Here is a 72,089-nt window from a genome sequence, read left to right as displayed (position 1 = left end):
TATGATTTTCATCAGCAAATTCAAGTAGTAGTAGTAACAAGTGACAAAGATGATAATATAACCATAGAAGAAACTTAACTTTGCCTACCTAGCTTAAGTTTTGGCCAGAATGTCTAAAATTGTAGCCAATAAGTTTTCTAGTGAAGGTGGGAAGAATCTAACTTCCAGCTAAACTAGCTCATGATTGAAATTGGTATGCTTGAGAAAATTCAAGGAGTCTGGCTGTGATTCCCTTTGAATTTAGGAAATCATTTGGAACATAGCCACTGTGCTCAAATAAAGTTTAGCCACCCAATGTGCATGCTGGGCTCATTTTGTGGTTATGTATGAGACTCCATCTAACATTCCAGTAATAGCATTTGGATTTTACTTCTGATTTTTTTTTTTTTGGTCATTTGCATTTCTCTGCTTTTGACCAGACATTTCTATGCAGGAGATCAGCTGATGTAAGGCACCAACACCATGCTTGGAGATGTTGAGGTCACTCTAGTACAGTAAGAAGAGCTAGTTTGGTTCCAGACCCTTTGGCAGGAGGATGACTTGAATGCATATGCTGCAATGGGAGAAGCTGCTACTTCTGCCATTTTCACTCTCTCCTTCACAAACTTCCTGGCAAGGGAAATACCACAAGCAAGGAGGAAGAGAAAGAATCCATTACAAAAAAAATTTACTTCTGTTCAGTCTCACATGGTGCAACAAAATGTATGCACATAATTTCCCATTATGCTTACAGAAATAAAGGTTCACTAGGTGAGAAATAGACATCATTTTCTCGGAAATTTCTTGGCAAATCTTAGACAAGTGAGACGAAAGGAATAAATATCAAAATAGTGAAAAATTGAACAAGGTAGTAAGGGCTGGTAAATAAAATCAGTATCTAAGTCAAATCTGTGGAAAACTGCCTTTCTCTCTCAATCACTGAACTGGCCATTGACAACCGTGCTCAGGATTCTTCAAACAAAATCATTAAACACAAAACCCTAGTTAGATCGAAGAGAAATTGTTTTCAAACTAATGCTTTCACATAGGCACAGAGACCTTAATGAAATTAAACAGCAACAAAAAATAAATGTACAGTATTATATGACTTGGATCATGTTTTAAAAATACTAGACCAATGTTAAGGTCAATCTCCATGTTTACTGGAGAAAGGCTATGTTTACAGTTATACCCTTGGGGAAACTTCACTGTCTCTGAGGACCATCCCAACCATTTCTTTTTCTTTATTTTCATAGCTCTCAGTTATTCAGACATTTTTGTCTTCCTTTCTCTTAGTAACCAGAATATTCTTGTGCTCACCTTTGCCCATTCACTCTCAGACACACTAAGCTCATAGATATTATTCTTCTGACTTCTCAGCTTTCTTACTTTCACCAAAAGTAATCACATAGCATCCTCCTGAATTTTCTACACTTTAAAAAAATGAATAGGGCTTCCCTGGTGGCACTGTTGTTGAGAGTCCGCCTGCCAATGCAGGGGACATGGGTTCGTGCCCCAGTCCAGGAAGATCCCACATGCCACGGAGCGGCTGGGCCTGTGAGCCATGGCCACTGAGCCTGCGCATCTGGAGACTGTGCTCCACAACGGGAGAGGCCACAGCAGTGAGAGGACCACGTACCGCAAAAAAAAAAAAAAAAAAAAAAAAAAAATGCATAAGCCTTTCAGATGTGTGGTGAGGGCAAAAGTATAGTTTTTGAATTGACCCAAAATTTTCCAGAATAAAGTAATAGACCAATTAAGATAGCAAAAGAAACAGCAACTTGAAGATGATACTTTCAAAACTTGATGGTAGAAAAGCCTGACAAACATGAGAACATGGGCAGCAAGACCATCCTAAGATCAGGAGGCATCTGCTAGGGATCAGAGAGAAGTGAAAGGAGGTTCTTGAATGGACCCTATAAACTAACGTAATACAGCATATGCTCACATCCCCAAATAAAGGAATGTTTCTGCCCATAATGAATAGAAACCTGGGTAAGGGGCACAAAAGTCAGTGAAATCGAGAAAATTCCTTACGCATTCTAAATTTCTGGTGAGTACAAAAAAAAAGTAACCATCAAAACCCACTATGTCTATGGGTGTAGGAGAATACATATGAGAATTTATAGAACTGTGTTGGTCTAAGTTCTTATGACCTTCAGAAATATCCATTAGGTACTCTTTTAAAATGGTAGAGCCTACTCATGAGGAAATATACTGAAAATAGAAAACACATTAAGCATGGCAAATGAAAAAACAATCTACAGAATAGGAGAGAAAATACTTGCAAATGCTATGACCAATAAGGGGTTAATATCCAAAATATATAAACAGCTCATACAACTCAATATTAAAAAAACAAACAACTTGATTAAAAAATGGGCAGAAGACCTGAATAGACATTTTTTTTTCTGAAGAAGATATACAGATGGTCAACAGGCACATGAAAAGATGCTTAACATTGCTAATCATCAGAGAAATGCAAATCAAAGCCTTACACCTGTCAGAATGACTATCATTCAAAAGTCTACAAATAACAAATGTTGGCGAGGATGTGAAGAGAAGAGAGACATTGTACACTGTTGGTGGGAATGTAAATTGGCACAGCCAGCCACTGTGGAAAAATAGAACCAGCAATTCCACTCCTGGGTATATATCGGAAGAAAACAAAACCACTAATTTAAGAAGATATATGCACCCCCAATGTTCATAGCAGCATTTTTTACAATAGTGAAGTATGAAAGTAACCTAAGTATCCATCAACAGATGGATAAAGAAGATGTGGTATATATGTATGTTTGCATACACACACTCACACACACACGTGCATGCACACACACTGGAATACCGTACTCAGCCATAAAAAAAGAATGAAATTTTGCCCTTTTCAGCAACATGGATGGACTTGGAGGGCATTTTGTTAAGTAAAATATAGGTAGAGAAAGACAAACACCCTATGTTATCACTTATATGTGGAATTTAAAATATAAAACAAACTAATAAATATAACAAAGCAGAAATAGACTCACAGACAAAGAGAACAAACTAGTGGTTACCAGTGGGGAGAGGGAAGCAAGGAGGAGGAAGATAAGGGTGGGGGGTTAAAAGATACAAACTTCTATGTATAAAAATAAATAAGCCACAATGATATATATGTGCAGCACAGGGGAAATATAGCCATTATTTTGTAATAACTTTAAATGGAGTATAATCTCTAAAAATGTTGAATCACTACATTGTAAACCTGAAACTAATATTTTATATCAACTTTTCAAAGAAACATCTGAGCAGATTTCCATTATATGGAACTGAACAGAAATGTGTCACATGTCCATTCCTAAATGAAACACTGGAGAGAAAAATGAGACCACTTTGATTTTCTAATATCTATCCCGATTTATTCTCTGGGAGAACTTGCATGGCCACCAAATACGGGATTCTGTAAATGAAGAAAGTGAGGATGGTAGTTGTTAGGTAGGTAACCCACAGTGTCTCTCAGACTAACACATGGTTATCCATCTAAAAATGTTCATTTTAACTTCTCAAAGATCTCAGGGCAAACCATATTTAATTACAGAGAGGGAAGAGTTAAATGGCCATCCTTTTCTGTTCTCCAAACTTTATACATTTATAAAGTTAAAAACTCCATGAACTGAGAAATTAATGTTTCCAAACATTCTTAATGAAAATATTTGGAATCCACTAGAATGTGAACTTTAAAGGTCAGAGATTTTTGTCAGTTTTTTTTTACTGGTGCATCCCAATGTCTAGCACTGTGCCTGGCATATGGTAATTGTTCAACGAATATTTGCTGATTGTGTTGAATAACTAAATGGATGTGTTTACATATGAAAAAGGAAGGAAAAAATAGAGCTTTAAAATTTGAGAAAAATTATTGCCACATGAATTTATTATGGCCTTAATGTAGACATGTGGGAGTATTCGGATATATTTTACTTCCCAACTTGTTATGTTTTTGTCTCACAAACAAAAAAAATGCCTCAGAGAAGGATATGACACCTTTGCTGTACCCTTCAAAGCATTGCCCTTAGCTTGGTGGATAGACTAAGAGAGTATTTCAGTGAAGATGCTGAGAATGCTAACATCTTCTGTATATAATATTTCACTCATTACTTTTTCTCCCTCTTTCCACATAGCCTCACTAAGAGGTCCTTTTATATATTATTTATGTCATCTGTGCCATATTTTTAAACGTATGAGACAACTTGATACCTCCTTTGGGAAAGTTGTTAAACTGAGCATAGGGTTTTAGATGTTAAAAAGTAGTGAAAGACCCCAGACATCGATTAAAAAAAAAGTATGATATTGAAATCAATCTACTAGTTCAAGGCCTGCTCACTCATTAGGGAGCTAGAAACATTTATCCAGGATTTTCTGATGTATAATGGAAATGTAAAATGCTGTATGAAAGTTTCATTTTGCATGCTGGGAACTGAAAATCCAAAGCAAAATTTGCTGTTGATGCGTTCATGTTTTCCGCGTTGTTGCTGCTGCTAAGATGACTATTTTTATCACTACTAATTTATAGACAGTTAAGAAATTCTTTAAGTTTTTTAATAAAAAATAATCATCAGCAGCATGTTGGCATCTCCGTGGGGAATATATACTGTGACAAAGATAACAGTGATGTGATGTAGCCAAAAAGTTGGAGAAGAAATTCAGAAATCCAGCAATCTCTTTTAACACTGACAAAGTAAGAGAACATGTCTCTGAGTTTCACTTCTGGGAAAGATTTTCAACTGCGGAAATAAAAGCAAGAATTAAATAATGTTGACAAATATTGATGGACTAGGCCAGGGGTCCCCAACCACTGGGCTGTGGACCGGTTCTGGTGCACGGCCTGTTAGGAGCCGGGTCGCACAGCAGGAGGTGAGCGGCAAGCGAGCGAAGCTTCATCTGCCGCTCCCATTGTTCGCAGCACCCTCTGAACCATCCCGCCCCCCCAACCCCCCACCCCCGCTTCCGCCACCGGTTCCTAGGAAAACTGTCTTCCAGGAAACCGGTCCCTGGTGCCAAAAAGGTTGGGGACCGCTGGACTAGGCATCTTAATGTTGCAGCTGGACTTAAATCTAGGCATAAGAGAAATCCTTATGCTACCAGTTTCAGGACAATATGGGGTTCTCAAGTAAGAAAAGCCTGGTGACACTGGGGAAAAAATGAAGCTATGAGCCAAAAACTCTAATACAGCAAAGTGGCAGGTAATGTTAATACCAAATCCACAATACTTATTATAAATGAGGAAATAATTCATGTTTTCTAGCTCATTAGATTTGAGTATTCTGAAATTTAGAAGCCACCTGCATCTTTTCTTAGTCCACATATTAATTTTTTACCCTAAACAAATAAGTTTCAGAATTAGAACTTATGAGTTTATATTTTTTATTTTCAACCTGTGCTGCTCAACAGGGTAGCCACAAAACACAAGTGGCACTTATATTTAACTCTAAATTACTTAAATTTCAATAAAATGTAAAGTTCAGGTATATAGTTATATTAGCCATCTTTTATGTGTTAAAAACTCACATGTGGCTTGTAATTGCCACACTATTGGACGGTGCAGATACAGAACATTTTTACAGTTATAGCAAGTTCGACTGGGCAGCCCTGCATACAAACAACAAGTTTATGCTAAAACATGTGCAAGTGCTGCATTTAAATCTCTAAGTCAAATATTTTACAAACAGTCTTATAGGGATCTTAGGATGAGGATAATATTCTTTGATTAAGAAATGAACTACCTTTCCTAATAAATGAGGACCACTTTTACTATTTTATACCTAATACATAATCAGTTTAAGTACTCTTCTCTCTGAATATACTTTCACTTCTTCCCTCTGTATTACACCATATGGGTTTACAAAGAGATTTATTATCCTGTACTTTGATCCAAATTTCAATTCCTTGGTCAAAAAGATTCATCCTTCCCACTTCCCTATTCCTCTCACTTTGTCTATGAATTGTCTATATCTAATCTTGGTGCCTGGCACTCATGGTCTTCTACAGCCTCTGCCGGATCTGATCTTCCTGCCTTTCCTACTCTTGTACTGCTAAAGGTATAGACTCTTATATTCAAATAGAAATCATTCACTTCAGGCAAATTGCTATTCTCTTTCACTGCCTAATCCTGATTTTTTTTTTTAAACAACACACAACTCTTTGCTTCTGGGCACGTAGAAGTAAATCAACTATATCATTAAATATTACCGAATGCCAACTGTATATAAGGCACTGTAATGTAATATCCTCCATTCCAATCGATGCTTGAGAAAACTATAAAATTCTAAGAATTAACATTTCCAATTAAATGTTCTCTAGCCTGATACATCTACTAACTTCTCTCATCTATACTTTAATGGTATATACTATAATTACACCTAATTTTATAGTCATTGCATATTGTTCATTAAAGTATCTGAATTATTGACAGGTCACATATTATTTTCAAAGGTTTAATCTAATACTTTAAGGGATTGCAACCAAGTTTTATCTACCTCTGTGTCCTGTGTGGCTCTTCACATGGTATCTTGTAACCATTAACTTGCTTTGGTCAGTAAAATTCTTTTATTGTTGACAGAGCTGGGTTTGATTTACCATGAATATATTTCAATAATACCAAGTAACAAAAATTCCTTTGATGTTTAGTCACAAGCTGTGGCAATACCTAGATATGGGAAAATATTTATACAAGATTTTACTGGGCCAGAAATGCTTATATGTTTGCCCAACCCAACAGTAGAACTGCTGGCTGATTCACAAGCAGTTAACCTCTGATCTCAGCCATCTCTGCAGCCCATTTCCCTAGACCCCAGCATCCTCAGTTTACTGCATTTCTAGTAGCTTAGCCAACTATCAAATGAAGGATGCTCATTAGTTTGATCATGGGGAGAGCACCAATTCAAACTTCACTAAGTAAGCCTGTGAAAGTCTTACGTAATCTCTGAAGAATGGTAGTGTGAGTAAAGGGAAACAATAAGTTTTCCTTACAATCATTCCACTCCCTAAAAAAGGTCATTTCATCTCTGCAGCTCTCCACTTGGGCTAAAGGAACAAGTACAACAAGGGTTGGGGGAGTAGGTTGGATAGTCGTTGCTACAGTCAATTCTCTAACTGAAATATCTCAGTAAGCCTTTTTGTGAGATACCTGGTGTGAGAATAGAACAGGCAGAATTCTACGATGGCCCCCATGATATTATAACATTGATTATGTCATGTTACACAGCAAAAGGGATTTTGCAAATGTAATTAATGTTGCTTAGTTAACCTTAAGACATAGAGGTTACCTGGGTAGATTTAATCTATTCACTAGTCTTTTAAAAACAGAGTATTCTCTGGCTGCTTACAGAAGAGAAAGACAGATTTCAAGCATGAGGGATTTGATGGGATGGAAAATTTCCTTTGCTGAGGAGGTCATGAGGCAAGGATCTGAGAATAGCTTATAGCATCTGAGAGCAGTCCCAGCAAAGTATTAGGGTTTCAATCCTACAAAGATAAGTAATTAAAGTCTGTCAATACTCTGAACAGGCTTCATAACAGATTCTTCCTCAGAGTCGAGAGCTTCCAATAAAAACCCAGTCTGACCAACACTTTGATTTTGACCTTCTAAACTCCTAAGCAGCAAAACCAGTAACACTGTTGAGACCTTTGATCTACAGAACTGTGAACTAATAAATTGGGTATTATTTAAAGCCACTAAGTTTGTGATAATTTTCCAAGCAGCAATAGAAAAGTAGCATAATATTTAGAAACACTGCTGCTGCTACTACTACTACTACTACTACTACTACTACTACTACTACTACTACTACTACTACAAATAGCAAACACATATTGTGCTTATTTAATGCCAGGTGCTCTTCTAAACACTTCACAAACATCAATCATTGCTTATAACAACATAGAGAAAAGGTACTATATTTTTTTCAAATATAGATGAAGAAACTGAGGTACATGAATATTAAGTAGCTTACCCAAATAACAAAGGTAATTAGTGGAAGAATTGGTCTTAAAGCTGAGGCAATCAGACTACAGATGTCACACTCTAAATTTCACATTATATCAACACATTTTTTACAATACTATTGCATCCACTCTCATTACATTTATTTAAGACTATTTGCTTTCAGTTTCTTTTTTTTTCTTAATTATAAACTCCCAGTTGTTTGGTTTCAACCCTGACTAAATTTACACAATGATATGATTGCTAGTATACAGAAAGCATAATGGCCCTCAAAGCATCAAAGATAAAATGTTAAATGAAACCAACAAAGATATTAATCTGGTTAAATTTTAAGCCTAATAAAGGAAAGAAACAATATGTAAATAAATAGATGCTGCAGGATGCATTTTTCAGAAGGATGAGGTAGCTAACTCAGTATCCCAAATCAACATCATTTTACCAATCACCCACTGTGTTGGTGTTTTGCTGTTGTTTTCTTTTCTCTTTTTTAAAATTTTGTTCACTGTGATTGTTGTTTTGTTTTACCTTTTATTTGATTACTATTGCATTTTCAATACCTAGAAGAGGATTTTGGGATATAGGATAGTAAATAAATATTTCCAAGAATAAGTAACTGTATGAATGTATAGATACAAAAAAATACCTGCTTACTCCACTGGTTAGGTAACAAATAGAACTTCTGTAAGCACTGTGTTCATTGAAAAGAAATATATTTACAGATTAGAAATAATGAACTTTAAAATCAAAGTGATCTTGACATTGTCCCTTCTAGATAGCTTACAAAAGATTGCAAAATACCAGTATGTATTACCAGCTGTAAAATTAAGTGAATACCAGATAAACTGAAATATCATAAAGAAAGAAGTGGGGGGAGAGAGAGAGAGAAATGAAGGAAGGGAAGGAGGGAGGAAGGAAGGAAGGAATGAATGGATGAACAAATGAATGAACAAAAAAGAGAAAAGACAAAAAGGATAGATAGAGAAAAGCTGTAGAACCAAATAATCAAATTCCAGAGAAGGACAAACTGTTACTAGGCAAGCAGAGATGAGAGGCCACATTAAAATCTGGAGGGCTTATTGGGTCTGGGGCACGAAACATTGGAAAAGTAAGTTTATCCCAGGCAAGTAAATCTTGCTGCAATTAGGAGAAATCAGCTGAATGAAAAATGGTCACATGTGGACTAGCATGAAAGACCTGAATCCAGAAGTGTCTGAACCGTAGGGCTAGTTTTCTCTGCACTTCCTAATTTTTGCCATGGGACTTTTGCTGAGTAAGAGAAGAAAGGGGAATTTGGGGAAGTAGGATGGAAAACAGCAAAAGATCCTGAGTCTCATAGTACTTACATCCCACAGCCTGGCTGGAGGAAATGGCCTGAAACCACCCATAAGATATTGTAAATCATCAGTGAATTAATAATAATTAAAGTTCTAATTGAGGTCTGAGCCACTTCAAATTCTGATTAGAAGGAGGAAGTAAACAAATTCTCACCCTTGCTGCCTGACAGTGGAAAGAACAAGTTTTTTTCTGAGGGAAAATTATTATCTGCTTCAGTCCCTACTGTTCTTTGTATATAAAATGTCTAGTACAAAATACAAAATCTGTGAGATGTGCAAAGAAGCAGGAAAATGTAGATCATAATAAAAAAATGCCATCAATTATCAGTAGACCAGATCTTCAAATGGCTCATGTTGAATTTAGAAAACAAAGACTCTAACTATTTAAATATGTTAGGTGGTTTAAATGAAAGGATGGAGAAATGTGGATGGAAGGATGAAGTAATAAAGCAGAAAAATGAAACTGTAAACCATATTTCTAGGACTGAAAAATAAAATAACTATAATGAAGAATTAGGGAGCAGCTAGGCCCGTGAGCCATGGCTGCTGAGCCTGTGCGTCCGGAGCCTGTGTTCTCCAAAGGGAGAGACCACAACAGTGAGAGGACCACGTACAGCAAACAAACAAAAAGAATTAAATTGGATGTAATTAATAACAGAAATGACAAAGAACAAGTAAGGTCTGACTGAGAACAGGTCAATGGAAATTGCCCAGATTGAAGAGAGAATAATAGGAGGAGAAGGAGAAGAAGAAGAAGAAAATAATATCAGAGACAGAGATGTGTTGGTAAAGTTTTGCATGGTCAAAAACACATGTAACTGAAATCTCAGAAGGACAGAGTGAAAGAAGAAAAATTTGAAACATAATGGCCATGAATTTCCCAAAACAATGAAAGATATCAATCAACAGCTCCAAGAAGCTCAGCAAATTGCAAGCAGAATAATTACCAAGAAAACATCTAAGCACATCACAGTCAAATAGCTGAAAACTATAAAGACACAACTATTTGAAATATTCAAAGAATATTTCAGCTGTCCTTCAATATCCCTGGGGTATTGGTTCCAGGACCCATCAGAAATACCAAAAACCACAGATGCTCAAGTCCCATAGTTGGCCCTCTGTGTCCACAGTTCCACATCCGTGGATTCAACCAACTGTGGATTGATTAGTCCTATATTTACTGAAGAAAATTCGCTTGTAAGGGAACCCACACAGTTCAAACCCATGTTGTTCAAGGGCCAACTGTACATGCAAGGGGACAGCAATAAAAAAAAAGGCTGACTTCTCCCAGAAACACTGTAAGCAAGGGAGCAGTCTTTAAAAAATTAGAAAGAAAAAATAAAAGTTACCTTTAATTATCAAGTAAAAGTATGCTACAATATTAAAGACAAAAGAAAGATATTGTCAGGCAAACTACAGTTGAGCAGACCCATGATATAAGAAATAGTAAAGAACCATTTCTTGGCTTATGGCTATTTATTTATTTATTTATTTAGGACACAGAATGTGGCATCTTAGTTTCCTGACCAGGGATCAAACCTATGCCCCCTGCACTGGGAGTGCAGAGTTTTAACCACTGGACTGCCAAGGAAGTCCCTAATTATCTCTAATGAAAGACTGAATTATCTCTTAGTGAAAGACTGAATCTGTAAGAAAAAATATGAAGAGCCAGAAAAGGGAAAAACTGGCTAAATATGAAAGACAAGTATAAACATTTCCTTTAAAAGACTATTGAAATTTTGGAGCAAATATAATTAACATAGATCAGGGTGCCTAACATATGTAGAAATAAAATAAATTTAAATAATAGCATAAAGAGGAGCCAAGTTGTAAATGAAAGTATACTTATTGTAAGTTCCTTACATTCTTCCTGAAGTGATGTAAAAATAATGCAAAATGGACTATAATGAATTAATGATTTTTTAAAATCTCTAGAGTGGCCACAAGAAATATAAATGAAACGGTATATTGAAAAAGTCACAATAAGAATTAAAATATAATAGTAAAACTACTGGCTTAAAGAAATATTAAGCAAACAACAACAAAAAATGTTGAAACACATAATTGTTGTTTGTACACATACAAACAACAGTGTACTAGAAGTATACTAGAAAACTAACTTTATAAGTAATTGCATTAAATATAAAGGTACTTAAAATGTTACTTAAAAGCCACAGACATAAACCAAATAAAACAAAAAAAACATGATCAAACACCCAAATAAACAAAACACAAGTCCTAACACAATAAGAACCACCCATAAGGATCACTTAAAATATAAGGATACAGATAGGCTGAAAGTAAGCAAATAGCAGATTATACATTATCTTAATAGTATCCATAAGAAATATGGTATGGCTATATTAATAATCACATAAATAGAGGAATAGAGTATTATATATTGATAAAGGTATGAAGTAGTAAAGAGGATATAAAATTATAAACATGTATACACCTAAAACGTATGAAGTCCATGCCTCACCAAAGAAGAACATAGAGAACGCAAATAAACATATGAAAAGATGTTGCACATCATATCTCATGAAGGGAATGCAAATTCAAACAACTCTTCAGATTACTCAAAAAAAAAAAAGAGAGAGATTTAGTACTTTATGCCTGTCATGAAATTGGTACATTTCATCAGTTTTTTTAAAAATTATGAATATATTTTTAAAATTATCTCTTCAAAGTCTTCAGTGTCTGTAGTTATATCAATTCTTGCATTCCAGATATTGGTAATTTTCTTTCCGTTCTTTTCCTTGGTTAGTTTGGATAGAGCTGTATCAATTTTGTTGATCTTTCAGTAGAAAGTACTTTTGGTTTTATTTATTTTTCTCTATTGTTTTTCTATTTTCAATTTTATTATTTATGTTCTTATATTTATTATTTTCTATCTTCTCCTTGCTTTACCTTTAATTCACTTTTTAAAATATATTTTTCTTTTTAGGTACAAACTTAGAATATTGATTTGAGATCTTTCTTCTTTTCTGATGTAAACATTTAGTGAAAAAAATTTCTCCCTAAGCTCTGCTTTAGCTGCATCTCACAAATTTTGATACGATATATTTTCATTCAATTCAAAATATTTTCTAGTTCCTCCTGGCACTCCTCTTTGACCCAAATGTTATTTAGATGTGTGTTTAATGTCCTATTTGGGAATTTCAGAGGTATTTTTCTATTATTTATTTCTAGTTAAATTTGATTATGGTCAGAGTACAAAATTTAATTGACTTCAATTTGTTTTTAATTTTCTGGGATTATTTTATGGCTATTATATGATTGACCTTGGTGAATGTTTTGTGTGCCTTTGAAAAGAACATGTATTCAACATTTGTTTGGTTAAATGTTTTAAAATGCCACATAATAAAAGTTAGTTGATAGTATTATTCAGGTCTATTTTATTATTGATTTTATGTCTACTTTTTCTATCAATTGTAGAGAAAGGAGTGCTAAAATTTTCAGTATAATTGCAAATTTGTATACTCTTCCCATTGCTTGTGTTAGCAATTAGCTCACTTATATTTTATGTACTTAACTGATAAAGTGCAAACTTAGGTCTACCATTTTGTTATTTTTCTGTTTGACCTTCCCAGGCCATTCACCCTCTGTTCCTTCTTTGGGGCTATTTAAATTTCTTTACTATTCCAAATTTAATATACCTATTTACTTTTTGATTCATGTTTTTGTATTTTCTTTTAAGTTGTTACTCTAAGGATTACATTATACACACCTAATTTATACTCCAGTTAGAGTTATCATTTACCACTTCAAAGAAAATGCTTTACTGTCTATCAATCACTTTATCCTCTCTGTTTAGTTTTAGTTTTAACATATACTATTTTTTATATCTTGAAGCCCACCAGAAAATGTTATATTTTTTGCTTTCAATAGTCATAAACATTTTAAAGAATTTAAGATGATTAAGACAGTCTTTTCTATTTATCCAGTCTTTTATATTCATGGTGAATTGCTCATCTTTCATTCATAAAAATACATATTTCCCTCTGTTATCATTTCCCTTCAGCCAGAAGAACTCCTTTAACATTTATTTTAAAGCAGGCACACTGGTGACAGATTCTTTTAGTTTTCTTTCATCCAAGAATGGCTTTTATTTTTTTCTTCATTCCTGAAGTTCATATTCACTTGGTATAGAATGTGTTGCCTTTTTTTTTTTCTTTCAGGACTATAAAAATATTGCCCTATTGTCTTCTTTTATGGTTTTTGGTGTAAAATTCTTATTTATTCACTCATTATTCCTGTTTATAACATTTTTCCCTCTGGATGGTTAAAAGATCTTTGTCTTAACCTTTGGTGTTCTGATGTTTCAGTTTGATATATCTTGGTGTGATTTCGACTTTATCCTCCTAGGGGTTTTCTTAGTTTCTGGAATCTTTAATGTAGGTCTTATACCAATCTGGGTTTTTTTTTTTTTTTCAACCATCATTTCTTCAAATATTTTTTCTGTACCAATCACTTTCTCCTCTCCTTCAGGGACTCAAGTGACACAAATGTTATATCTTTTGATATTATTCCACACATCCTTGTGGCTTGTTTAATGTTTTTCATTTTTTTCCCCGCTCCTCAGGTTGGATATTTTTATTGATTTATCTTTCTTTTTATGCCATCTTCATTCTGATTTTGAGCTCCCTAGATGTGTTTCATATATTGTAGTTTCAGTTATAAAATTCCCTTTTTGTTCTCTTGTATAATACCTATTCATTGCATAATATCTTTTCAGCTTTTATCTTTCAATTTATTTCAAGGGTGTTCAACTTTACCTTACAAACCATAGTTATAATAGCTACTTCAAAGTATTTATCTGATAATTTAAACATATGGATCATCATCGGGCACTGACTTTTCCTTTAAGAACATTAGATTTAATCAATTGATTAGATTTATTTGAGCAGCTAGATGTTCCCGATTCTTTGTATATCAACTGGTTTTGGAATGTATCTTGGAAATTTTAAATGTATTGTGAGAATATGGGGTCCCTGCTAAATTTTTTGGAGCATGTTGATTTGTTCAGTCCAGCAGGTGATTAACTTGGGTTCAGATCACAACTAATGTGGGCAGTGATCCCAATGTTAGTTCATTTTTCAGAACTCTTGCTAGGCTATCTGGGTTCACTATACACATATGTTACTCCAGGTTTAGTCTGAGACATAGGTGGTGCTTTATTGTGTAGCTTTCATAACCTTTGTAATGCTTCTTATGTTTCATTTCATGTTTGCATATCTCCTCTGTGAATCTGGGACTATTTCAGATTATATACTGTTAGAGGATTCTCCAGCTCTCTTCAATCAAGGATTTCCCCATACCTTTGCAAGTACCAGAGACTCATTTTCATGGTTTATGAGTTAAATAATTTTGTTTGATTTGTTTTGTTTTTGGATTTTCCCCAGTTTGGAAAGAAAAGATGAAAAATAAATAAAATGAGAATACTCCTCAGACTGTCCAGCTCATAAGGGCTCCTTTACCAGCCCTCTAGTCAGAAAGGGAAGATTTTTCTTAGATTTTTTGTTGTCTATGCTTGATTTACAGTTACGTGGCCCAACTTAGGGATAAAATCAAAAAATAAAGGAGAAAAAAGCAAATAAAGATGACACACCCCACAGTACAGTTCATTCTTCAAATTTTGATATTTATTTCACAATTCTTTACTCTTCAGGGTCCTCATGTAGTTGCTTTTGAAAATTTCCCTAAATTTTTAGTTGAGATCAGTGGAAGAGATGGATATGTAGTGAACTGTTATTTTCTACCTGGTGCTGGAGTGCTCTCCCAAGATTTTATAGTCACTATGTTCATATTCACAAGTTGTTTGGGGTTATGTTTCAATTTTACCTATGTAATCTTTATACTTTCATAGTCCTATCAGATAATGTTAAAGTTTGTCATCTATTGTTAAAAGAAAGAACAAAGTCAATTGGCTAAAACATCTAATGTTTTAAGTCTATGTGGGTCAAATGCTACTATCTTCTTGTTATTACTGCTTCTAGTTTATGTCAAGTTGCTTTTTTGTCGTATAGCTATAGGCATTCAAATGTCTATTAGTCTTTGTATGAAAATGGTATTTCAGCAGTTGGAATAAACTTAAATGAAATTCAAGGTTTGACAGTCACTGGCCCACCTACTTAATGTATAAATATGTAACCAATCCATGTGAACGTAGTTTGAGGAAGCCTTTTTTTTTTCTTTTTTCATTTTTCTTCCCTTTTTCCATTCTCTTCTGTATGAAGTCATGGCAGCATTTATAAAAGTTTCACATGATTGAGGTTGTAATGTGGAAAACAATTCTAAAAGCAGGTTTGCCAGTACCCTAAAAGGTGCAACTTTCCAGGTTTTCATATGAAAGTAGGAAATGTTGCCCAGAACAACACCTACCTTACTTGTATACTGGGTTATGATCTTTGCCCTATGGCTTTGAATGTATATTGTCCAGATAGATATGCTCAGAATAAAAGTGAATTTTCTTTTTGTTACTCCCCTTACCTCTGTAGTTAGCCTCTGAGACAAAATTCAGCCTGCAAGTTTCTTGCTCTCTTGTGGGATATTGAATATGTGTTTCTTAATGCAAAATTTTAATTATTTACAGAGGGATGTTTGGTTTAAAAACTAGCTGTCCACAAAAGTAAACTGAAACTCTTTCAACCAAGACTCTTTAGGGACACATTTAATTTATTAGAAGACTCAATGCTCATCAATACACGTCAACTATATGAAATAGCCCTCACTTAGGGGATGACAGAATTATTTAATAATTTATACTCAAGAACACTTATTTCTTCATTATACAAACTATTTTTAACTTAGCAAAAATACATATGAGAAAGTCATGCCACAGGGTTTTTTATCTTTTAAATAATTCTGAGTATATAAAATCATACGTCTCTGAATGTATATGCCAAAAATAGGATTTTATTTCTTTTTCCAGCTTTGAAGTGCTCTCTTTATTCACAATTCTTGATGATAATTTAATATTCAGTTTAAAGTAGTATTTGCTAATAAGTACTAAAGTCAAGACTACAATTGTTAGTGAGCTCTATTACTGAGGATGTATGACATCAAGTGAGGGAAACAAATTAATGAATCTAATTGTTCTCCACTCCAGGCAGTAATATTCAGAGGTTAACAAATCAAGCAAGAATTTTCGCAGAGACTGAAAAAAGTGGCTTTTAAAGTAGTCACAGATATGATGTCGTGTGACATCTGAAGAACTGAGGGATCACTTTCAGTTACTAGAAGACCTTATCATATCTCATCATCTAATAGAATTTTAGTCCTCATTTCTGTCAAGAGACTCTGATGCTGTGCTTATAATTGTATGGCTTAAAATCTTTACTAAAGCCCATACACATTTATTATAAACTTTATTAAGATTAACAAACACATTCCCAAATGGTCTCTAATTTATTTGCCATTAATTAACAACAAGATTAACTCAAGGGCATATTAGAAAACAAAGAGTGTGTTAAGTTCCATAACCAGAGAGAATGAAAGATTCCTTGATTTCAAAAAGACCATAAGTTGCAAAGTTCCAAGAGACTGATGGTCATTACATAATAAATTAAGATACTAAAAATAAAATAAAATTGTTGAATTTTTTGTTCTAATGGGACAGCTACATGTAAAGGAATGAAATTAGAACACTACCTAACACCATACACAAAACTAAACTCAAAATGGGTTAAAGATCTAAGTGTAAGGCCGGATACTATAAAAGTCCTAGAGGAAAACATAGGTAGAACACTCTCTGACATAAATCTCAGCAAGATCTTTTTTGATCCACCTCCTAGAGTAACGAAAATAAAAACAAATATAAATAAATGGGACCTAATTAAACTTAGAAGCTTTTGCACAGCAAAGGAAACCATAAACAAAATGAAAAGACAACCCTCAGAATGGGAGAAAATATTTGCAAATGAATCGACCAACAAGTGATTAATCTCTAAAATATACAAACAGCTCATGCAGCTCAATATCAAAAAAACAAAAAACGCAATAAAAAACTGGGCAGAAGATCTAAATAGACGTTTCTCCAAAGAAGACATACAGATGGCTAAGAGGCACATGAAACGATGTTCAACGTCACTAAGTATCAGAGAAATGAGAAACAAAACTACAATGAGGTATCACTTCACACCGGTCAGAATGGCCATCATCAAAAAATCTACAGACAATAATTTCTGGAGAGGGTGTGGAGTAAAGGGAACCCTCCATAGTATGGAGGTCCCTTAGAAAACTAAAAATAGGGCTTCCCTGATGGCACAGTGGTTGAACGTCCGCCTGCCGATGCAGGGGACATGGGTTCATGCCCCGGTCCGGGAAGATCCCACATGCCGCGGAGCGGCTGTGCCCGTGAGTCATGGCCGCTGAGCCTGCGCGTCCGGAGCCTGTGCTCCGCAATGGGAGAGGCCCCAACAGTGAGAGGCCTGCATACCGCAAAAAAAAAAAAAAAAAAAAAAAAACCTAAAAATAGAGCTACCATATGATCCAGCAATCTCACTCCTGGGAATATATCTGGAGAAAACCATAATTCAAAAAGATACATGCACCCTGATGTTCACTGAAGCACTTTTTACAATAGCCAGGACATGGAACCAACCTAAATGTCCATTGACAGAGGAATGGATAAAGAAGATGTGGTACATATATATCACGGAATATTACTTAGCCATAAAAAAGAACAAAATAATGCCATTTTCAGAGACGTGGATGGACCTAGAGATTGACATACAGAGTGAAGTAAGTCAGACAGAAAAAGACAAATATCATATGATATAGCTAATATGTAGAATCTAAAAAAATGATGATACTAATGAACTTACTTACAAAACAGAAATAGAGTCACAGATGTAGAAAACAAACTTATGGTTAACAGGGAGGAATGGCAAGGGGGAGGGATAAACTGGGAGATTGGTATTGAGACATACACACTACTATATATAAAATAGATAACTAATAAGGACCTACTGTACAGCACAGGGAACTCTACTCAATACTCTGTAATGGTATATATGGGAAAAGAATCTAAAAAAGAGTGGATATATGTTTATGTATAACTGATTCACTTTGCTGTACAGCAGAAACTAATACAACATTGTAAATCAACTATACTGCAATAAAAAATTAATAAAATAAAATAAAATAAAGTGTATTTTAGAATTAAAAAAAATACTTCACTAATCCTCTTCATACAAATCTTTAAAATATCTGTCTGGTTAGATCTAACATATATTAAGTACTAATAAATAATTTATTAAGAGGTGAATTACTCTAATTCCTTAAAAGGAGAATTCAATTCCCCATTGTTTATTTTATTATGTGTGCAATAAAGGGCACAGGGGAAATATACAGCTCATGATACAAAGAGAGGCATGTGGAGGATAGGAAGCAGTTATGGGTAAGATACACAAATATTAGAAAAGTTAAATATTACATTTATTATGTCACAGATATTTCAATATGTGATAGATAACTATTTTTAATTAATATTTTATATAACTTTCAATTATTCAATAATTTATATTATTTCAAGTAAAATTTTAATTATCATTAAATATACTATAATTAAACAAACCAAATCATTTTAAAGCTTTGTTTTGAAACATAAATAAAATAGTTTTCTCTGAAAACTATGGTCATTGAATTATTGCTCTTACTCATGGTTATTATTTATAGTTTCTTAACATTAATTAAATCCAAATCTTTTTTGGGGGGGTCGGTACGCAGGCCTCTCACTGTTGTGGCCTCTCCTGTTGAGGAGCACAGGCTCCAGATGCGCAGGCTCAGCAGCCATGGCTCACAGGCCCAGCTGCTCCATGGCATGTGGGATCCTCCCGGACCGGGGCACGAACCCGTGTCCCCTGCATCAGCAGGCAGACTCTCAACCACTGCGCCACCAGGGAAGCCCCAAATCCAAATCTATTTTATGTCCAATCATAGATTTGAAAAAGATAAAAGGAGGAGGTTGGAGATTCTTCTGTCAGAACTTGAAAATAGCCCTAACTTTCTATATTCATTTAAGTTGTCCAATAAACCTTGATTTTTCATTGGTTCATTTATAACTACATTTACTTAGAAATCATTTTGTGGATATTCTTAATGTATAAATCACTACACCAGGCACTAGAGATAAAAGGTGATTAGGACACAGTCCTAGACTATAGTTTGGAAGTAAAAAGTGTACTACAAGGACAACTGGAAGTCCAAAAGCTGGAGAAGTTGAAAAAGAGATTGCAGGAGTCATCTTAATTCAGAGGGCAAAAAAATGAGGATTTTAACTCAGGGATGAAAAGAAAAAATGAAACTCTTCCTCCACCTGAATCATAATATGAGTATTTTCAAACATGTATTAGAATTGGGGCTTTCAGAGTATAACTGGAACACCCTGCCCTCCTGTGGAACATTACTAATGGCTGATGTGAATAAGATCTGAAATGTAAGACTGGAGAGTAAGAGACAAAGAGAAGGAGAAGGGAGCACTGTGTGTCAGTAAAGAGCCCATCAATGGACTACTCCTCAGCCATAAAAAACAACGAAATTCTGCCATCTTCAGCAGCGTGGATGGACATAGACAATATTATGCTCAGTGAAATAAGTCAAAGATAAATGATGCATGATATCACTTATATGTGGAATCTAAAAAAATTACACAAATGAATGTATATGCAAAACAGAAACACACTCACAGACATAGAAAACAAATTAGTGGTTACCAAAGAGGAGAGGAAAGGAGAGAGCAGAAGATTAGGGGTATGGGGCTAAGAGATATAAACTACTGTGTATAAAGCAGATAAGCAACACGGATATATTGTATATAGCACAGGGAATTATAGCCATTATCTTGTAATAACTTTTTTTTTTCTTTGCGGTACATGGGCCTCTCACTGTTGTGGCCTCTCCCATTGTGGAGCACAGGCTCTGGACGTGCAGGCCCAGCGGCCATGGCTCATGGGTCCAGCCACTCTGCGGCATGTAGGATCTTCCCAGACTGGGGCACGAACCCATGGCCCCTGCATCGTCAGGCGGACTCTCAACCACTGTGCCACAAGGGAAGCCCTGTAATAACTTTTAATGGAGTATAATCTGCAAGAATGCTGAATCATTATGTTATACACCTGAATCCAATATAATATTGTAAATCTACTATATTTCATTTAAAAAAATAAAATAATACAAAGAGGGGGGCACAGTTCTTGAGGCGCTAGCCTACTGTGTTCTCCCTTTGCCTGGCAAAGGAAGAGAGCCACTCTTTCTCCTCCATAACACTGTCTCCATATTTCTGTTTGGCATTGCTGCACAGAGAGCCAAGATTTTGGCAACAAATTTGGGGCTTGTCCGGGATTGACTCATGGGCAGGCGGCCCCATAGGGCCATCGGTTTGATCTGTTGCTCATGGATTTCTCTCCACTCCACCCTCCCTAAGGAGAGCAGAGGGTTGGAGGATTTCTCTGAGGCCAGATCACCAGGGTTCCCCTGCCACTGCGCCCTGCCCCGACCACACCAAACCCACCATCTCAGCTGCAGAACTCCATGGCTGCGGCGGAGATCGGGGGAGAGGTTGCCCTAGCAGCTGCCGAGGTTTTCTTTGCCTTGAGGACACCTTCTTTTTCCCTTCTCCACATCAGGCTGGACATCTACTCTGAGAAAAGATTAACTTTTGGAGGATCAGAAAGAGGGCGTTTGGTACATCACAACACACCTGCCAGCAATTTGGTAAGTCCCTGGAGTGCACACCGTGGCCCTTTTGACTTTGTCTGTTTGGGGAACTTCGGTTCCAGTTTGGGGAGTTCTCCCTGTGAAGGGAAATTCCATTTGTAAGGCGATGCTCTGAACAAAGGTCACAGGTCTAGTGGGACTGGGAAGTCACATTTGGGGCATTTTTGCCATTTGGTTTTTGATTTCTGGGAATCTCTTTGCTGGTTTTTTTTTTTTTTTTTTTGAGTGTGGCTTCCAGCTGGTGAGGTGTGGGTTCGTTTGGTTACTTTGGTTTGAGCGTGCAGATATGTTACTAACTGCTCAAGCTAGGATGGGAAGTGCTTCCTCTAAGGTTCCACCCCCACCTGGGAAGCCCTTAGAAAAAATTTTGTATGACTGGTCAACCTATAGCCATGATCCAATGAAAAAGAAAAGTGGCCTAAAAATGGGTCTCTTAAAATTAGATCTTCATTGCCACAGGATGGGAAAATGGACTGAGGTTCCCTTATGTCCAGGACTTTCTCCTGTAATTGAAAGCCTGAGGAATCAGAAAAACTCTTCTGTCTCAGGGGGGAAAACAAGCCTCCCCGACTTCTGCACATTCCCTTACTCCTTCAGATTGTTCTGATAAGCCTTAGTAGACCCTGGAACATGGAATATAGAGGTTCCAGGCTCGGCCAAAGATATCCAGCTGGTGATTATTAAGTAAAAAGGGTTATATAGTGTCTAAATATAAGGTACAAGTTTCTTGAACCTAGAGAAGATCCTCAAAAAATGTTTGTAAATAGATTACCAAAATAGGAGGCCATTGGTCCGACTAAACTAACCATAGTTGATATTCAGAGCCTGATAGGAATTTTGGAAGAGGCCTTCTCCCCTAAGCAAAAGGAGGAAAAGTAAAACTTTCCAACATGGGTGAATGGGTATGTCAGTCCTTCAATATCATGGAGGTAGCTACCCAATTCTTTGAAAAAGAAAACAAAACTGTGCTTGTTTTACAAATGTAGTCTTTACAGGATCAGAGGTGTGGCTCCGAAAATAATCCAAAACCCACCGATCTCTTTTACCACTCCCCAAACCTTCCCTATTTGTCTTAAGAGGCTTGTAAATATTAAACAAAAGGGAAACAAAGTCATCCTAAGAGCAACTTGCCTGTACCATTGAGATGCAAATGTCCTATCTGGTCTTCTCTGGAACACTTATCTCTGCCATCTTTTTAAACCAGAAATTTAAAAAAAGGGTAAAGTAATTTACAACTTGACTTGTCAAGGATAAATAGAAATCTTAAGTGTCTTTTCTGTAAACACTAGTAAAAAGGGTTTAACCATCTAGATAGGTGACCTTGATGTGTTCCATCTGCTAGAAGCCCAATTTGAATCCAAGCCCTTGTAACTGATGGCTTTTATATTGTACCTGACACTCCGCTGAAATTTTCGAATGGAAACTAGGAGGCCTCTATGTTTGTTTGTGTGTTTGTATGTGTCTATATGTGTGTTGTAGGTGTATGGTATTGCCTAAAATGAATTCGTAAAAGAGTGCTATTTAATTGGCTTTAAAAAAAATTAAGTGCTTGTATAAATACTCAGAAATAGAAAATAATCTGGCCAGAATGAATTTCAGGTTCATGTCATCTGGAAAATATTCAGTACTAAACTGATATCCGGTACTGAAGGTGGCTTAAGCTTGTTGGTTTGATTAATATAGGTATGTTAGAGTCATCAATGTCAAGTATAATTCTCCTGTTGTACCTAGGTTTACTAGAGGTCAAATAAGACCTTATTCTATACCTATTACATATTTGTCAACAAGAAAAGGAACTCAATAGGAAAAAATTTTTAAGGAAAGTAATATATGTTTTTAGTAAAAGAAGGTGTGAAGGGCTTCCCTGGTGGTTCATTCGTTAAGAATCCACCTGCCAATGCAGGGGACACGGGTTCGAGCCCGGGTCCTGGAAGATCCCACATGATGAGGAGCAGTTAAGCCCATGCACCACAACTACTGAGCCTGCGCTCTAGAGGCTGCAAGCCACAATGACTGAAGCACATGTGCCTAAAGCCTGTGCTCTGCAACAAGAGAAGCCACTGCAATGAGAAGCCCGTGCACCTCAACGAAGAGTAGTCCCCACTCCTACAACTAGAGAAAGCCTGCACGCAGCAGCGAAGACCCAATGCAGTCAAAAATAAATTAAATAATTTTTTTAAAGCATTAAGAAAAAAAGTGTGAAGAATGAAAAATACTGAAAAGAGTTATACATGATCAGGATTTTCGAAGATTGGATTAAATTTAGTTGGGTTCATGGATTTCATTAGGAATGGGCTAGAACAAGACTGGATCTGGTTTCTCCCTCCAAAGTATTCTTAAAATGCTGCTTTTGACAAGAGATTGTGTGAATTTCTTTGCCTTTAAGTGATTTGTATTTGCTTTTGAGATCTCTTGCTACTTTGGTTTAAGAAATAAGTATTGTCTCACAGTGACTGATGATCTTACTTGACCAAGTGTTTTAAAACTTTTTGACAAACTTCCCAAATATCAAACCTTAAAGTTTTTTTTTTTTTTTTTTGATTTCCAGCTAACTCTGGGATACTTTAGAGGGCACCTGAGGTATCTTAAAGAGAAATATTCAACTAGGATTATTTGGTGTGTAAGTTCAATGTAATCATTTGTAATTCTGGTTACTATAATCAAGTTTATCAATTACACTGTACTCAGATGTTTAATAAATAAATAAATAAATAAAGACTCCATCAATAAAGGGGAATTGCCATACCTAGATGGGAAGTTATTTCTTCTAGAGAAGTAAAGGGAGAAGAAAAAAAGAGTACGAAGTTCCCTTAAGTATTCCTGGATAGGAGGACATCTTACTCTGAATATGCAGATAAGAATATAAGTCAGTTGTTAAAATGAATTCCATAACTAGGGTGATACAGCGATGGACAAAGCGTGGGCGGCAGGAATCTAGCAACAAAGAAAAAACTGCACTAACTGAAAAGGGATATATAATGAGCTCAGTTATGTATTTAAAAAAAATTATATTGGTATATGTATTATTTTTAGTTTTTTACCATTTTTACTTTGTATTAAATAGTTTTATGATATCTTACCTAGAATCTTATTTCTTAAAACCCAATCAATTTGTGGTAACGAATAGCTAATACACAATGTATACATATGTGACAATGTTTATGTGCATGTGTGTGCTTGTTTAAAAATACTTAATTTGATCTTATTAATTAATTACTTTAATTATTAGTACAGGGAATAAAATCAGGTTTCACCCTCAAATAAAGTCCATATGTTCAAATATGATATCTGGGTGAAAGAATCTCAATTATTTAGTTTTCTTCCTATTCTCAGATGCACACGTTTGTTTAGTCATTCTACAGTGATTTACTGAATACTGGTCAAGCTCAATGCTAGGAATATAGAGGTGAAAACACATCTTTTAACCACATGTTAAACAGATATGAAAAGCGAAATGGATTATTATAATACATCTTAGGTTGGTCACAACAGAAATAACCAGAGGTTTTTAACTACTCAGGAGTGAAAGGCTGTGTTTTCACTGAACCAAAGTGAAAAAGGGCCATGTCTCACAACATGGCCTTATACATCAATGTGACTTAAAACCTCCCTTGTTGCAAACAGACATTTTGAAATTCACAGGGACTATGTGGATAAGCATTTAAGATGGAAGTTCTGGAACAGATGTGTATCTAATTGCTTCCATAAAATGAAATGTTTTTATTCTGCTTCTGCCACTAAGGAAAACAGGAGATATCCTTCAGCAATGGTCACCAGATGAAAAATAATAAAAGAAGCTTTAAGCATTTATCCTGTGATTGGCAGCTGTCTTGCCCCCTTAGACATCATAAAGTTCATATTTATTAGAGCAAAATGTGAAAAAGAAGTTCAGCCATTATATGTCCAGTTGAAAATTAAACTATAAATATTTGGAAACAAATCTTGCTTCTGGAGACAGAGTTTTTCTTATTTTTTGGTATATTATTTTTCTATTTTCTTTTTTAAAAGAAAAAAAAAATTTGCCTTGACTGTTCAATAAGGAAAGAGGAAGACTGCAGTACTCCTTCATTCCTGGGCATATACCCTGAGAAAACCATAATTCAAAAAGAGTCATGTACCACAATGTTCATTGCAGCATTATTTACAATAGCCAGGACGTGGAAGCAACCTAAGTGTCCATCAACAGATGAATGGATAAAGATGTTGCACATATATACAATAGAATATTACTCAGCCATAAAAATAAATGAAATTGAGTTATTTGTAGGAAGGTGGATGGACCTAGAGTCTATCATACAGAGTGAAGTAAGGCAGAAAGAGAAAAACAAATACCGTATGCTAACACATATATATGGAATCTAAAAAAAAAAAAAGAAAAAAAATGATTCTGATGAACAGGAATAAAGGCGCAGACATAGAGAATGGACTTGAAGACACGGGGAGGGGGAAGGGTAAGCTGGGATGAAGTGAGAGAGTAGCATTGACATATATACACTACTAAATGTAAAATAGATAGCTAGTGGGAAGCAGCTGCATCTCACAGGGAGATCAGCTCAGTGCTTTGTGACCACCTAGAGGGGTGGGATAGGGAGGATGGGAGGGAGGCACAAGAGGAAGGGGATATGGGGATATATGTATACAAATAGCTGATTCACTTTGTTATACAGCAGAAACTAACACAAAGCAATTATACTCCAATAAAGATGCTTAAAAAATAAGTTGTTCTCATTTATTCATTCCATCTCTATTTTATATGTGACAGGCACGAAGCTAGCTGCTGAGGACAGTAGTGAACAAAGACAAAATGTCCTTCCCTCAAACACTTGCTTACTTGCTTACTATCTCGTGAGAAATATATTTCCATCAGTCAAGTAGTGAGCTAAATGAAACAAATATTTGCTTCTTTTGTTTGGAGACCATTTCTACTGACTCTTCCCGCTTAGCAAAATAAGTAAAACCTGTTACGTTGTAAGGTTACTGACATGAATATTTAATCTTGTAATTGTACCTGCTTTTATTTGTTTTTTATACTTAAAATTGAAGAGTCCAGGAAATAGTTTAAAATATTATATGCTTCATCAGCCCTCAACAGCAAACATCCTCTTATGATCTACGTATGTAGTTAGTAACTGGCAGAAAAAATCATGGGTAGGCATTTTCATGGTAAAAAGGCAAAAGGACAAACTTGTCCTAAGGTCTTAGACCTGGAGGACTGCTCTGCACCTAGATATCTGTTTCTGGGTCATATTCTAATGAATCCACCCTGAAAGGGCAGGGCCTATGTATATTTTCGTTATGCTTACTGTAAAGATACTTGCTGTTTTTGTCCAAACCTTTCTTCTGGTAAAGAAAGGAAATCCAGTGAGGCTATAAAACTGGGACTCTGCCTCCCTCTGTATAGGATGAGGCAAATAATAAGTAAGGCTATTCAGACACCATTCCCACTACATTCAGAGAAGTTCAGCTTTGGGTTTGATGGTTTTTGAAATGGTGGAATATCACTAGACCTAGTGCAATTTGAAGTGTGGTCTGCAAAACTATACCGGTGCATGAATTTTGTTTTGGGTCCATGAGGGTAGAAAAATACAGAAATTGAGAATAAATTTGTTACTTTATTTGTATGCTAATTTTCAGAGTAGTTTTATAGAGAGAGTAAAGATCTCTTTCTTTCTAAGATGGCAGTTATTAAGGAGGCAGGGGTGAAGGGTTGCATTGCCACTGTGTAAAGAATAGTTTACCTGATATTATATAAACCGACAGGAAAGCAGCGGAGAAAGAGAGAGAGAGAAAGAGAGAGACTGAATTTTATACTCTGAACCTCTGGACTTCTTTCAAATAATCTAAGGATCGTAGGCACTTCTTCAGTCCAGCAATGCAACAAAGTTAATCCTGTTTCCTCTTCATGAGAAGAGAGTCCCATCAGCCCCAGTTGGCTATTTCTATAGCAGAACTTTCTAGCTTTCAACTAACTGGGCTAAATCTACCTTCCAAGTCTCATATTTACCCACTTTAACCTTGTGGAATTAATTGCTGTTGTCTCCTAAATATGTCTTGCATTTTAAGTCTCTACATTATCCCCCCACACCCCATGATTTCTTTCTTTCTTTCTGTTTTTCCTGCATACTCTTTTCCTGCTGACACTTCTCTTTCCCACTATACTTTGGATCAACTTGTCTATATCCAATGTGAAAAAAACTATAGCCCTGGTATGTAAAAATATTCTGGCATTGCTATTAAATGATAGGGCAGAGTCATCCTGGACTACATCCTATCCTTCATTCTGCACAGCCATCAATCACTAAGCTCTGTCAAGTTTAACTCCTAAACATTTCTTAAATGAGTCCATGCATCTTCTGCACATTTACTACTTTCACTTAGTCATACTTCTTATTTTTAGCATGAGCTCTTATAAGCCATTACCTTGCCCCAAACTTCTCTCCTTGCTTTCCAGCTTGTAACCCTCAATCTTCCCTCTAAGTAGTGGCATTCCAAAGCCTTAAACTGGACAACTACAGCACACTACTGTTATGCCAACTGATTACCATTGCCCTTGGTGCAGCCAGATGGGGTTCTGAGGCAGGAGAGGGGTTGAGGCAAGAAAGATTGAGGCTTCTTCCCTTTTTCAGGTGATGCATGAATTTTATTACTTTTAATATATGCCATGATGGAAACAACAATTGGAACAATGGCAAGAGCTAAAGTAGGTTTTCACAAATGGACATTACCTGGTGAGATCTGAATATAAAAATTCAAAGTTTTTAATAGGACATATATGAGTCTTCTGTAATCTAGCCTATTTCTCCAGTCTCATTTCTCATCACTTCCTGACTTGGAATTTAATTTCTTGCTGCACAATAAGTTTTGTAATTCTCCATCTACCTTGTGTTGTCTCTTTACTCACTCTGTACCCTCCACATGTGGTATTCTTCCTCTTGCTCCTATTCAGTTCAGGATCGCCTCCTTCAGAGAACTGCCTTTCTCTTCTGCCTTTCCAGCTAGATTGGATAGCCCTCCATTTTATTTCCATCTGACTCTTGGTATCTGTCTTATTTTGTTCTTCCACAGTATTTTAAAATTGCCATTTGGGAGTTTGAGTCTTCTGATCTGTATATGCACAGTTCTTAGCTCAATGCACTTATATATTTATTGAAAGTATGACTGATCAATATTTTCATATATTCATCATCTAGCATCCTGTGGCCAATAAATGTCAGAGATTCAATCTCAGAGAAATACAATACCATCTCATAGAAATAAAGTAAAGAAAAAGAATCTCAAGTACTCATTAGATTATACACAAACTACATATTTTTTTTTCTCAGTTTTACCACATTTTGTCAACATGAATATTCTGTTAACTGGTTGCAGAGAACTAAGGCACATTATTACCTTTGCTTCTTAAAATTTCTTATTCTATGGGCTTCTTGGGAGATTTAACTTTAATGCTTTAAACTTGTAAAATGATAAACAATCATTTCAGGGCAATAGTGCTGCAAATGTTTGCAGTATCTGCCTTTGCAGACCTGCACAGCTATAAACCATGCTTCTGAGAACTGCCCTCCTCTAAAAGCCATGTTATACTACTTGAATAGCTAATTTTGATTGGACCTGGGTTAGACATGAAACCTCTCATGAGCAAATCAATTTTACTCACTTGAGAATCTGGAATCCTGACTGAAAGATGCTTGCAACTTTGGACTTGCCCAAGAGGGTCTTAACATTCCCCTCAGCTTGACTAAACATTAGCGATGTTGCTTCCAGACTATAGGCTACTGACCTCCCTTTCCTTAGAGCACTTACTTTAGAAAACTTGTAATTTAAAACTATTTCGCTGCCCCTTTGAAAGGTGCATAGGTCTTCTCCCAGCCTCCTGCCAGTTTTATAACCCAGGAACATTTTTCTCAAGGACCTGAGAGCCATCCACTTGAAAGGCAAACATCAAGAAAGACAGCACCCCAATTGCTTTGGAAGATGAGGAGGCTAACTTCAGTGGGTGCCAGTTAGCAAACTTATGGGGCCTAATCGCAGCCAAAACATTTGCAAATTCAGGAATAACTCATCACGCTCAACACATCCTACTGATCAACACCCCCACTAACATCCTCTAGTACTTTTCCACCCAGTACTTAGTACTTAGCTCACACCAGCAATTAAAACTATCTTTTGTTGCAGCAGAGTTGAAGTCAATCTCACTTCCTTTTACAATCATTTTGAATAAACTCTTCCTTGCTTGTTTAACTATTCCAGTGCAATTTTTTTTATAGGCTTATGAGTGAATACTAGTTACTTTTGAAAACAGAACCTGTAAAATGATTGTTTGGTATGGGGAAGTAGAGAAAAACATTCTTCAGAAAAACAAATGAAGCACGTAGAAAAACAGATAATTGAGACAAGTGGTAAGTTTCCATGAGTGAGAGAGAAAGAAAAAGAGAAACAGAAACAGAAACAGCAGTTGCCTCAGTTACTGGTGGATTCCTGGTACCTGACTGCAGACACTGAGAAAAGCTTCCTTCAGTTAAAGTCCATAGGATATCCCTGTATTCCTGCTTTTTTGTAATAATTTTAAAATCGGTTTCTGTTACTTATAACTAAAATAATCTTGGCTTAAAAATGTAATTATTCAACATGGAAATGTCAATTCTGAGTGTTGACTACGTGTTAACATTTTTTTGGCTAGCATGAAAAATTCAGGCAGGGAGTTATTGTGGGAATAGGGGTGGCATTTTGTCAAGGTTTTTCTCTAATATGTCTGCTTCATTATGAGGCAATATATATTTTGTAGAACACCCTGTCATCACCTCTAATTGTTACTTTTAAAATGTGATGATATGAAGCATAATGTGATTTTGCAGTCAGCAATCCTTCTATGGAATTATGTCGCTTTCTTTTCCAGGGAATGACACTGATTCAAAGCAAAGATAATTTTTAAAAAAGATGGAAAAAATCATAGATGGGGCAGAAATATTAGGAACCCAAGTAAAATCAAAGGGAGTGGCAAAATAGCACATTATTTTCTCTGCCCACTGGATATTACAAGCCTTATATATTTACAACTATGTAGGATAAGGATTTGTTAAAAGGGACGTAATTAAGAATATCACATGGAAGGTATATTAAAATTGCTAATAAACATTAAAATAAGATATAAAGCTGAAAATTAACCTCTGAAGAAGTCCAAAAAAAGGCATATTGCATCTAATAAAAGTAATTATAAAAATAACCTCTAGATCCTATGTAAAACATGCACCATTAAAAGAAAAATGAAGACAATTTACATAAACTGACATGGAGAGATTTGAGAGGCATATTCTAAATTGAGACATGTAAACCAGCAAGTTATAGAAAAATATGCTTATTCTTATCAATTCATATAAAATAAAACACACATACACACATAAACACCCATCAGGATGGAATTATACACAGATATGTGTTCAAGTATTTCTTACATAATATGTTTAAATTAATAAAAGAATACCACTTATATCATGATATCAATAAATGTGATCATCTAGTTAAAATGGACAATGTACTAAAACAACATATATATATATATATATATATATATATATTTTTTTTTTTTTTTTTGCGGTACATGGGCCTCCCACTGTTGTGTCCTCTCCTGTTGCGGAGCATAGGCTCCGGACGCACAGGCTCAGTGGCCATGGCTCACGGGCCTAGCCGCTCCACGGCATGTGGGATCTTCCTGGACAGGGGCACGAACCCATGCTCCCTGCATCGGCAGGCAAACTCCCAACCACTGTGCCACCAGGGAAGCCCAACAACCTATATTTTGAAAAGGACTTAATATCAGGTAGAAAAGTGAGTAGGCCAATATCCATAGAGAAAATTAAAAATGTAATACAGACATATTTTTCCAAACGGAAAATTCTATCAGATCATCAAAGACATAGGACACGATTCATCTTTGCTTAAACTATTCCAGAATATTGGTGGGGGCAGCGGGGGATAGATGCTCACCAACCATTTCTACAAAAACAAAAATCACAAGTATCACATACAAAATTAAAATTAAAGAAACTAAACAAGTACTAATTTAGACACAAAAATTTCTAAATACAGTATTACCAAATTGAATCTAGGAGTATATTAAAATACTACTTTTAAAACATATTATTTATATCATAAATATAAGGGTGGCTCAGCTTTAAAAAGAGCTACATAATATTTCACTAATTTAAGAGATATTTAAGATATTAAAATGAAACTTTTTACCATATTGATAGATGTTATAGATAACAACTTGATAAAAATTTTGATAATCATTCTTGATTAAAATAAAAACCTATTAGTCAAGTAGTTATAAAAATGTATTTGCCTTAAACTTGATATTGTTAGGTGTAATTTGCAAAAAGGTAAAAGTCATGACTCTCAGATAAATATAAAATAAACACCCATCAATCTTTTATTTAACTCATTATTTAAAGAGAATAAATAAGATATTATGGCCAGTTTGGAGAGCATTATGGATTAGGTGTATATAAGCAATGCTAGGAAAAGATTTCTGGATTAGATACAAAACTGGTTTATGTCTAAAAGGGCCATAAATCTTTAGGGTTATCTGTTTTACCAGAGGAAAATTATTTGCATCTCTACAAAAGGGTCAAAAGTCTACAAGTTAACATGGAATCTGGGACCTTTAATAAATAGTAAACTGTGAGTTGATTTAATTACATTCCCCGAGATAATCATCAGGTGACTTTGGCCATACACAGCATTAGAAGGATTTGCTGCCCACCTTTATGCTTTATTTGAAAGTTTCAAGTGATTTTCATGACAATATAGAGTATCTACTAGAAACTTCCAGAAACTATCATGCTTGATTGTGACACTCTGATAATATTTCAACTGATATCAGGGTCATCATTTTTCTGCCATGATTCACTATTATTCTGGAACTTTAGATTTTAAACTCCATGATGGTTAGGTCAATGTTAGTTTTATTCGTCTGTGTGTACCTAATCCCTAGTACAATAGCAATCACATTGTTAGGACTCAATCTGTTTATATTAATAGAGTGTGTGCTACATAAGGGAAGAGACCAGAGCTCTTTCACCTATCACTGAACACACAACATTAAGGATTCCTTAATTTATTAATTCCTTCAATTAGTATTTATGGAGCACCCTTCTATACAAAGCGGCAATCTACAGATTCAGTGAAATCCCTATCAAAATACCAATGGCTACTTTCATACAAGTAGAAAAAATAATTCTAAAATTAATTATTGAATCAAAAAAAGACCCCAAATAGCCAAACAATTTTAAGAAGGACAAAGCAGGAAACATCACATTTCCTGATTTCAACTATACTACAAAGCTACAGTAATCAAAACAGTTTGGCACTGGCACAAAAATAAACATATAGATCAATGGAAAAGAATATAGAATACAGAACTGAACCCATACCTATATGGTCAATTACTCTTGACAAAAGAGATAAGAATATAAAATGGGGAAAAGATAGTCTCTTCAATAAATGCTGTTGGTAAACTGGACAGAAACATGTAAAAGAGAATCTGGAGCACATTCTTACACCATGTACAAAATTAAACTAAAAATGGATTAAAGACTTAAATGTAAAACCAACCATAAAACTCCTGGAATAAAACATAAGCAGTAAACTTTTTGACATCAATATTAGCAATATCTTTTTGGATCTGTCTCCTCTGGTAAGAGAAGCAAAAGCAAAAATAAACAAATGGGACTACGTCAAACTAAAAGGCTTTTGCACAGCAAAGGAAACCTTCGACAAAACAAAATAACAGCCTACTGAATGGGAAATTATATTTACAAATGATATATCCAATAAAAGGTTAAAATCCAAAATATACAAAGAACATAGACAACTCAATATCAAAAAGAACAAGAAATCCAATTAAAAAATGGGCAGAGGACCTGGATAGACATTTTTCCAAAGAAGACATAACGATGGCCAACAGGCAAATGAAAAGATGCTCAATACTACTAATTATTAGGGAAATAAATGTAAATCAAAACTACAATGAGATATCACACCACCCCTTTCAGAATGGCTATTATCAAAAAGATAACAAATAACAAGTGCTAGTGAGGGTATGGAGAAAAAGAAACCCTTGTACACCATTGGTGGGAATGTAAGTTAGTGCAGTCACTATGGAAAATGGTATGGAGGTGGCACAAAAAATTAAAATAGTACTACCAGTAATTCCACTTCTGGGTATCTATTCTAAGAAAATAAAAAAAGCTAATTGGATGACATATATGCACACTTATGTTCATAGCAGTGTTACTTACAATAGCCAAGATATGGAAGCAACCTAAGTGTCCACCAATAGATGAATGGATAAAGAAGATGTGATATATAAATATACAATGGAATATTAGTAAGCCATAAACAAGAACAGATTCTTGCCATTTGCAACAACATGGATGATCTAGAGAATGTTATGCTAAGTGAAATATGTCAAACAGGCAAAGACAAATACCACCACATGATTTCACTTATATGTGTAATCTAACAAAGAAAACCATCAGAAAACCAAACCAAAACAAAACAGACTAATTGATACAGAGAACAAATTGGTGTTTGCCAGAGGGAACAGGGTAGGGAATGAACAGAATAGTTGAAGGGGATTAAGAGATACAAACTTCCAGTCATAAAATAAATAAGACATAGGGATGTAATGTACAGCATAGGGAATATAGTCAACTATAATGTAATAACTTTATATGGTGACAGATTAGTAGACTTACTGTGGTTATCATTTTGTAATGTATATAAATGTTGAGCTGTACAGCTGAAACTAATATAATATTGTATGTCAACTATACTTCAAAAAACAAAGAAAATTCTTATGCTAAGCCAGGGTTTCTGAAAATCAGCACTACTAACATTTTGGGCTAATTTTTTATAGAGGTCTATCATGTGCATTATTGAATGTTTAACATATCTCCAAATCTATTCAATAGATGACAGTAGCAGCTTTCCCCCCAAACCTAAGTCTTGAACTTCAAAAATGCCTCTAGACATTGGTAATATCTCATAGGGTACAAATTTGCTCTTAACTGAGAATCACTGAACTAAGGCACTATTTGAACATCACCTATTTTACAAGTCCATGTCGGAGGTTTTGCACTTGATTTAGAATGTGGAGTGTGCCACATCAAATGTTCTCTCTTCAGTTGACACAAATTTTAAGAGTCCCATCTTAACATCCTCTTAGGCTGATTACTACATGTCTTCATCAGCAGCTACTTCCAGTGGTTTTTAGCAGTCCAGGGATAGTTTAGTACCCTAAAGATTGTTGACATGGGTGAGTGCTCTACTGGCTTGAACCTTAATGCGGCTCAGCCAGCAACCATGGGCCACCATAGATCTAACTTTGGCAGTACAGCTGTCATGTATTAAGGCTCAAGAATTGTTCAGTTTAGAAGGAATAGTATTTGTTTGAAGCTGAAGTTTCAAAATGGCTCTGCAATGTGGGCCATCCCCAGGGAGAATAAGCTCTTTTGCACTCCCATAGCACACCCTAACATTGAGGATCTACTCTTTTTAAATTTTTATTTAAAAAAATTTATTGGAGTATAGTTGCTTTACAATGTTGTGTTAGTTTCTGCTGTACATCAAAGTGAATCAGTTTTGTTTTTGTTTTTTGTTTTTTGTTTTTTTTGTTACATGGGCCTTTCACTGTTGTGGCCTCTCCCATTGTGGAGCACAGGCTCCGGATGCACAGGCTTAGTGGCCATGGCTCACCGGCCCAGCCGCTCCATGGCATGTGGGATCTTCCCAGACCGGGGCACAAACCCACGTCCCCTGTATTGGCAGGCAGACTCTCAAACACTGTGCCACCAGGGAAGCCCTGAATCAGTTTTATGTATACATATATCCCCTCTTTTTTTGATTTCCTTCCAAATTAGGTCACCACAGAACACTGAGTAGAGTTCCCTGTGCTATATAGTAGGTTCTCATTAGTTATCTATTTTATACATAGTAGTATATATATGTCAATCCCATTCTCCCACTTCTTCCCACCATCCCTTTTCTCCCTGGTATACATACGTCCATTCTCTATGTCTGTGTGTCTATTTCTGCTTTGCAAATAAGTTCATCTGTATAATTTTTCTAGATTCCACATCTGAGCAATATTATACGATACCTGTTTTTTTCTGACTTATTTTACTCTGTATGACAGTCTCTAGGTCCACGCCTCTGCAATTGCACAATTTCATTCCTTTTTTATGGCTGAGTAATATTCCACTGTATATATGTATCACATATTCTTTATCTATTCTTCTGTTGATGGACATGTGGTTTGCTTCCATGTCCTGGCTATTGTAAATAGTGCTGCAGTGAATATTGGGGTGCATGTATCTTTTTGAATTATGGTTTTCTCCAGGTATATGCCCAGGAGTGGGATTGTTGGGTCATATGGTAGAGGATCTACTCTTGTAGACACATTTATACAGTTGCCCAGTCATATATCAAAACGTAACTATGGTGTCAGAAAAACAAATTTGAGGATATTTGGAAGTAAATTCCCCCATACCTGTATTTGTATCATAAAATTTATTCTTTAGACTTGTTGCAGTAGGATTTAGAAGGGAGCAAGTTGGGGAGGAGAGGAGAAGAGAAATATGACTGTACTATATTGCAATAGTATTAATATATATCTCTACATCTCTCACTATCTAAGTATAATGCTGATGTCTAAAACCCATATGTATTTAATTCTAAGTTATTGAAAAATATGGTATGTATGGCACATATTGATTGTGGGGAGTTATTAATATTTATGTGCAAAGCTGAGCTTGCAAACCCATGGCTCAGTAAAGAAATGACTTGTTAAAAGGTTTTTCTTGGTGAAACTCATATTGTATGTTAATATATTTAAAAGAATTCACATCTTAGTTGACATTTCTTGATAACAATTCTTTATAAATTTTGTAATAGTTTGTGTTTTAATGGAACCTGACTATTGCTGATCTGAATCTTCATCCACTGTTTTAATTCATAAACATATTAATAGATAATTGTTAGAAAATGGCAAAATCATAACATAAAAATATAAGATGAAAATGTGTCAAAGATTTTAACTCAATACTGAATGTGCAAACCATTAAAAACTGTTCAAAGGAAAATTCGAAGATTCATACCTACATAGGAACCAAATTCTAAAATAAATTTGTGAAAAAATTATTTAAAAGGTCTCTCCTCAGGGCAATAATCAATTGCATTTCACTGGACACAACTGCCATTTTATGAACAGGAATCATTTGTACTATTATCATTTTTCTATAACTTACAAAATTTCAAAATAGTTCAAAGACCATGAAAGATGTAGATTATTTGAATGGGTAATCTCAATATACCACCAATATTTTCTGCATTTTAAAGTTGTTCAAAATTTTTCCTGATATTTTCTAAGACTAAGCATTATATTTATAATGTTATACTAATAATTTAATAATGATCTTGAATTTTTGCATTGATAATTTCTTAAATATAAGAAACAGAGTTCATTTAATCTCATTGGTCTCATGGAAATATAATACTCAATATTTTCATATAAATTTCAGCAAGTTATTTCATTACTTTGTTAAGGAAAGGCATACTGGAACATTACGACAGGCTGTTTGTCACTAGTAATTGTAAGTGTAATACAAAATTTGAATGAAAATGAAGTATTAAGAATGTATAAAATGCAAGTAGATTAACGGATAAAAAGAATCGATTCTTCACAGTAGTGATGAGAGTAAAATTTAATACTTTTAAATTAAATAGGCTAAAAATTTTGTTTTCACATTAAAATTTCAAATATTTTAAATTTAATAACATGTTATAATCAGTTTACATAAATTTTGGAAATTTTCTTAAACTAATACAAAATAAATATAAGCTACTATGTGAAATTGAAATAATTGATGCCACATACCCATGAGGGTTTATGTGTTTCCTGAAGAGAACAAAAAACGGAGTCAAAATTAGTAAGAACTATTTAAGCTTAGATTTCTGTTCTTTTCAGGAAACACTCCAACATGTCTGAACATTAACAGGACTTAGAGAAAGTGGCTTTACGTCTCATAGTGAAGAATGTACTGATGTCAAATCCTCGGGTCAGACGTTAAAAATATTACAATAGCAAAACAAATTCAGAATTGAATTTAGCCAAAAATAAAATTTATGTCACTGTACTCCCTATCAAGATAACTGCTGTACTGATTGTACAGTAATATATGCAATGAGGCCACCCCCTTGTGGTCAGATGCCGAAGCAACGTCTTAGCAGACTTTTCTTACAGATGTACACAAATGTGAAAAAAGGAATTTAAAGCTAACAAAATAGAAGCAATATACAGAGTGATAAACTGTAAAACAGTATCAGAGGTTAAAAAAAAAAAAAAAAAAGAAGAAGAGACAGATTCTCAGCTTCACCACTGCATCCATTCCCTAAGCCATTCCTACTGGCTGACTGCACAGACGTGACTCTTCTGTGTATGTGTGTGTATGTGTGTGTGTGGGGTGCACGTGTGTATCTCTCAGTGGTTACAGTGATTGTATACTTAATCTTTTGTTTCCTCAAATTTAGGTAGTACTCAGTTCCTGGTGTGAAATCTTTGGATAAAAATAAGCCAAAAATCTTTCTGTATGATGTGTTTTTTTGTATGTCATTTCATGCTAGAGCTATAGTTTAAATTTTTTTCCTGTTCTAAATTTGTTGCAGTCTTATGAGGTTCTTTTCTCTCTCCTTAGCCTTAATATTACCATTAAGTATTACTTGATAATACCTTCTTCCAACACAAACCCACTTTCTTAGATACCTTCTGCAGAGAAAAGTTAAACAGGCACAACTCTCTCTGGGATTTCCATATTGTTCTTAAATGTCAAAGGGAGACACTGTCCTGTGTATTGATTGTATCCAGCTATGTGGTCTCTCCATGTTTTCCCTGGAAAGACCCATAATTGCTTTTGATGTCTTATTTTATTTGTGAGATATATTTCATATGTGAGATAGATAGACAAATACTACATATGTATATGTATGTGTGTATATATGTGAATATATATATATATCTGCTTTCTATCATTCAGAATACCTCAGAATGGCAAACTGATAGTCTACATATTTCTCATGTTCTCAGTTTTATTTCCCTAATTTCAATTAGAACTTGAACCAATAACTAGAGCAAAACAAATGATATATAAATTTTCTGTCTAATCTGTCATGAAAAATTAATATACCATCAAAGTCAAAAGTTTGTTTTAATAATAAGTCTGTTTCTGTATCTTGATTAATAAATTAAACATAATTACCTTTATTCTGAAAATAATTTCCTTTAAATAATTATAAGACTATGTGATACACAGTATTTGAATGGAAGATAAATGAGATTATTTCCAAAGACCCTAGCAGAGCAGCAAACATATAATAAATGTTAATTACACATTATTTTTAAAATATACTTTTAGGTATGTTTTCTTTAAACACCTCTTCACACCATCTCAATTGTAATATTAGTCACCTGATAGGGGATTCTGACAGATGGGAAGTTGAATCAGAAAGAGTCTTTTTAAGGACTTAAAAAATTGTGATTAAAATATCCTGCTTTTGAACATTTTACAGACACTTGACCATGAGAACTCATTTTTAGGGAAATACTTAGGGATTGTATGAGTGAGAGCATTAGCTTTATTCCATTGATTATAAATACACTCCTATAAATCTGGTTTATAAGATAGAAAAAAATTTGGTATATGTTTCATTATTTCATGCGAACTACTACACTATACAAGTTATGAAACCAGTTTTAGTTGCTGTGCTCTTAAAAATACTGGGATAAAGGTAGCAATGAAAGAAAATAAAATTAATAACATGAATAATGTATTTTATTATCTATTTTATAACAATTGATAGATAAAAGTTATATTCAACATATGCCTTCATGTATTTGAGATAAAATGAAAGGTCACTGAGTAAAGATAATTTTAACAAAGTCTCACAATAATTATCCTACAAACTGGTTCTTTACAAACTGCCAATTGGGATGCTCAGGCAAAACAAGAAAAATTTCGTCTGAGGTCATCCTGCAGGAAGGCTATTGAAACTAGATTTTTTTTTCCATAAAAATTAAGTTAAATAGTCTTGTCCGTGGGCACTTTACCAAATCAATAAAATTAAGAGAATTGTATCACTACTTTTTAGTACATTTCAATAAAAATTTGAACTATAAATAATGTTCTATAATATTTCTGTTTGATACTCGAAGCTTCAAGTTCTTCAATGTTTTCAAATCTTCATGCAAACTACCATTTGCCTCGTTCTCTTGTAATTTTTTTTTAAGATTGTTTAAGTTAGTCAATTAATATTACTCTGCACCTGTATAACTGAAAGAGTCCAATCATCCTACCTCGGCATTCTAAAAATAGGATAATTGCATATTTTAGCATATTTCTTTTTAAAAGCCAATGAACCTCGGCATGGAATAAAAACTTTTATTTTGCATTATGGTATTTAAAAAGAAAGCAAAAGTTTCAGTATTTAATCTTTTTTATTCTCCAGTATGATTGTGTTATTTGATTAGAAAGTTCAGATTTTCTTAGATCTTGTGAAACATGCAGTTTTGAAAACCAATGCTTGGTGGTAAATGACATATTTCATCCTGAAAACAGGTATTTTTTTGGTCTTAATTTTGATATTAGCAAAAACATCAATCACCAATCCAACATTTTGAAGTACTGGTTAGTGTTCAATTTTGTACACCCCTCCCCCATCCCAATTATGGCTCCTTTGATCCAAAGAATTCATCAGCTTTTATGGTAGTCTTCATTTATTTATAAAATAATGTTGATTCTTCAATGATATATTTAGTCATGTCATCCACATAAAACAGGAATTGAGGGAAAATTATTTTATGATTAATTCTTTATAAATAGTAAAAATGAAACCTAAAATATAAAATGTAATGATTTTATATTTTGAAAGCCTTGAGATTTGACATCCTTATTAAAATTATTAATATGGTGCTTCACAATATCTGAAATTACTTCCAATTTTTTCTCAAGTGAATATTTAGGACCATCAGGAATGAAATATTTCACAAATGTTTCTCCAGGGAGGTTAGGCTTTAAATACTTTAAAATAATGAAACAAATTATTTTTTTTGTGTTTTTTCCCTAAAGCTTGATAATGTGATACTATTTATTTTCATATATATTTTAGGGAATCATTGCATAGTTTACAAATTCTATTATTCTTTTTTTTTTCCTGAAGTAAACTTTGCATGATTTTTCTCAAACTTGGTCAGGTCAAGAACTTTATGTGGTGTCATGAGGTAGTAGTTGCTAGTGACTCTAAGAGTGAACTTGGGCCTTATATTTGAAATGTGTGAATTTATTTTTTATTCTTTATTTTTTTGCAGTACGTGGACCTCTCACTGTTGTGGCCTCTCCCGTTGTGGAGCACAGGCTCCGGAAGTGCAGGCTCAGCAGCCATGGCTCATGGGCCTAGCCACTCCACAGCATGTGGGATCCTCCCGGACCGGGGCACGAACCCATGTCCCCTGCCTCGGCAAGCAGACTCTCAACCACTGCGCCACCAGGAAAGCCCTGAATTTATATTTTTTATCTACTCTCTGTGGTTGCATTTGCAAAGAAACAAAGGATTTTGATGGAGATTGGTAGGTAGTGGAATTCTTCTAGTTATACTTGTGTGGAAACCTGGGATATATATTTATTTACATAAAGTTACGTCTGCTGTCTAATCCTGAGCAACATTTAATAGTATCTGAGGATCTGAGGTCAGATAGAAATAATCTTACTTTTGGGACTTCCCTGGTGGCCCAGTGGTAAAGAATCCACCTTCCAATGCAGGGGACAAGGGTTGGATCCCTGGTTGGGGAACTAAGATCCCACCTGCCGCAGGGCAACTAAGCTTCCACGCCACAACTACTGAGCCCTCATGATTTAACTGGTGAGACACCTGCACACCACAAATGGAGAGAAGCCTGTGCACTGCAATGAAGATCCTGTGTGCTGAAACTAAGACCCGAAACAGCCAAAAATAAATAAATAAATAAATAAATTAGGGAAAAAAGAAACCTACTTTAATAAATCTCCTATTTCTAGCTGTCAGGCCCAGAATAAATACACACTTATGCAATATTCAAAATGTTCAATAGAAGGTATAACATGTTTGGAGAGCAAAAAACCAAATTTGGAAGGACCTTCAAGATAGCAGAGGAGTAAGACATGGAGAACACCTTCCTCCCCACAAATACATTGAGAATACATCTACAAGTGGAACAACTCCTACAGAACAACTACTGAATGCTGGCAGAAGACCTGTGATTTCCCAAAAGGCAAGAAACTGCCCATGTACATCGGTAGGGCAAAAGGACAAAAAGGAAAAACAAAGACAAAAGAATAGGGATGGGACCTGCACCTCTGGGAGGGAGCTGTGAAGAAGGAAAGTTTCCACACACTAGGAAGCCCCTTCACTGACAGAGACGAGGGGTGGGTGGGGGGGGGAAGCTTCAGAGCCATGTAGGAGAGCGCAGCAACAGGGGTGCAGAGGGCAAAGCAGAGAGATTCCCACACAGAGAATCGGTGCGGAACAGCACTCACCAGCCTGAGAGGTTGTCTGCTTACCCAACAGGGTGGGTGGGAGCTGGGAGCTGAGGCTTGGGCTTCGGAGGTCAGATCCCAGGGAGAGGACTGGGGTTGGCAGCGTGAACACAGCCTGAAGAGGCTAATGCACAACAGCTAGCTGGGAGGGAGTCCGGGAAAAAGTCTGGAACTGCCTAAGAGTCAAGAGACCAATGTATTGGGGTGCATAAGGAGAGAAGATTCAGAGCACTGCCTAAATGAGCTTCAGACATGGGCAAGAGCCATGGCTATCAGCGTGGATACCAGAGACAGGTATGAAATGCTAACGCTGCTGCTGCAACCACCAAGAATCCTGTGTGCAAGCACAGGTCACTATCCACACCTCCCCTCCTGGGAGCCTGTGCAGCCCGCCACTTCCAGGGTCCCATGATCCAGGGACAACTTCCCCAGAAGAACACACAACACACCTCAGGAAGTTGCAAAGTCACTCTGGCCTCTACCACCACAGGCTTGCCCCGCATTCTGTACCCCTCCCTCTCCCTGGCCTGAGTGAGCCAGAGCCCCCTAATCAGCCGCTCATGTCTGGGAGAAGAACAGACACCAGAGGGCGACCTACATGCAGAGGTAGGGCCAAACCCAAAGCTGAAACCCAGGAGCTGTGAGGACAAAGAATAGAAAGGGAAGTTTCTCCATGCAGCCACAGGAGCAGTGGATTAACTCCCCAAAAGCAACTTGATGTACCCTGCACCTGTGGAATACCTGAATAGACAACAAATCATCCCAAAATTGAGGCAGTAGACTTCAGAAGCAACTATAGAATTGGGGTTTGCTGTATGCAACTGACTAGTTTCTGATTTTTATGATTATCTTAGTTTTTAGCGCTTGTTATCATTGGTGGATTTATTAGTTTAGTTGCTCTTTTCTCTTTTTATTATTTTTAAAATTTTATTTTGATAATTTTTTATTTTAATAAACTTATTTTTTTTCTTTCTTTCTTTTTTTCTCCTTTTTCTTCGGAGCTGTGTGGCTGACAGGGACTTGGTGCTCTGGCCAGGTGTAAGGCCTGAGCCTCAGAGGTGGGAGAGCCGAGATCAGGACATTGGACGACCAGAGACCTCCCAGCCCCACATAATATCAATAGCAGAGAGTTCTCACAGAGAACTCTGTCACAACAGTAAGACACAGCTCCACTCAATGACGAGTAAGCTCCAGTGCTGGACATCCCGTGTCAAACAATGAGCAAGACAGGAACACAACCCCACCCATTAACAGAGAGGCTGCCTAAAATCATAATAAAGTCACAGCCACCCCAAAACACACCACCAGATATGGTCCTGCCCACAATAAAGACAAGATCCAGCCTCATCCACCAGAACACAGGAACCAATCCCATCCACCAGGAAGCCTACACAACCCACTGAACCAAACTTACCTACTGGAGGCAGATACCAAAAACAACAAGATAAAGAAACCTGCAGCCTGTGAAAAGGACACACCAAACACACTAAATTAAGCAAAATGAGAAGACAGAGAAATATGCAGCAGATGAAGGAGGAAGGTAAAAACCCACCAGACCACACAAATAAAGAGGAAATAGGCAGTCTACCTGAAAAAAAATTCAGAGTAATGATAGTAAAGATGATCCAAAATCTTGAAAACAGAATGGAGAAAATATAAGAATCATTTTAAAAGGACCTAGAAGAACCAAATAGCAAACAAACAATGATGAACAACAAAATAAATGAAATTAAAATTCTCTAGAAGGAATCAATAGCAGAATAATTGAGGCATAAGAATGTATAAGTGACCTGAAAGATAAAAAAGTGGAAATAACTACCACAGAGCAGAATAAAGAAGAAAGAATGAAAAGAATTGAGGACAGTCTCAGAGACCTCTGGGACAACATTAAATGCACAAACTTTAGAATTATAGGGGTCCCAGATGAAGAAGAGAAAAAGTAAGGGACTGAGAAAATATTTGAAGAGATTATAGTTGAAAATTTCCCTAATATGTGAAAAGAAATAGTAAATCAAGTCCAGGAAGCACAGAGAGTCCCATACAGCATAAATCCAAGGAGGAACACACCAAGACACATATTAAGCAAACTATCAAAAATTAAATACAAAGAAAAAATATTAAAAGCAGCAAGAGAAAAGCAACAAATAACATACAAGGGAATCCCCATAAGGTTAACAGCTGATCTTTCAGCAGAAACTCTGCAAGCCAGAAGGGAGTAGCAGGACATATTTAAAGTGATGAAAGGGAAAAACCTACAACCAAGATTACTCTACCCAGCAAGGATCTCATTCAGATTCCTCAGACAAAGAAAACCTTTACAGACAAGCAAAAGCTAAGAGAATTCAGCACCACCAAACCAGCTTTACAGCAAATGCTAAAGGAACTTAGGCAGGAAACACAAGAGAAGGAAAAGACCTACAATAACATACCAAAAACAATTAAGAAAATGGTAATAGGAACATACATATCAATAATTACCTTAAATGTAAATGGATTAAATGCTCCAACCAAAAGACATAGACTGGTTGAATGGAAACAAAAACAAGACCCATATATATGCAGTATACAAGAGACCCACTTCAGACCTAGGGACATGTACAGACTGAAAGTGAGGGGATGGAAAAGGTATTCCATGCAAATGGAAATCAAAAGAGAGCTGGAGTAGCAATTCTCATATCAGACAAAATAGACTTTAAAATAAAGACTATTACAAGAGACAAAGAAGGTCACTACATAATGATCAAGTGATCAATTGAAAAAGAAGATATAACAATTGTAAATATTTATGCACCTGACATAGGAGCACCTCAATACATAAAGCAAATGCTAACAGCCATATAAAGGGAAATCAACAGTGACACAATAAGCATAGGGAACTTTAATACCTTACTTTCACCAATGGACAGATCATCCAAAACGAAAATAAATAAGAAAACACAAGCTTTAAATCACACATTAAACAAGTTGGACTAAATTGATATTTATAGGACATTCGGTCCAAAAACAACAGAATAAACTTTCTTCTCAAGTGCTCATGGAACCTTCTCCAGGATATATCATATTTTGGATCACAAATCAAGCCTTGGTAAACTTAAGAAAATTGAAATCATATCAAGTATCTTTTCTGATATGAGACTAGATATCAATCACAGGAAAAAATCTGTAAAAAAATACAAACACGTGGAGGCTAAACAATATGCTACTAAATAACCAAGAGATCAATGAGGAAATCAAAAAATACCTAGAAACAAATGGCAATGAAAACATGACCCCAAACCTATGGTATTCAGCAAAAGCAGTTCTAAGAGGGAAGTTTATAGCAATACAATCCTAATTCAAGAAACAAGAAAATCTCAAATAAACAACCTAACAATACACCTAAAGCAATTAGAGAAAGAAGAACCAAAAAATCCTAAAGTTAGCAGAATGAAAGAAATCATAAAGATCAGAGCAGAAATAAATGAAAAATAATTGAAGGAAACAATAGCAAAGATCAATAAAACTAAAAGCTGGTTCTTTGAGAAGATACACAAAATTGACAAACCATTAGCTAGACACATCAAGAAAAAAAAGAAGACTCAAATCAACAGAATTAGAAATGAAAAACGAGAAGTAACAACTGGCATTGCAGAAATACAAAGGATCATGAGAGATTACTACAAGCAACTATACACCAATAAAATGGACAACCTGGAGGAAATGGACAAATTCTTAGAAAAGTACAACCTTTGGAGAATGAATCAGGAATAGAAAATATAAACAGACCAATCACAAGTAATGAAATTGAAACAGTGATTAAAAATCTTCCAACAAACAAAAGCCCAGGACAAGATGGATTAACAGGCAAATTCTATCAAACATTTAGAGAAGAGCTAACATCTATCCTTCTCAAACTCTTCCAAAATATAGCATATGGAGAAACACTTGCAAATTCATTCTACAAGGACACCATCATCCTGATACAAAAAAAGACAAAGACGTCACAGAAAAAGAAAACTACAGGGCAATATCTCTGATGAACATAGATGCAAAAATCCTCAACAAAATACTAGCAAAGAGAATCCAACAACACATTAAAAGGATCATGCACCATGACCAAGTGGGATTTATCCCCACTTGAATGCAAGGATTCTTCAATAAATGCAAATCAATCAATGTGATACACCATATTAACAAATCGAAGGAGAAAAAACATATGATAATCTCAATAGATGCAGAGAAAGCTTTCAACAGAATTCAACAACCATTTATTATAAAAACTCTCTAGAAAGTAGGCATAGAGGGAACCTACCTCAACATAATAAAGGCCATATATGACAAACCCACAGCCAACATCTTTCTCAATGGTGAAAAAAAACCATTTCCACTAAGATCAGGAACAATACAAGGTTGCCCACTCTCACCACTATTATTCAACATAGTTTTAGAAGTTTTAGTCACAGAAATCAGAGAAGAAAAATAAATAAAAGGAATTGAAATAGGACAAAAAGAAGTAAAACCGTCACTGTTTGCAGATGACATGTTACTATACATAGAGAATACTAAAGGTGCTACCAGAAAACTACTAGAGCTAATCAATGAATTTGGTAGAGTAGCAGTATACAAAATTAATGCAGAGAAATCTCTTGCATCCCTATACAGTAATGATGAAAAATCTGAAAGAGAAAGTAAGGAAACACTCTCATTTACCATTGCAACAAAAAGAATAATATACTTCGGAATAAACCTACCTAAGGAGACAAAAGACCTGTATGCAGAAAACTATAAAACACTGATGAAAGGAATTAAAGATGATGCAAACAGATGGAGAAATATACCATGTTCCTGGATTGGAAGAATAAACATTGTGAAAATGACTATACTACCCAAAGCACTCTACAGATTCAGTGAAATCCCGATTAAACTACCACTGGCATTTTTCACACAACTAGAACAAAATATTGCACAATTTGTATGGAAACACAAAAGACCCCGATAGCCAAATCAAACTTGAGAAAGAAAAACGGAGCTGGAGGAATCAGGCTCCCAGACTTCAGACTATTCTACAAAGCTACAGTAATCAAGACAGTATGGTACTGGCACAAAAACAGAAATATAGATCACTGAAACAGGATAGAAAGCCCAGAGATAAACCCACACATATATGGTCAACTTTCTTTTGATAAAGGAGGCTAGAATATACAATGGAGAAATGACAGCCTCTTCAATAAGTGGTGCAGGGAAAACTGGACAGGTACATGTAAAAAAAGAAATTAGATCACTCCCTAATACCACACCCAAAAATAAACTCAAAATGGATTAAAGACCTAAATGTAAGGCCAGACACTATCAAACCCTTAGGTAAAAACATAGGCAGAACACTCTTTGGCAGAAATGACAGCAAGATCCTTTTTGACCCACCTCTTAGAGAAATGGAAATAAAAACAAAAATAAACAAATGGGACCTAATGAAACTTAAAAGCTTTTGCACAGCAAAGGAAACTATAAACACGATGAAAAGTCAACTCTCAGAATAGGAGAAAATATCTGCAAGCAAAGCAACTGACAAAGGATTAACCTCCAAAATATACAAGCAGCTCATGTAGCTCAATATGAAAAAAACAAACAACCCAATCCAAAGATGGGCAGAAGACATAAATAGACATTTCTCCAAAGAAGATATAAAGATGGCCGACAAACACATGAAAGGATGCTCAACATCACTAATCACTAGAGAAATGCAAAACAAAACTACAATGAGGTATCACCTCACAATAGTCAAAATGGCCATCAAGAAATCTACAAAAAATAAATGCTGGAGAGGGTGTGGAGAAAAAAGAACCCTCTTGCACTGTTGGTGGGAATGTAAGTTGATACAGTCACTATGGAGAACAGTATGGACGTTCCTTAAAAAACTAAAATTAGAACTACCATACAACCCAGCAATCACACTACTGGGCATATACCCTGAGGAAACCATAATTCAAATAGAGTTATGTACCACAATGTTCATTGCAGCTCTATTTATAATAGCCAGGACATGGAAGCAGTGTAAGTGTCCATCAACAGAAGAATGGATAAAGAAGATGTGGCAAATATATACAATGGAATATTGTATGAAATTGACTTATTTGTTGTGAGGTAGATGTAGCTATAGTCTGTCATACAGAGTGAAGCAAGTCAGAAAGAGAAAATGTGAAAACAATAAATGGTTCTAATGGACCTAGGGGCAGGACAGTAATAAAGATGCTGAAGTACAGAATGGAGTTGAGGACATGGGAAGGGGGAAGGGTAAGCTGGGACGAAGTGAGAGAGTGGTATGGACATATATACACTACCAAATGTAAAATAGATAGCTAGTGGGAAGCAGCCACATAGCACAGGGAGATCAGCTCAGTGCTTTGTGACTACCTAGAGGGGTGGGATAGGGAGGGTGGGAGGGAAGCTCAAGCGGGACGGGATATGGGGATGTATGTATACATATAGCTAATTCACTTTGTTATTCAGCATAAACTAACACAATATTGTAAAGCAATTATACTCCAATATATATGTTAAGAAAGAAAGAAAACAAAACACTAAGTTGAAAAGATAGCTACACCCACAGCAGCATTATTTACAATTGCTAAGACATAAAAGCAACCTAAGTGTTCATGGATAGATGAATGGATAAAGAAAATGTGGTACATATCTATAATGAAATATTATGTAGTCATAAAAAAGAAGGAAACCCTGCCATTTGTGATAACATAGATGTATCTTGAGGGCATTGTGCTAAGTGAAAGGAGTCAGATAGAGAAATAATCTCACTTATATGTGGGAGCTAAAAATAAATAAACAAAACCAAATTCATGGAGAAAGAGATCAGATTTGTGGTTACCTGAGGCAGGGGATGGTTTGGGGGGAATTGGATGAAGGTGGTTAAAAGGTTTACACTTACAGTTATAAAATAACTAAGTATTGGGGATGTAATATAAAACATGATGACTATAGTTAACATTGCTGTGTGGTATATTTGATAGCTGCTAAGAGAGCAAATAGTAAAAGTTCTCACAAGGAAAAAACATTTTTTTTATAACTATATGAGGTGATGAGTGTTAACCAAACCTCTTGTGGTAATCATTTTGCAGTATATGTGTGTCAAGTCATTATGCTGTACTCCTTGAACTTATACAGTGTTGTTTGTTAATTATATCTCAGTAAAACTGAAAAAATAAAATAAAATAATTTTCAACCACATACAATTTTCCCCCAGTGTTCTGTGGTTTTTCTTTCAGTTGTTTCTCATTATTGTAGGATTATGTCTCAGGTTTCTTCTGCAAAATACAAATTTGAGACTGTTCCCAGCCCTATTGAGCAGTCTGCTCATGTGTGCTTCGGCAGCCCTCAGTTTCTCTTATCTTCTGCTATACAATCTAATGTGCAAGCAGACCCCAACTCAGAATTATATGGGTAAAGGAATTTAGGAAAATTAAATTCCAGCTCCTCTCCCCACAGATAATAGCTTTTTCCTTTGGTAATTTGTTCTTCCCTTTATGTTGTTCAAAAAGACATTGCCCCAAGATGGAATATATATATATATATATGTATGTATGTATGTGTGTGTGTGTGTGTGTGTGTGTATACATTTTTAAGAGTTTATTTCTTTAGACAGTTTGAGGTTTCTGTTTTAATTCTGTATCTTCAGCTTCTCTAGCAGCCACATTTAAAAATTTTAAGCCTGAAATCTGCTAAGAGAAGCGCTCACAGTAACTGATCCTGATGTTCTACAATCACATGAACACTGCACCTTTGGCATTCTCAGGTTTCAACAGGGCCTTAAGATAGCCACACACCCCTTCTCACCCTGTCCCCCACTTTAGACAGGTAAATAGAGGAAAATGACACAGGCAACAACAATAAACTCAGCATGAAAAATAAAAATATGCACAGGTTGTAAATGGGTCATCTTGGAAATTGAGGATTCTTAATATGAAACAACTCAGAGGCATTCTTTTATGCCAGCCCCTATTAGAAAAAGGACAAAAGATATAAAACGTCTAAATCATATTGAAATTACTATATAAATTTTGTCTTTGTCTTAGCTACATTGTCAGTTTTCAAGTTCCCTCAATGGTCATATGTTTAATACCCAAACTTATGTCAAAATATATTAATAATTTAATTTAACAAACTAGAAATAAAAGTGCATCTTACCTTAGGGACTTTATAAAAATGTGCACTTTTAGAGAGATAAAATCACTTCATAAAGTAAATTTTTGTCTAGAAACTTGTAGTATGGGATTGGGAGGGCAGCACAAGGTTGCCATGTGTTTGAATATATATATAATACATACATGGCAGCGATATTTGATTTTAGGGCTGTAACCTACCTAGTTAAATATAAGTAAGAGGAGGCAGACTTGGTCCTAGTTAATGAGGAATTCAGCGGACAGAACCCACATTCAACATCTCTCAGCAAATAATGTGTTAGCTACAGTCACTGGTAACCAGGAATTTCTGCTGGAAATGGGATGGAAAAATGTAAGCAAAGTAAACTCCTTGGGAATGAGAAAAATGCCCAGTGATCAGGCCTGGGGCAAGGTCCAGGACTGCCATATTATCAAGAGTCTTTTGATGGGGCAGCTCAGATGCTGGTCTATCGTGGAAGAGTCACTGAATCATTCTTCACGTAAGTTAAAATTTCTGCTGGAGACAGAGTTGAGAAAAATAGCTCCATGGTTGGCGAGTGGCTAAAAAAGAAGCAAGTCATAAATATTGTTTTTAAAGGTTAATGGAATATTCACTGCCTTTGAACAACGTCCTTATAAATAGCTGATTAAGTTATATTGATAAAAGAAGAAGGACTGTTGAGGGGGCCAAAAGAATCAGCCTCTATAAAGAGGTAAAACAAGTAACTTCCTATACTGAATAATTCCAGAGGCCACAAAAGCCCCTACAAACATTCATATTATCCTCCAAGCTTTCATTCATATATTTATCCAACATAAATTTATGGTATTTTTTCCCTTGTCAAACTGCAGAGTCCTAGAGTAGAGATGGGAAAGACAGTGTTTTATAGATGTTAAAAAAAAGGGAGATTTGAAAATCCTGTCTGTCACATAGTCATAGAAATTTTGAAGTGTTTGTTGTTCTGTTTTTTTGGTTTGTTTTCTGTCTTTTTTTAGCACAGTGCTTGGAAATACTGTGGATTCTCAAGAAATCGTTGTAGAACTCTTACTTAGGGTAAATATAAAATCAGAATCCGGGAAGAGTAAGAAAGTACCAAGTGAATGTATTCCTTAGGGGTTGGGTGAATTTCATTGAGTCACGGGTACACATGAGGATAAGGAGGTTAAGTGCCAAATGCAAAACCTGCCTTCTCTGCAATATGATTAGGATGAGAAAATGTCAACACCCCTTTGAAAGATCTTATATGCCCCTCTCATTATCCTGTTGCCTCCAGAAATACTCTCCTTGAGTATGAGACACACATAGCTCATCCTTTTGCTCTTCAAACTAGAATAGTCCCTTAGGTTGTCTCTGCATGGGTAAAACAGGAATCAAACTAAACATAAACATGTTTTTCTATCAATGAATTAAGGTTTTCAGACTAAATTGAAAAATGAAATTTTATCCCATTAATTCCCCAGCACATTCTTGTAGAAATGCAATTGGTATCATGAGTAAATGAGTCATGTTAAGAGAGGCCAGACATTCAGCATCTAGTACTGGAGGCCTTTCTGTGCCCTGCTCAGATAATGAAATCCTCTAAAAAAGCTATGATGTATTCTGTCTATGAAGTGTTTTACCCTGTTTCATAAAATTCAGGATGTGATTCAAGGCAACCTGGAGAATTCAGTTTAGGATAATCTTAATGTTACAAAGCCTGCAATGACCGATTAGAAATTATGGGCTTTATTGATGTCACCTTTCAAATATCCTTCTAGAATTCTTTCTGTAGATTAAACTTGGTATGCTTATGGTATGCTCCATAAGAAAGGATGAAGATAAAGCATACATCTGATTTTCTGACTCTTTTATGAAAGGAATAAACCAGTAGGTGTAAAACTAGTGCTAGAATGAGGGGAGATCTTAACATCAAAAAACGACACCAGAAAATCAGATATGAGTGCAAACAAGCCATCTCTCCTAGACAGCACCAGCCTTCACTGGGGCAAGGAGAGCCTCTGCCTCTGCTTCATACCTTAGAACTTCCCACCTTAATGTGAATACTTATACAACTGGTTGAAATTCAGATTCTGATTCAGTAGGTCTGGGGTTAATCTGAACTTCTGCATTTCTAGTAAAATGGTAGGCGAGGGTTTCCCAACCACAGCACTATTAACATTTTGGACCAGTTAATATTTTTGTTTGGGGTCCTATCCTGTACAGTGTGGAACGTTTAGCGCAATCCCTGACCTCTACCCACTAGATGCCAGTAGCAATACCCTGACCAGTCATGATAATCAAAAATGCCTCCAGATATTGCCAACTGTTTGCTAGAGAACAAAATCACCCCCAGTTGGGAATCACTGTCGCAGGGGATGCTGATGCTGGTGGTCTTGAGGAGGGAGAATTTTTTAGAGGGCTCTGCTTGGGCTCCCCGCTAATTATGCGTCTGCCCGCAGAGTGAGGAGTGTGTGGGGCCAGGAGGAGGACACATCCCGAGCCTATGCTCCCCTTCGCCACCAAGTTCTAGGTATGAAGGACGTGGAAGTGCCTGCTAAAATGATCCAGGCTTGTTTCTAAAATTTATGAGGCCTCTTTGCTGGATCTGTTTTCCCAGGGACTGAGCATGTCACAGATGTATATAACCTCAGACCTTCAGGAGGAGTAGCCAAAGGGAGACACACTGAGAGGTATGGACTGAGCTTGGACATGAGCCCAGGATGTCCACATGCATGCAGTCCAATCACAGTGCAGGCAGAAGTGAAAAGGAGAAGGAAAGGGTGTGGGAAAACTGCAGGGTGGAGGCTGAGAAGGGATCCCCCTCATACTACCATGTTTGGGGGCAGAAATTGTTAAAAGTCTGAATATTTTGATGCAAGTTTGACTTTCTAGTTCATTATGAAGATAGGCTTATCAAAGTATTTAATGACTTCTTTTGCTTGATTTATGTCATTTAAATATGTCACAGATGAGCCTCCATGTATCTTCATGCCTCAGACTCAACGAATACTAGAGTTGGCCTAGTTTCAGGGTTGGGGGAGAATTCTGGATGTTCAACATCAAGATAAGGTCCCAATAATTTGGAAAAAGGAGAACCTTACTGTAGGAGAAAGTTAGGTTGTTTAACATGGAAAATACGTATTAAGACTCATAAAATTTAGCACAAAACATAGAGTTTAACCTGTCACACATAGCTCCTTGTGAGTCTATCTGACTCAAAGACCATCTTCTTTGTACTATATCGGGCATGGCACAACTTCTCTGTAAAGTGTCAGTTAATGTTTTAACCTTTGCAGGCCAAATGGCTCTGTTGCAACTACTCAACTCTGTTGTAGATTGAAAGCAGCCATAGATAATACATAAAACAATGAGTGTGGCTTTCTTCCAATCAAACTTCCTTTACAGAACCTGACTAGTTTGCTAACCCCTGTGCTGTATTCCCCCTCAAGGAAAAGGGACACTCAAATGTTGGTGAGGAATAACATTAAACATTAAGTGTTGGCAGACAACTTCTCAATGCATGTTAAAATCAAACCATACACTGCATGGAAGATACAGGAAAATACAACAGTTTTTTGGTAACATATTTTATCTTCGTTTTGCCCACCTGGCCTCAGAATCTTGACTGTAATAGTATCTGTCTTTCATTTAGTATTTGTCTTTTGATTATGCTTATTTGTAATGATCATCCATAACTTAACTACTTAGTAAATGTTATCTCCCTTTGTTTACTTAGTGCATTTGCTATCTCTTTAGTTGAACTCTACATGCTCTGTGGGGTTAATTTTCTGCTTTTTATGCCCAATTTATGACTGTTATATGGCTAAGCAGGAGGTAGGTATTATGATCTCCTTCTGTTGGAAAGAAGTAAATTCTTAATTGCAATGTGAGCTGAAAACTGATTCTCTTCTTGGGAAGAAATATGGATGGAACCCCATTTCTGATATAAAATTTATTATGTCTTTCCTGGAAGCTGCAGCTCATCATCAGGTAGGCCACCAAGGCCCTTAACAGTAATATAATCAGCATTCCCCCTTTTCTTCATTCTGTAACCACCTCTAGTTTCTTAATAATTCTTATACAAGGGCCTAAAGATATTGATTTGTCCATTGTAGGATATCTGTCTAAGATAGTGTCTTTTTTTAAATAGACTTATTTTTTTGGTGTAGTTTTAGGTTCCCAGCTAATTGAGACAAAAGTACAGAGACGTCTCATATACACTTTACCCAATCATAGCCTCTCCCATTACCAATATACCCCACCAGAGTGCTACATTTGTTAAAACTGATGAAGAGAGTGTATTTTTGCCTTAAGACATCCATATGCAACCACACAACCATCACTTATCCAGAAAGACAAAGCATTAATTAAAAATTGAAAATGAGGACTGTGTTCTCATTCCCTATCCTTTACTTGCAATATGTGTGAGGTTCTGGTATGGGGAAGGAGGGAAGCTGATAAAACATTTGCAAATCAGTGAAAATGTTTTCAGGCTGAAATATTCAAAAATACATCTGTAAGGCCAAGAGGAAATGTATTATACAGAGTACACGGAGAAAAGTGCCCTCTAGATAGAAAACCAAGGTTCCTTGCTCATTTCTACCTAAAACAGCTTTAAGGTCTTCATTCTTCTTTTTCTGTAGCTAATATATTTCCAAAACTCTGCAATTATCACACATGAGTAAAGCAGTGAAAATGTGCTGTGCTTTCTACAGTACTTCTCAGCTTATCCTTGATAATAATAATGGTGATGGACAGGAGTTTTATTTCTGGAAGCACAGTCACCACGTAAAACCAAATTATCAGATTTCAGGGCCAAAAAGAACATTTTGTTGGATGTAATGGTTATAAATCATTCCTCTCTAGAATACTCGAAGTTGTGGCTTTTAGCAAAGAAATATATCAAATTTAGTTTAATATTGATTTTTTTCCCTTTGGAAATGCATTTCAACCCAGAGGACCCCAAAGCTTACCAAATCTACATGTAATTCTTATGCAGGCTACAGTTACACTCCCCCACCCCTTATTTCACTGAGTAATGTTTGTGACAGTTCATTCAATTTATTCTCCGAAATCTGACTTGCTATTTATAGAACTGCATCATGAGAGACTGTGGACTCAAATTTATTGAGAACATCAGAGTTTGTGTACTGAAAAGGAGTGAATGATCCCCTGAATGAAAGTGGCACCCCACAGCTCCCTCGTGAAACTCCTTCCCGGAAGAAGTGTCATATAAGTACGTTACCATATTTTGTCATGTGTGGTCCTCATCACTCAAGCTGTAATTGATTGGACTAGGTTTAAGTGCCTGGACAAAAAATAACCCACCAATATGCTGTATAGTTGTCTTATTGGATTTTGTTTTAAGATAGAGAGAGGTATTAAATCTAATTATATATACATGTCATAAGGAAATGGAAGGTATGAATAAGCATAAGCCTTAAAGTAGAATAAACTTTATATTAACTACCTTCCATGGAACTTTCTACATAATGTTCATAAGCAAGAAAAATGATTTCCATCATAGCACAAATATGGGAAATGCTGAGTTAAATTAAGTTGAATGGACTTCTTTATTACAAAGTTTCTCAGAATGTTTAAAATATAAATATGAATTGTGCATCTCTATGAAAAGTAATACCCAAAATTTTGGCTGTGGATCCTCAGTTGTTTTTAAAATGAGTTTGTTAACATACCATAGAACACTAGATTTACACGAATACAGCTTAGAAAATGCTGAAATAGAAGAATATGAAAGAGAAGGGGATTTCAAAAACAATGTCAGATTCACTGAATCCTTCACACTGGTGGAAGAGTAGAGTTGACTTAAATAGGGAGCAGTGGTTGCAGGCTGTGGGAGCGTAACAATGTACTTTATCACTACACTATTGCCCTGCATAAACTATCTTGAAGGATACTGAATTGTGCTTCATTTTTATGAAGATTTGTTTTGAAATTTTGGAATTCTCTATCACTGTTCTATTATTCTTATAAAAACACTCATCAAGTGAATATATTAGATCAATATAGAGTAATTCATCTAGTTCAGAGTGTCAACTGAGGATAGATTCCTTTTGATCTAATGGAGTAAACATTTGAATGGAGACCTTTAATGCACAGGATATGGATAAAACAGTTACAAGCCTGATTGTTGTTTCTTGCCTGAGCCATAGGGTAAAGAGGCAGGAGGCTCCTAGACAGTAGTGCTATGGAGGACTGGAGCATTCCTACTCCAAGTAGAGAAGGAGGTAGAGACAGTCAGGCCATATTCTGGTAGTCTTTGTGGCCAGCAAACCAGGGTCTTCCATTAGGCTTAGCTGAATGTCAGAGAATACTTACTGTCTATCATTATTTACTTCTTCCTTCTAAGAGAATCCTCATCAACACCACCACCACCACTAACATAAAAGAATTATTGGAAGTGGCAATGTGCCCAATTGAAAAGCACTGTTTCTCAGTTTTCTTTATAGATGTATGTGGACGGTGAGTTATTAATACAAGCAGAAGTGGGGGCAGTCTTAGAAAGCCCTTTTTGTCCTTCCACTTTTTCTTCTTCTTGTTACCTAGAATGTGGGTGCTTAAATGTCAGCAGACATATTGAGATCAGGAGAGAAAGGCCAAATGGTTGTACCAACCACAGATGTAACATGTTTAAGTAGGTGCTGAACCAAAGCCAGAATTCACCTAATTCTGGATTTCTGGTTGAACAAAGGGAGTGAACTCTTAGATGAAGATTACTCTCTTCATATGATCAGTTTACTTTTAATTGTGTGTTTTGAGGGCTCTGTTTATAACTGCCCAACCCAGTTCATTACTAACTTATACAAGAGAGGACAGATGATTTCACCAGGTACAAGAGAAAGGCAAAGACTAGAGACCTGACATGTTAACCCAGACTGCTCCAAATAGCCATAAGGCATTCGGGTTTCTGACAATAACTAAATTTAATATTTTCTCCTAAATAGAGTGCCCAAGCATTTAAGAATTATTGGGCTACCTAAGCACAGGAAATATATTTTAAAGTATATTGCTAAAAGTCCATCACATCCTCAATTAAAACACAGCTTTTTTACCTGGGTCCAAACTACCACATTATAGTCAGTTTTCATCAGCCAATTTTATATTTAAGGCTTACAGGATCCTGCTATTTGAAGATATAACTTTATAATGGAAGAGAAAATTTCTTCTTCTGAAGTAGCATTTGTTTTCAGGACCCAAGTACAAAAATCAAGTCCCAGACACTCATGCCAGTACTGGGAAGATCCTGAATGTGTTAAGATCCATGCAACTTATTATATACACTAATATCTTAATTAACCACAAATTTATATACTCAAGCAATCCCACATCTTTGTGAAGAATAAATTCAAAAACAAAAAATGTTGTCTTAGAACAAGTGAGGACAAGATATATAAGGAGATTTGCATACAACACACAAGATAAGAGTTTGCATGGATATAATATTGACCCTAAGTTCTGTAATACATGTCTATAGCTGTAACTAGCTATCTATTGATATAAGTATTGATATACTGATATGTATTTGCAATCAGTATGTTGCAGAAACTTGAGTTTTGGGATGCAATTCCGAAAGCCATTTATTTTTATCATCCACTCTCACTTTAAAATTTATTCTGAGGTGGTAATATCCTCTTTGCATTGGTTTAAAACACTAGCAGATCCTCATACCTTTTCTTGTCATAAATAGGAATACTAGAAAGCTATGGTTCAATTTAACTAAAAACTCTTAGTCTTGATTATGAAAATTAGAGTACATTATGCATGTTTTTAATTTTTCTTCAAAGGTGAGATCACTGAGCCAGACTTCCCAGCTAGAACCTAAGTTTATGATTCTCATTTGCTCTAGACCTCCTTGGTTCTGCAGTAGGTGGAGGAAAGCAGGGTAAGCGGTAAGCCAGGCAGCCCTTCTTCCTTGTCTCCTTGTCTTTGCATTCTTTTGGCTTTGTGGTTAATTAGGAAAGAAACACTCTTAAATGGGAACATTCTTGGTATCTCTGGAGAAGTCTGTGTGAGTGCCACTGATTTTGACATAGACTGACTCTATTTCAACAGGCTGTTCCTGTTGTCACCTTTGACTCCGGCTTCTGGTACCTTACTGCTCGTGGACTATCTCTTTTATTTTTAAAAATTTTACTAATTTTTAAAATTGAATTATATTTGATTTACGATGTTTTGGGTATTCAGCAAAGTGATTCAAATATATATGTATATTCATTTATATATTCTTTTTCAGATTCTTTTCCATTGTAGGTTATTACAAGATATTGAATATAGTTCCCTGTGCTATTCAGTAAGTCCTTGTAATTTATCTGTTTTATATATAGTAGTCTGCATCTGTTAATTCCAAATTCCTAATTTATCCTGACCCCCCTTCCTCTTTGGCAATGATAATTTTGTTTTCTATGTCTGTGAGTCTTTTTCTGTTTTGTTAATAAGTTCATTTGTATCATTTTTTTTTTTTTTTTAGATTTCACATATAAGTGATATCATATGATATTTGTCTTTGACTTACTTCACTTAGTATGGTAATCTTTAGGTCCATCCATGTTGCTGTAAATGCCGTTATTTCATTCTTTTTATGGCTGAGTAACATTCCTTATGCATATGTGTGTGTGTGTATATATATATATATATATATATATATATATATATATATATATATATCAGTCATATCTTTATGCACTCATCTGTCAGAGGACATTTAGGTTGCTTCCATATCTTGGCTACTGTAAATAGTCCTGCTATGAACATCGGGGTGCATGTATCTTTTTGAATATGGTTTTCTCCAGGTACATGCCCAGCAGTGGGATTGCTGGATCATATGGTAACTCTATTTTTAGTTTTTTAAGGAACTTCCATACTGTTCTCCAGAGTGGCTGCACCAATTTACACTCCCACCGACAGTGTAGGTGGGTTCCTTTTTTTCCACATCCTCTCCAGCATTTATTATTTGTAAACTTTTTGATGATATGGACATTCTGACCTGTGTGAGGTGGTACCTCATGTAGTGTTGATTTGTAATTTTGTAATGATTAGCAATGTTGAGCATCTTTTCATGTGCCTGTTGGCTATCTGTATGACTTCTTAGGAGAAATGTCTATTTAAATCATCTGCCCATTTTTTGATTGGGTTGTTTTATTTTTGGTATTGAACGGCATGAGCTGTTTGTAAATTTTGGAGATTAATCCCTTGTCAGTTTCATCACTTGCAAATATTTTCTCCCATTCTGTGGGTTTTCATTTTGTTTTGTTTATGGTGTCTTTTGCTGTGCAGAAGCTTTTGAGTTTAATTAGGTCTCATTTGTTTATTTTTGTTTTTATTTCCATTACTCTAGGACACAGATTAAAAAAAGATATTGCTGTGACTTATATCAAAGAGTGTTCTGCCTGTGTTTTCCTCTAGGACTTTTATAGTATCTGGTCTTACATTTAGGTCTTTAATCCATTCTGAGTTTATTTTTGTATATGGTGTTAGAGAATGTTCTAATCTTATTCTTTTATGTTTAGCTGTCCAGTTTTCCCAGCACCACTTACTGAAGACAGTATTTTCTCCATTGTATAATCTTGCCTCCTCTGTCATAGATTAATTGACCATAAGTGTGTGGGTTTATTTCTGGGCTTTCTATCCTGTTCCATTGATCTATGTGTTTTTGTGCCAGTACCCTACTGTTTTGATTACCGTAGGTTTGTAGTATAGTCTGAAGTCAGGGAGCCTGATTCCTCCAGCTCAATTCTGCTTGTTCAAGATTGCTTTGGCTATTCAGAGTCTTCTGTGTTTCCATACAAGTTAAATTTTTTTGTTCTAGTTTTGTGAAAAATGTCATTGGTATGTTGATAGGGATTGCATCAAATCTGTAGATTGTCTTGGATAGTATGACCATTTCCATTTATGGTAAAGATGCTCCAGAAAGTGGGCATAGAGTGAATATAACCTCAACAAAATAAACCCTGTATATGACAAACCCACAGCTAACATCATACTAAACGGTGAAAAGCTGAAAGCATTTCCTCTAAGATCATGAACAAGACAAGGATACCCACTCTTGCCACTTTTATTCAACATTGTCTTGGAAGTCCTAGCCACAGCAGAGAAGAAAAAGAAACAAAAGGAATCCAAATCGGAGACGAAGAAGTAAAACTGTCACTATTTGCACAAGATATGATACTGTAGGTAGAAAATCCTAAAGATGCCATCTGAAAACTACTAGAGGTTATCAGTGATTTCAGTAAAGTTGCAGGATACAAAATTAATATATAGGAATCTGTTGCATTTCTATACATTGACAGCAAAACATCAGAAAGAAAAATCAAGGAGACAAACCCATTTACCATCGCATTAGAAAGAATAAAATACCTAGGAATAAACCTACCTAATGAGGCAAAAACCTGTACTCCAAAAACTATAAGATGCTGATGAGAGAAATCAAAGGCCACACAAACAGATGGAAAGATATACCATGTTCGTGGATTGGACTGTCTCTTTTAAAAGCCCCCATTTTTTTTTATTAGTTTCTGCTTTATAACAAAGTGAATCAGTCATACATATACATCTGATCCCACATCCCTTCCCTCTTGCGTCTCCCTCCCTCCCACCCTCCCTATCCCACCCCTCCAGGCAGTCACAAAGCACCGAGCTGATCTCCCTGTGCTATGCGAAAAGCCCCTATATTTTATAGCAGAAGCCCTGCTAGACAAGCTTCCTCTGAAATGGAATTTTGCAGTATGCCTACCACTGATGCTATGTTTGGTCCCCAAGATTCATGTCACTGAACACACTACTGGAGGGGAATGCAATTAGTTCTCCCTAAACAATCCTTCACTTTGCCTCAGGAAAACAGCCATCCTTCAGCTTTAGAATCCTCAGACTAGTGCATTATGTTCATTGAAATAGAATATGTAAAAATAAGAAATATGTGAAAGAATAGGAAATATGCACAAATGTGAACAGTTGGTTAACTGGTCTTAGTCCTGGCTTCATGAAAGCTTTAACTGCCTTTCTTTATACTTTTCAAAAACTTTTATGTGAATGCTGACAAAGATTCTCTCCTTGACAAAATTAGCCAGGGTCCTCTGAGTGCTCTTCTCAATTAGGCCTTAATCTTAGCCCATAAAGAGTTGAACAAATACTAACATAGACTCTAACAGCTCAAGGCCAAATCTCCGTGATAATCCTAGTCTCCCAAAGTGCCTGCCTGAGAAAACTCAAGGCTGCCAAAAGAATCTACTCTTTTCTCCAGCCACCACCTGAAGATAGGGTCCTGTCTTCCAGCCTCTGTGAGAGGGTAGTAGCCTAACTTTGATAAGCAACAGTTAACACACCAAAATGGCTTTCACATGGACGGACCACTCCTTTCCACTCTTTGTACCTTTTTACTTCCCTGACTCTACTGAGCCCCTGCTTCAGCCTCCTCCTTATTCCCTCATTTGTTCTTTAAAATGTCCAGTTACCTATGTATAAAGCAAAGTTGAGCTCAGTTCATGCTGTACTTTTCTCTTTTGCAGTAGTGTATTACTGATTAAAATATGTCCTTACCACTTTAACTGGTGCCTGGCTTTATCTTTGCCAGGACACATTACATTTAAAACAATAAAAAAAATTAAGAACCGATACAAAATATAATGCACATGACAGTTAACTCAAATTTTTAACTAGATAATGCTAGTTCATTTGTAAAAGATTTCAAATAATGCCCTAGAGAGTGAAAGGAAATCAGCAAATGAGCTTAGATGAGAAGCAAAAATCTGAGTTTGAGGAAGAATTTTTAGGCCAAATGCATGCTCGAAAGTCCAGAGATGAAAAAGAAGACAAATCACACCCAAATATCTAGTAGGTCATAGAGAAATAAAGAAAAAGCCAGTACGTCTAACTTATTTACATATTTACATAGGTATTGTCTTTATACCTTAGTACATTTTACATTATCTGGCATGAGAGTCAGGTTTAAGAACTATATTTTTAATAAATAAGTAAATCACAGAGAAGAATTATTATTTATTTATTCACTATGAGAAAAAGAAGATAATCATAGCCTTCTTTATAAAAACATAAATAGTTTCTAAGATCTGTGAATGTCTGCCTATAGTAGGGTCAATTACTATATTTTCTATACAGACACATGTAATAAATTCTATAGATAATATAGGTATATTAAAGAACTATGTTCCCTCACAAAAGATGATGAGATAAAGAATGTCCTACTCAAAAGTAAGAACTTACTAATATATATGGTAGGAAAAATGGAGAGATAAAATTGTAGAACATATTTTCATTAATAAAGCTTATTTTATTTATATAAATGAATAACATTCAAAATTTAAATATTTTAAATATTAAATATGCAAAAATCATAAAATATTTATTAATAAAATGAATATATGATCATCAATCTTTTTATATATTACATATATACCTATATTTTAAATTGTAGTGGTAAATATATATATATATATAGAAAATAAGTTATATATTAATATATAAATTAAATACATATGTATTATCATATATGTAATATCTGAATAAATAATAGATATAGGTATGTAAAGAATCAAGATTTATAAACAGAAATGAAAAAAACCTTTGCATGTATGTATATATATACACATATACATGTATTCTCAAAAATTTATATAAAATAAGGTAAAATGATTTAGGTGATAAATAAGAAAAGGCAATAAACTGTATAAATTGGTTAAGGTATAGAAAATATAAAGGGTTAAACCTTTCAAAGAGAATTATTCAGAATGTGAGTAGAATAACATAAACCTCAAGGAAAGCCTGTGAAGATGTGTGTAAAATAGAAGAATAGGGTGGAGAACAGTGAGAGAGTGCCTGCTGTGTGATTCCTGGGTGCTGTGTAGATGCCATTGATCAGCACTGACAGGGCATTGATTTGCCCTGCTTCCTGAGAGTTGATGATATTGTTCAGATTCACCCAACCTATGGAATAGTGAAAGCCACCTGGCTCTTTCAGCACCATAAACTCTTATCTCTGGCTTCTCAGGCAACAGTTCTAACCAACTGAAGTTAATCTCAAGGACAACATGCTCCATCAATCAGGAATTTAATTCACAAGTAAACAGGAAACAATGGAAGAGAGTTAGAGGATGGATTCAGCAGCTATCCCATCTGTTATCCCTGGAATACTGTTTTATTTTGCTTTGCCTTCTCGGTCTAGGTAGGTCCCTTTATGTATGATTTCCAGAGCCTATGTTTTAGGTTTAGCCTATGTTTCATGATTAAATTCTGAGACCCTAAGAATATGCCTATATAATATAAATATCCACCAAATATTTTCTACATAGTTGTAGTGCATATTGGGGGGTAGGGGAAATATATGGGGATTCAGTTTTTCAGTTCCAAGTTGTAGAGGGGCTATTCAGGGAATAATGATAGCTTTGCATGTTAAAGATGACGTAATGAAGTAAAAGGGAACCCTCGTGTACTGTTGGTGGGAATGTAAATTGATACAGCCACTATGGAGAACAGTATGGAGGCTCCTTAAAAAACTAAAAATAGAACTACCATACAACCCAGCAATCCCACTACTGGGCATATACCCTGAGAAAACCATGATTCAAAACAAGACATGTACCACAATGTTCACTGCAGCACTATTTACAATAGCCAGGACATGGAAGCAACCCAGGTGTCCATCAACAGATGAATGGATAAAGATGTGGCACATATATACAATGGAATATTACTCAGTCATAAAAATAAATGAAATTGACTTATTTGTAGTGAGGTAGATGGAACTAGAGTCTGTCATACAGAGTGAAGTAAGTCAGAAAGAGAAAAACAAGTACCATATGCTAACACATATATATGGAATATAAAAACAATAAGTGGTTCTGATGAACTTACGGGCAAAACAGGAATAAAGACGCAGATGCAGAGAATGGAATTGAGGACATGGGGAGGGGGAAGGGTAAGCTGGGATGAAGTAGGAGAGTAGCATTGGCATATATACTCTACCAAATCTAAATTAGATAGCTAGTGGGAAGCAGCTGCATACACAGAGAGATCAGCTCGGTGCTTTGTGACCACCTAGGGGGGTGGGATAGGGAGAGTGGGAGGGAGGTGCAAGAGGGAGGGGATATGGGTATATACGTATACATATAGCTGATTCACTTAGTTATACAGCAGAAACTAACACAACATTGTAAAGAAATTATACTCCAATAAAGATGTTAAAAAAAAAAAAGAATAGCCACTACCATGTGGAAAAAAAATCAGATTTGGATGGCAATTAAACATTTAAATAATTTACCTGAAAATTTTTTTAAAATTAAAAGAAAAAAACCCAAAATTTTCTGGCACTTCCTATTGAAGATCTAAGATGTATTGCTGACTGCATCTTTCTCTTTAAACCGTTCTTAGAATCATTTTCCTTTTTCAGACTACTTATAAGAAATAATCTTTGTACCTTCAAATGGTTTCAAATCAGTTTTCTGATTATCATCACAACAGTCTGTAAGGCTGGTATAACACTCATTTAACTTGTGGAAAATAAAGTCTACAGATTTTAAGGTGGATATCTCATGATCTAATAGCAGAGCTGTGACAATGAACCAGATATCTTATTCCAAGTCCTACTTTATTTTTATTTTACCCAAACACACTGATGTTACATAGTGGAGATTCATTCTCTCCTTACTGCTATTTTGTTAGATGAGAAAATTTGTTAAAAGCCAGGTATTTATTGGAAACAATCTGGAGAGTTTTAACTCCTATAATGACAAAACCACCTTAGAATAAAGCTTTATGTTCTCCAAGGAAGTATTCAAGAGAGATTTGAGATCCAAAATATAGTTTAGTGAATTCCATAAAAAAACCCTCAAATCCGTTTAAAAGAGTTTATTGGAAATCCACACCCAACTATGAAATCTAGGTTCAAGGAAAATAAATGAAATTTTAAAAGTACTTTCAAGATCACTTTAAAATTGTCTTTCATTCACAGAAGCTTGGAACATTTTTGTAATTTTTCCCTTCTGCTATTTTAGTTATAGGATCTCCTGAAAATTTCTTTCCTGGGTGTGAAATTTAATTTAAGCTGTATACTAATGCTGCTCTCATTAATAAAAATAATTCAGAGACCTGATTCTGTCACATACTCTCAAATTGTTCCTGACTCAAAGTATTCTCTTAGTTTCCAGGAGAAGAAAAGCTAATACAAACATAAAAATTAATTTTCATTGATCTTAATATTCCAGCAAAAGTTTTCAAAGTTAAAGGGTTCTTTCAGTATACCATTTGGTATAGTAAAATTATCTTTGCCTCTATATAATATCTATTTTCCTTAAAGCATATATATATATTTAGCTTCATATATAGATAATAAAATATAGTTGGCCCAAAAGTAGAGAGGGGGAATCTTAATTATGTGTTTGAATTTTATCATTTGACTTGAACAAAAGAATAATTTTAAAGGTACTAGTCACTTATTAATGGAACCCTGCTGTGAATTCTTTTGTGTTATGGATAATCTCTTCCATAATACAAAGGTTCATTCCCTAATTCACATGTGTAATCAGCTTTCATTAACTGAAGCACAGCTATACAGGCATGACCTTATCTTTGTAACAGCTGTCAAATAAATGCTGATTTGCAGTAAGTTTAATTCTATCCCTTCTGGTCCAAGTGCAGAGGTGCACACTTGCCAAAGGATAGCTCTACACATGTGTCAGACAGGTAAACTTCTGGGAAATAGCAGTGTCAGACAGATCAGCCTCCTATGAAGTTATCAGCAGAGAGAGCTCTTTTTGAAAATCTAGAATCACCAAACTGCAAATGCAACTGGATTACAATCATCGCCTGCAGCCTTTGGAGGAGCATTGTTTTGTCGTGGGCTTTTTCTTTTTCCATTTATATAAGGAGACAATCACTGTCAATGTCATCACCATGAAATATGAATGACAGTGATGTGTGAATAGTGAGATGAGCACACCAAAGACAGTCACAGTGGGGGTTCTGAGGGAGGGCCAGTTTGGAGGTGAGATGCAGCTGAAAGTGACAGGTTTCGGCAAAAAATAGATCAATAGAATGAGAAGAAAAGAGAAACCCTATGGTTTACAATTTAAGAAGAGGTGACAATGCATAGAGAAAAGCCTTAGAGGAAGAATAAGCAGCTCTGTCTTGACATTATAAAGCAATAAATGCATATATGTCATTTACCCGAGGCCATTATTTATATAAGCTTAAAAAATAATAACAACCAAACTGTAATACCTGGTATTATTTAAAAAACAGTTTTAAAAATAAAAGTGTATATTTCTCTCTATTGTGTTTTGAATGTCCTATAAAAATAGAAGTCTTGATCCTTTAAGAAATTTGGTCTTCGTAGACTGATGTGGAACAGAAAGGAAGCGGACAGTTCCTATTAAAGTAATTGATTCTATTATGAAATGGAAATAATGGCTTCAAGCATGGAGCTGGACAGGTATAGATGTGTAGAAAATCATGAAATGACTTCATTCTGGCTGGGAAGAGCTTATCACTGAAAAAAAAGAAAATCTTGATCTTTCTTTCTCCTCTTTCTCTCTCCCCACTCCCACCCTCTCTTTTCCCTTGAACATGAAGATGCATAGAGCAAAATGTCAATTTTTAATGTCAAAAAGACAGATTAGCATTGAATAGTTAGATATACCGAGTTTAGCACAGTGAAAAGATCACATTTTATATGTGGAAGATACTTCAAAGATTATTTAGTTCACTACTGTAGTTTCAAGATGAGGAAACGATGGCCCAGGAAATAGAAATGAGACGTTGTGTCTTATCAGTGGTATGCAATCAAAGCATATATGATTTAGGTATTTGTCATTTTAGAAGACTAAGCATATTTTAAAATTTATAATCTTTAGATAAATATTTGTTACATTGTGTGTTAGTGTACTTATCTGGACATTCTAGCCAACTTGTCGGCCCAAACTGCTGAAATGGGCTGAAATGCATACTATGAACCAGCAAACTGAAGTCTGGGTCCACTGAAAGAGTAAAATGTTGCTTCCATGTCCTGGCTATTGTAAACAGAGATGCAATGAACATTGTGGTACATGACTCTTTTTGAATTATGGTTTTCTCATGTATATGCCCAGTAGTGGGATTGCTGGGTTGTATGGTAGTTCTATTTTTAGTTTTTTGAGGAACCTCCATACTGTTCTCCATAGTGGCTATATCAATTTACATTCCCACCAAGAGTGGAAGAGTGCTCCCTTTTCTCCACAATCTCTCCAGCATTTATTGTTTGTAGATTTTTTGATGGCCATTCAGATCGGTGTGAGGTGATACCTCATTGTAGTTTTGATTTGCATTTCTCTAATGATTAGTGATGTTGAGCATCCTTTCATGTGTGTGTTGACCATCTGTATATCTTCTTTGGGGAAATGTCTATTTAGGTCTTCTGCCCATTTTGGGATTGTATTTTTTGTTTTTTTGATATTGAGCTGTATGAGCTGCTTGTATATTTTGGAGATTGTTCCTTCCTCAGTTGCTTTGAGAGTTGCCTTTTCGTCATTTATGGTTGCCATTGTTGTGCAAAAGCTTTTAAGTTTCATTAGGTCCCATTTGTTTATTTCTTTTTTTATTTCTATTTCTATAGGAGGTGGGTCAAAAGGATCTTGCTGTGATTTATGACAAATAGTGTTCTGCCTATGTTTTCCTCTAAGAGTTTTATAGTGTCTGGCCTTACATTTACGTCTTTAATCCATTTTGAGTTTATTTTTGTGTATGGTGTTAGGAAGTGTTCTAATTTCATTCTTTTATATGTAGCTGTCCCGTTTTCCCAGCACCACTTATGGAAGAGGCTGTTTTTACTCCATTGTATATTCTTGCCTCCTTTATCAAAGATAAGGTGACCATATGTGCATGGGTTTATCTCTGGGCTTTCTATCCTGTTCCATTGATCTATATTTCGGTTTTTGTGCCAGTATTGTACTGTCTTGATTACTGTAGCTTTTTAGTATAGTGTTAATTTTGTGAGCCTGAGTCCTCCAGCTACGTTTTTCTTTCTCAAGATTGGTTTGGCTATTCGGGGTCTTTTGTGTTTCCATACAAATTGTAGAATTTGTTGTTCTAGTTCTGTGAAAAATGCTATTGGTAGTTTGATAGGGATTGCAGTGAATCTGTAGATTGCTTTGGGTAATATAGTCATTTTCACAATGTTGATTCTTCCAATCCAAGTACATGGTATATCTCTCCATCTGTTTGCATCATCTTTAATTTCTTTCATCAGTGTTTTATAGCTTTCTGCATATAGGTCTTTTGTCTCTTTAGGTAGGCTTATTCCTAGGTATTTTATTTTTTTGTTGCAATAGTAAATGGGAGTGTTTCTTTAATTTCTCTTTCAGATTTTTCATTAGTGTATAGGAATGCAAGAGACTTCTGTGCATTAATTTTGTATCCTGCTATGCTACCAAATTCATTGATCAGCTCTAGTAGTTTTCCAGTAGCATCTTTAGGATTCTCTACATATAGCATAATGTCACCTGCAAACAGTGACAGTTTTACTTCTTCTTTTCCAATTTTAATTCCTTTTATTTCTTTTTCTTCTATGATTGCTGTGGCTAAAACTTCCAAAACTATGTTGAATAATAGTGATGAGAGTGGGCAACCTTGTCTTGTTCATGATCTTAGAGGAAATGGTTTCAGTTTTTCACCACTGAGAAGAAAGTTGGCTGTGGGTTTGTCATATATGGCCTTTATCATGTTCAGGGAGGTTGCCTCTATGCCTACTTTATGGAGAGTTTTTATCATAAATGGGTGTTAAATTTTGTTAGAAGCTTTTTCTGCATCTACTAAGATGATCATATGGTTTTTATCCTTCAATTTGTTAATATGGTGTCTCACATTGATTGATTTGCATATATCAAAGAATCTTTGCATTCCTGGGATAAACCCCACTTGATCATGGTGTATGATCCTTTTAATGTGCTATTGGATTCTGTTTGCAAGTATTTTGTTGAGGATTTTTGCATCTATGTTCATCAGAGATATCGCCCTGTAGTTTTCTTTTTTCGTGATGTCTCTGTCTGGTTTTGGTATCAGGGTGATGGTGGCCTCATAGAATGAGTTTGGGAGTGTTCCTCCCTGTGCTATATTTTGGAAGAGTTTGAGAAAGAAAGGTGTTAGCTCTTCTCTAAATGTTTGATAGAATTCGCCTGTGAAGCCATCTGGTCCTGGTCTTTGTTTTGTTGGAAGAAATTTAATCACAGTTGCAATTTCATTACTTGTGACTGGTCTGTTTATATTTTCTATTTCTTCCTGGTTCAGTCTTGGAAGGTTGTACTTTTCTACGAATTTGTCCATTTTATTGGCATATTGTTGCTTTTAGTAATCTGTCATGATCCTTTGTATTTCTGCACTGCCAGTTATTACTTCTCCTTTTTCATGTCTCATTCTGTTGATCTGAGTATTCTCCTTTTTTTTCTTGATGTGTCTAGTTAATGGTTTATCAATTTTGTCTATCTTCTCAAAGAACCAGCTTTTAGTTTTATTGATCTTTGCTATTTTTTCCCTCATTTCTTTTTCATTTATTTCTGCTCTTATCTTTATGATTTCTTTCCTTCTGCTAACTTTGGGTTTTGTTTGTTTGTTTGTTTTGTTCTTCTTTGTCTAATTGCTTTAGGTGTAACATTAGGTTATTTGAGATTTTTCTTGTTTCTTGAGGTAGTATTGTATTACTATAAACTTCCATCTTAGAACAGCTTTTGCTGCGTCACACAGGTTTTGGGTCATCGTGTTTTCACTGTCATTTGTTTCTAGGTGTTTTTTGATTTCCTCTTTGATTTCTTCAGTGATCTCTTGGTGATTTAGTAGCAGATTGTTTAGGCTCCATGCGTTTGCATTTTTTCATTTTTTTCCTGTAATTTATATCTAGTCTCATATCAGAAAAGATACTTGATATGATTTCAATTTTCTTAACTTTACCAAGGCTTGATTTGTGACCCAAGATATGATCTATACTGGAGCATGTTCCATGAGCACTTGAAAAGAAAGTGTATTCTGTTGTTTTTGGACAGAATGTCCTATAAATATAAATTAAGTCCATCTTGTTTAATGTGTCTTTGAAAGCTTGTGTTTATTTATTTTCATTTTGGATGATCCATCCATTGGTGAAAGTGTGATGTTAAAGTCCCCTACGATTATTGTGTTACTGTTAATTTCCCCTTTTATGGCCGTTAGCATTTGCCTTATGTATTGAGGTGCTCCTATGTTGGGCGCATAAATATTTACAATTGCTATATCTTCTTCTTGGATTGATCACTTGATCATTATGTAGTGACCTTCTATGTCTCTTGTAATAGTCTCTATTTTATTTTATTTTAATTTTTTTTAAAGAAGATGTTGGGGGTAGGAGTTTATAAATTAATGTATTTATTTTTGCTGTGTTGGGTCTTCATTTCTGTGTCAGGGCTTTCTCTAGTTGTGGCAAGCTGGGGCCACTCTTCATCGTGGTGTGCGGGCCTCTCACTATTGCGGCCCCTCTTGTTGTGGAGCACAGGCTCCAGACGCACAGACTCAGTAGTTGTGGCTCACAGGCCTAGTTGCTCCACGGCATGTGGGGTCTTTCCAGACCAGGGCTCGAACCTGTGTCCCCCACATTAGCAGGCAGACTCTCAAGCGCTGCGCCACCAGGGAAGCCCTGGTCTCTATTTTAAAGTCTATTTTGTCTGATATGAGAATTGCTACTCCAGCAGGAGTTTCCCTTACAATAAAATTCTCTTTAACAAGTTCTTTAACAAGTTTAACAAGTTTCATGGCAGGAAACATGAACTGGTATCACTGGGTGTTTACTGAATAAACGTAAAACATTTCTAATCAGAAACATAATTTCAAATCCATGGCATTTATGCAAAATGTCTTATTTCTGGATGCTTTATGTCTCTCCTTCATTTCACTGTATGCCAGGGGGTACAAGCATTAAAGTTTTACTTTCTATTTAGAATCCACAAACTTCATTTTACCTTACCACTATGAACAGTAGTAGCAAAGATTATATTTATCAAGGCTTAACAGTAAACTTCCTAGTGTAAACCATGCAGAACTTCTACAATTTACCCAAAGCAGACCTTTTTTTTCTCTTCCATCTATTAGTATAGCACACTTGGTTAGGATTACTCTTAAAACCAAATATTTTTTTATGGCTCTTATAGGGATCTAAAATCCTCTTTCATATCTGTAAGCTACACATTTCGGATCTTCAAATCAAGATATGCTTTTCAGTCACAGAAAATTTCAAGTGGTCAAAATTTTCTGGAAGCGACACAGAGGTCATGAAAATATATTTATATACATTTGGGAGCAATTAAATACAGTATCAGACAGCCACTGTTTAGGAACTTGTTAAAGATAATTTTATTATAAGGGAAACATTAGATAAGATGATCTTTAAAGCCCTTTCAAAGTTTAAATAGAAAGAGGGTAGAATTCAACCATCTGGTAAGACATGGATCCTAGAATTATGCTACAGAATAAGGAATTATTTATTTGAGTTAAATTGGAGTCTGTTATCAGTAAGAATGGTTGTGTCTGTGAGAAACAAAAATTCAATTGTAGTGTGCTGAACTGTGTACCTCCAAAAAGATATGTCCAAATCCTAACCCCTGGTTCCTTGAATGTGACTTTATTTGGAAACAAGGTCTTTGAAGATTTAAGTAAAGGATCTCAAGATGAGGTGATTCTGGATTTAGGGTGGGCCCTAAATCCAATGGCTGTTGTCTTTATAAGAGAGACGAAAGAGAGATTTAAAACATGGAAGTATACAAAGGAAAGTCATGAGAAGACTGAGTTAGAGATTGGAGTGATGTGTCTACCTGCCAAGGAGTGATAAGAATTGCTGGAAATCACCAGAAGCTGGGAGATGGGCAAGAAACAGATTCTCCTTCAGAGTCCCCAGAAGGAACCAGCCTTGTGGATACACTAATTTCAGATTTCTGGGTAACAGAACTTTGAGAGAATACATTTGTGCATTTTAATTCATTCAGTTGGTTGTAGTTTGTTACCAAAGCTCTAGGAAACTAATAGACCCACTTAAACTAACTTTTCAAATATGGAAATCTATTAGCTCCCACAAATAGTAGCTCAGAGAAATGACTCTCTTTGGAGTTGAGTTGCTCTAATTTTATTTTTCTGTAATTCTTTTGGTTTGTCTTCTTCCATTAGAGCTTCATCTTTACTCCAATTTTAAAATGGTTGCAGCAATTAACAAAACTCACATATATAATGATAATTTTCAGTGAAAGTCAGGAAGAAATAAGAAATTTGCTTCAGACTGCTCTCTCAGAATTCAGAGATACCTTTTCAAAGGAC

Source organism: Hyperoodon ampullatus (genome assembly GCF_949752795.1).
Source record: "Hyperoodon ampullatus genome assembly, chromosome: 7".
Lineage (NCBI taxonomy): Eukaryota > Metazoa > Chordata > Mammalia > Artiodactyla > Ziphiidae > Hyperoodon > Hyperoodon ampullatus.
The sequence above is the reverse complement of the archived record's forward strand: the minus strand, read 5'-3'. Positions refer to the sequence as shown.